Below are 72,089 nucleotides of genomic sequence, written 5' to 3' on the forward strand. Positions count from 1 at the left end.
TTAGCATCTACTGCTCCAGGCGTGAGTGCTCCATTGATTGGGGAGCCTACACCCCTTACTAAGGCTACTCTTATGACGTCCCAGGTGCACATCTCATCGACGTCATCAGTGTTGGTTCAGCCACTCAATGCACGGCGGCCTAAAGGGTCAGCTTGTAGTCCAGAGTAAGCAGATGAGGGCCCAGGGCGAGGAGATGAAGGCCTATGCCGGGCACATGAGAGACCTTGTACGAGCCATACAGATGTTCGACCTTCAAATCTCGCTACCAGTACTTGATCTTGCCACACCTTCGACCTCCGAGCCACTTCACCCTGCCGATGCCCAGTAGCCACTTGACCTAGAAGACTTTCATATATTATATAATTAATTATTGTTCGGATATCTTGTATGTACATTTTTATATATTATATAATTAAATACTTTTCTTTGGTTAATTAATTATTGTTTAGAATTTAATTACAATATTATTAAAAATTAAAAAAATAATATTTTTGACTAACCAAAAAAGGGATATATATATATATAATCCACTTTGCGCAACATAGTCTGCGTCGTGCAAAGAGGCTTTGCGCGGATTTGCGCGACGCAGCCTAAGTCGCACAAAGAGGCTTTGCACGACGTAGCTTCTTCTCCGTCGCACAAAGTCTTCTGTCATTGCCTTACCGAGACGATTAAAGTGCGACGAAGGTTGGTTGGGCTAAGTTTTGCGTGACGTTTTTTGACTTTGCGCGACGAAGGACCTGCGTCGCGCAAAGTGTTTTTTGTACTAGCGAAACTCCATGGATATTGATTCATTAGGCTTCGTTTGCCACAAATGATTGAATTGAAATGGATAAGACATTATCTTTAGGGAACTTTTATGAAAAGGGTTTGGATTAAGTTTATTTTAATAAAAAACCATGTTATAACTTTATTTAATTAAAAAGACTTAAATTTTAATGAAAAACCCTTAAATTTTAATAAAAACGACAAAAGAACTTAAATTTTAATAAAAACGACAAAAGAACTTAAATTTTAATGAAAAAGACATAATTTTAATAAAAAGGACAAAAAATCTAACGCGCAGACTTACGGTACACTATTTATGAAACTTATGACACTGTTTATGAAATCTTACTACATTGTTTATGAAAACTTGTGACACTATTTATGAAACTTACGACACTGTTTATGAAAACTTACTAAAATGAAACTCTGAAGGGTCCTCTCTTTCTGCCCATAAATCCTTCTCCCCTACATTCTTCTCCATCTTTGAACCAGACTGCTCAACACCGAAGAAGAGTTTTTGAGTTTTCCTATAAGTGGTAGGAAACTAAAATATTACAATATAGAAACTTTAGGTGCAAGTAATCTAAACTATATATATGGGGCTACCGTAAATATGTCTCTAACAGTGTGCTTAAAGAACCAAGTGCACAATTTTGGATTTCGCATTCTTTTGACAAAGTTGAGCCTCAACCTTCAGCCCTACCACCCATGTTTAATCCATTAGCTACAAAGGCAGCTACAATTTGTCTCACAATCTTTGGTCCTGGGCACAAGTTACAAAGGCCACCTGCTTACCTGCTCAAAGACCACAGGGGGTAGGTTATTCAGTCACTGCACAGCCCAATAAAGTACTTTATTGGTGGCATTCATGTAAAAAAGCTAGTGAGTCATCACCAAACCGCATTCGGGCAACCTCTATTGCTACAGGAACCCAAGCTGAAGTCGTCTATAAAAGGAGGAAGAGAAGACAGAATTAAGGACACTCAAACAAACAAACAAAAGCCAAAACTCTGCTCAAGCCAGATTTGCCTTCAACGAAGCTGTAGTCAGCACAAGCCTTCATCCCATTCGGGATAAACCTTCCCAAACCCCTGTAATAACTCTGCTACCTTGTTAATGGTGGTATCGATTCATTTTGTATCCTCTTCTCCCTCGTCAACCCCTCTAAAAGCTTTCAGACCTCTGACAGAGCCACAAAGATAGATTTTGTAAGAAGTTCAGCCTTGGCCGATAAGGTTCAAACTTACCCGACTATCTTTGCTCTGTCTTTGTCTTTTCTTTCTTTTAAAAGCACAATAACATGTTATATATTCCCAGTTATATACAAGTTATTTCTAGCAAAGTCATAATGAAAATGAGTCTTCAGCACTTGGATCCGATCTGAATCGTGTCAGAGTTCAAATCAGATCTAAGTCTCAAGCCCGGCGGGCATGTAATTTAAAGATCAGTTTAAAAGTCCTTGGCCTCAAGGCATAAAAAAGAACTCTATATGGACTCAACCCATCCACGACAATCCTTGATAAGCGAAAAGTCCGAAGTTACTTGGGGCGCAAGTAATCAATCTATTTCTCCGTTTTGTTGCTATTATATTTTGATTCATAGAAAAGGCTTAAGCAGGGAGTGAATTCTGATAGAAAGCCTCAAGGCCTACACCTAAGGCCCCACAAAGGCACTCATTTGGGTTCGTCCTACCTCTTGGATTCAGATAATCAAAAGTATAATAGTGATAAGACTCGGGCAACCATAAAAGACCAAATATGATACATCCAAGCGCTGGTTTAGTTTGACAGGAAGCCTCAAGGCCTATACCTAAGGCCGCACAAAGGCACCTGTTATATCTAACTTGGTTTCTCGGGTGTATACATATTCAATCAAAGCTTAACACCCATTCAACATCTGCCATACTGAAGATGGCAGTGGCACGCCTGAGCACGACAAAGTTAATCTTGATTGTGAGCCTTAAGGCCTACATCTAAGGCCCCACGAAGGCACCCTTTCAAATTAACTCTGTCCTTCTCTTTCAGAACTGCCCGACGAGCCTTGCCCGAAGTGTGTCTTGCCCGACCAAGATCTGCCCGACAAAGGCTTGCCCGAGCGAGCCCGAGAAGAAAGCAGAAGTACGACAGATACCCTCAACCGACGCCATTCTCCCAGGGGAGCTGTGTGCTCGTCCGCCAGGAGATTCCTGCGACGAACATAGTTTTGGCACGCCCGGTGGGATCCTCTGATCTGAAGATAAAGATAAACATGCCAGAAGATTTACAGAATACATTGTTTCAAATGCTACAGAGACTGAATGGAGCCTCCCTAGGCTCTAGAAATGAGACAGGTTTGGCTCCTTCCAAAGGAGAAAGACACAGGACTACCTAACCAGATGAGATAGTCATAGTCAACCCTGTGTTGCCCTTTTCTGAAGCCCCGGTAAACATGCTCAACATGACCTGGGCAGAGAAAGGAAAAGGGAAAATTATAAGGGAAGAAGAAGAAGGGAAACTAGCCAAACGACCTACGGAAGGGATAGGCAAACCATCCGAGTACCCAAAGGCTGCCATAATCAAAGGGCTGGTTATGTGTAGTAAATGCCAGTGTGAATGTGAACTCGAGATTCCCCCAGCTGGAGTCCTTATTGATCATGAGTTAATTAAAAGAGAAGCCCGCGAAAGGCTTAAGCAGGCAACAAGAAAAAATACTTCCCGAAGCGTTTTTCAACGTTTAGGAGGTGATTCCCAACCCAAGGCGTTGTCAGAAGTATTTCGAAACTATGAAGTTTCTGACGAGTTTCGAAACTATGAAGTTTCTGACAAGGCAGAGGACATGGAAGCCAAACTCCAAAGAAGTACAGAGCAGCTTCAAAATGGCCAAAAGGGGAAGGAAGTCAGAAGAACTGATGGGATAGCTAATCCTGTTAAGAAAGCAACTCCTGCATATCGTGGGCGGAAATGGTATGTAGTTGGAAAAGATGGGCAGCCCACCAGACCAATGGGAGCATCCATGGTCAGAAGGGTTCAAAGGCAGCACAAAGCCTACATGAATTCCCTGATGACCCCCATCACCTCTGAAGCCTCAAAAAATCAAAAGCCAGAAAGGGCAACATCTGGAAGTAGTAGTCAGCTTCGTTGGCGAAGTAAGAAGGAAGTAGAAATGGCCAACGGCAAGACGGAGGGTATGGGGAATCATGTGCCACAAAGCCAACATCCTGGCAAGTATAGGATCTTAAGAAGGGCTCAGGAAGATCTGACTATGATGCCAACACCTGGTTGGAGGCCAGGGCCTACCCATGAGGAAACTGTTGCATCTGAGAGGAGACCAACCTTTCTGCCTTTGGATCCGTTTGGTTAAGTTCCAAAGCAAGCGCTGTACGGAGACATGAATCAACCACAACAGGAAGGGATACCAGAGCCCTTACTACCAGCCGATGCAATGACCTGGTTAGACGAGTTCATGGATCACATTGAGAGCAAGAAGGAGGACTTGCTCGAACCTAGCAACTTCCACATCAACATGACGTATGTATTATCCGCCATGTTTGGCGCCAGGCCTGACCAACCCGCTACCATGGAAGGTGATTATTTAACAACTGAGCCGATGATGGCTCACGTCAATGTGGAGGTAGTTACAGAGGAGGACTCAGGCAAGGTTGAATCCTCAAAAGTACCTAAAGGTGGTCCCCTACGGATTTACACAGATAAAATGGTGTTCAGCCGCCCAAGTATTTCGTTGGCCAACCACCTGAAGCCTATATACGTTTCAGCTCATCTGGAAGGTGTACCTTTCAAAAGAATTTTGATTGATGGAGGAGCGGCTGTTAACATATTGCCAGCCAAGCAGATGAAGAGGATGGGGAGAAGCACTGAAGATCTTATTCCCACAAACCTTACAGTCTCGAGCTTTTCAAGTGCCATCACCAGGACTCATGGGATATTACCTTTGGAGGTAGATCTGGGGTCCAAGAAAATAATGTTGGCGTTCTTTGTAGTAGACTGCACTTCCACTTACGGGGCCCTACTTGGAAGAGATTGGATTCATCAAAGTTTAGCCATACCTTCTACTCTTCATCAACAAGTGGTTGTATACCACGAGGCAAGTACTGAAGGATCAAGCTTTTGGGAGTTGGTAGAGGCCGAATCACGGCCGTTCCTCCCCTCAGCTAATGTTGCAGAAGCAAGTTTCTACAATCCCAACGTGGGAATCTTGAAATGTTTAGGAGCTGATGAGAACGGCCGCCCTACCAAGGTGACGGCCCGAAAGCTTCTAGAACAAGGGATGCTCCTTACCAAGGAGGAGTGGGAGAGACCCTGTCTTATACCAAACTCTCTATACCATCAATGATCGAACAAAAGAAGAAAGATCAGGTCATGGCAGTCAGATCCCTGATTAAAAGACTGTTGGTGTATGGAAAGGGAAGAAGACAGGAAGAAAAGCTCTTGGATAAAGAAGAGCGGGAGTGGCAGGGGAAAGTTTCTACCAGCCAGCAGGAAAATGAGGAAGAATCTTGCACAGAGGAGTTAGATAGGGCCATTCAAATGGCCGAATGCGTCTACGATATAGACGAGCCAAACGGTCTGCCCGAGAACCCGGAGTTAGTTGAATTTTTGTGTGCAGAACCTGATAAGCCACCTCCAGAAGTCCAGGATCCATTGGAAGTTATTGATCTAGGCACAGAAGAGGATCCGAGACCAATTCAAATCAACGGTTTATTAAGGATTGAAGATCGGGCCAAGATTATCTCTCTTTTGCAAGAATTCAAAGATTGTTTTGCTTGGCATTACACCGAGATGCCAGGATTAGACCCAGCCTTGGTGGAACATAGAATGCCCATCAAGGAAGGATATAAACCTGTCAAGCAGGCACCACGAAGGATGTCAAAGGAGATAGAAGAAAAAGTCAAAGAAGAAATTGAAAGGCTGGTGAAAGCTGGCTTTATTAGACCAGCCAACTATGTAGAGTGGCTAGCCAACATTGTACCCGTTTTAAAAGCTATAACAAAAGCAGTACGGTGTTGTGTTGATTATAGGAATATTAATAGTGCCACACCAAAGGATGAATATCCCATGCCCATGGCTGACTTATCCATAGATGCTGTAGCAAAGCATAAAGTTTTATCGTTTATGGATGGAAATGCAGGTTACAATCAAATAAAGATGGCACCAGAGGATATTCATAAGACAGCTTTTAGATGTCCTGGTCATGTGGGGGCATATGAATATCTGGTCATGCCATTCGGGCTCAAAAATGCAGGCGCCACGTATCAAAGGGCAATGAATGCCATTTTTCATGATTTAATTGGCCAAAGCATGGAGGTGTATATCGATGACATTGTGGTGAAATCTAAGACAGAAGAGTAGCATCTCGTGGACCTCAAGCAAGCATTGATGAGGATGCGGATCCACAAGTTGAAGATGAATCCAAAGAAATGCGCTTTTGGAGTAAGAGCGGGCAATTTTTTGGGATTCTTGGTGCATCAGAGAGGTGTGGAGGTGGACAAAAATAAGTCTCGGGCAATATTAGAGTCACTTCCACCTACCAACAAAGTACAGCTTCAGAGATTGCTAGGTAAAATCAACTTCTTAAGGAGATTCATTGCCAATTTGGCGGGCAAAATCCAGCCACTAACTCCGCTACTGAGATTGAAGGATAGGGAGAATTTTGAGTGGGGGCCAACCCACCAGCAGGCATTTGATAGCATCAAGGCTTACTTAACTTCCCCACCAGTGCTGGTGCCACCTCAAAGGGGAAAGCCATTGAAACTATATATTTCTGCATCGGAAAGATCAATTGGGAGTCTACTAGCCCAAAATAATGAAGGAGGAAAAGAGCAGGCTGTGTATTACCTCAGCAGAATTCTGACCGAGGTAGAAACAAGATATTCTCCGGTGGAAAAACTGTGTTTGGCTCTATATTTTACTGCCAGCAAGCTAAGGCATTACATGCTACCTTGTCATGTGCACATTATCGCCAAAACAGATGTGATAAAGTATATGTTGTCAAGACCTATGCTAGCAGGGAGGATTGGAAAATGGATTCTAGCATTATCAGAATTCAGTTTTCAGTACATACCCCAGAGGGCAGTCAAAGGCCAGGCAATTGCTGACTTCCTGACCGAACATCAGGAGTCTCAAAGCAAGGAAATCAATATCCCGGGAAGTTTAGAAGTTGCTAATGTATGGATCCCACCAAGAAGTGATGTTTCGGGCAAAGAAGATTGGATCCAGCAAGAGATAAGGAGAGTAGCAGGTCTTTGGATTACACCTTGGAAGCTATATTTCGATGGATCATACACTCAAAAGGCAGCAGGAGCTGGAATTGTGATTATAAACCCTCAAGGAGTTTATCATTACTATTCCTTCCTACTTGATTATCAAGAAAATACCAATAATCGAGCAGAGTATGAGGCATTGATTATCGGCCTAGAAATCCTGATGGACTTGGGAGCAACTGAGGTAGAGGTCTTTGGTGATTCAGAGTTAGTGATAAATCAACTAAATGGCGAGTTCAAATGCAGACATATCACTATGGCAGGGTACTATATGGCAGCAACACAACTGCTAAGTTTGTGGGAGTCTGAGATATCAGTCAATCACATTCCTAGGGGATCTAACTTGGCAGCCAATGAAATGGCGCAACTAGCTTCAGGAGTGCCAATGCAAGAAAGGAGGTATGGTGTTGATGTTGAGATCCAAACAAGAAACCTTCCCTCTATCTTAGATCGGAGGTTCAGTCTGGATATAATGGTTCTAGAGACCGAGGTGGAAGATTGGAGGACACCTATTACTCAGTATCTGAAAGATCCTTCTTCACCCACAAGTAAGAAGAACAGGCAGCAAGCAACCAAGTATGTCTTGTGGACAAAAAATCTGTTGAGAAAGACCCCAGATGGGTTGCTATTAAAATGCTTAGGCCTAGAGGAATCCATGAGAGTAATGGTCGAAGTACATGAGGGAATATGTGGAGCACATCAAGCGGGAACAAAGATGAGATGGTTACTCAGAAGGTATGGTTATTTCTGGCCCGACATGGAAAAAGATTGTAAGTCCTATGCCCGCGGATGTGAAGAATGTCAGAGACATGGACCTCTCCAGCACGTACCATCAGTACCTCTCAATCCAGTGGTCAAGCCTTGGCCGTTCCGAGGATGGGCAATGGACTTCATCGCGCAGATTTATCCGGCCTCTAGTAAGGGACATACTTTCATAATTGTGGCAATGGATTACTTCACCAAATGGGTAGAAGCATCGGCAGTAAAATCCATAACTTCAGCCGTGGTCAAGAATTTTATTGAGACCAAGATCCTGCACAGGTATGGGGTGCCTGAAACTATAGTAACGGATCGTGGGCCATCTTTTATTTCAAAGGAGGTTGAAGAGTTTGCAAGCAAATACAAAATAAAGATGATCCAATCCAGTCCATACTACCCTCAGTCAAATGGGCAAGCAGAGGCTAGCAACAAGATCTTGGTCAACATTATTAAAAGGATGGTGATTGATAGTCCAAAAAGGTGGCATGAGATGCTAGGGAACACGTTGTGGGCATACCGGACTTCTAAAAGAGCAGGGACAGGCACGACTCCTTATGCCTTGACTTTCGGGCAAGATGCAGTGCTTCCTATGGAAATCAACGTCAGTTCCGTAAGAATTCAAAACCAATTTGGGTTGCATAGTGCAGAATATATCGAAGCCATGTGTCAAGGTATTGAAGATCTGGATGCAGCCCGAATTGAAGCCTTGAACCAGATTCAAGAAGGAAAGATTGCTGTTGCCCGAGCTTATAACAAAAGGGTGAAGTTAAAGTCTTTCAAGGAAAGAGATTTAGCGTGGAAAACGGTCCTCCCGCTAGGCGCTCAGCTGCGTGGCTTCGGGAAATGGAGCCCGACATGGGAAGGTCCTTTTATTATTAGTCGGGTTTTGAACAAAGGAGGATATTATCTAGCAGACCTCGAAGGCAATGAGCAGAAACACCCTATTAATGCAAAATTCTTGAAGAAATATTGTCCTACATTATGGGATGTTAGGGATTGTTATATCGAAGAGGGAGCAGATTGGGACGGACCTTAGAAATTCACATACGGTATTTTGTTCATCCAAACATTTAAAGAAGGCAGAGATGCAGAAATAGATAAAAATATTTATTTCATGTCGACAAATTGATGAGATTACAAGATACCAAATCGTATGTATTACATTTGATCCTCTCTGAAAGTGTTGGTGTCTTCAACTGGTTTCCCGCTATCTTCTTGGTTGAACCCAATCAGGTGATCGGGTTGTGCGGCCAACATGAGCTTGGTAGAGGACCCTCCCACAAGATCTTCACCATGTATGATGATGAAGCCCGACTTATCACCACAAGTTGTGGGAAGATCAATCATCAAGGGGAGACCTCCTGACCAAGGGTGTTGGAGGTAGAGGGGTGATCGACCAAAGGTGTTGGAGGTAGCAATCATCAGGTGAAAACTTTCTTTTTTCTCACGAAAGGGGAGTTTCAGGAAACTCCACTCAAAACCTGAGGAACCCATTTCTCAGTGGGGAGACGGAAGGATTCAAGGTGGATGAAGGGTGAAGACCAAAATGAAGAAGAGGTGATGATTTGAAAAGGGTTTCCAAAGCCAGAATTTATAGAGAACCAGAAGGCAGTTTAAAGGTCGCAAGAAGCTCAAAAGACAAATTCAGTCACTGCACAGCCCAATAAAGTACTTTATTGGTGGCATTCATGTAAAAAAGCTAGTGAGTCATCACCAAACCGCATTCGGGCAACCTCTATTGCTACAGGAACCCAAGCTGAAGTCGTCTATAAAAGGAGGAAGAGAAGACAGAATTAAGGACACTCAAACAAACAAACAAAAGCCAAAACTCTGCTCAAGCCAGATTTGCCTTCAACGAAGCTGTAGTCAGCACAAGCCTTCATCCCATTCGGGATAAACCTTCCCAAACCCCTGTAATAGCTCTGCTACCTTGTTCATGGTGGTATCGATTCATTTTGTATCCTCTTCTCCCCCGTCAACCCCTCTAAAAGCTTTCAGACCTCTGACAGAGCCACAAAGATAGATTTTGTAAGAAGTTCAGCCTTGGCCGATAAGGTTCAAACTTACCCGACTATCTTTGCTCTGTCTTTGTCTTTTCTTTCTTTTAAAAGCACAATAACATGTTATATATTCCCAGTTATATACAAGTTATTTCTACCAAAGTCATAATGAAAATGAGTCTTCAGCACTTGGATCCGATCTGAATCGTGTCAGAGTTCAAATCAGATCTAAGTCTCAAGCCCGGCGCGCATGTAATTTAAAGATCAGTTTAAAAGTCCTTGGCCTCAAGGCATAAAAAAGAACTCTATGTGGACTCAACCCATCCACGACAATCCTTGATAAGCGAGAAGTCCGAAGTTACTTGGGGCGCAAGTAATCAGTCTATTTCTCCGTTTTGTTGCTATTATATTTTGATTCATAGAAAAGGCTTAAGCAGGGAGTGAATTCTGATAGAAAGCCTCAAGGCCTACACCTAAGGCCCCACAAAGGCACTCATTTGGGTTCGTCCTACCTCTTGGATTCAGATAATCAAAAGTATAATAGTGATAAGACTCGGGCAACCATAAAAGACCAAATATGATACATCCAAGCGCTGGTTTAGTTTGACAGGAAGCCTCAAGGCCTATACCTAAGGCCGCACAAAGGCACCTGTTATATCTAACTTGGTTTCTCGGGTGTATACATATTCAATCAAAGCTTAACACCCATTCAACATCTGCCATACTGAAGATGGCAGTGGCACGCCTGAGCACGACAAAGTTAATCTTGATTGTGAGCCTTAAGGCCTACATCTAAGGCCCCACGAAGGCACCCTTTCAAATTAACTCTGTCCTTCTCTTTCAGAACTGCCCGACGAGCCTTGCCCGAAGTGTGTCTTGCCCGACCAAGATCTGCCCGACAAAGGCTTGCCCGAGCGAGCCCGAGAAGAAAGCAGAAGTACGACAGATACCCTCAACCGACGCCATTCTCCCAGGGGAGCTGTGTGCTCGTCCGCCAGGAGATTCCTGCGACGAACACATTCTACTAGTCGCAAAGGTTTTGCAGCCCCCTCCAGGAATGAAACTCAAGTGCCCGCCAGCAGCCCTGTCGCAAACTGCATTTGCAAAAAACCTCCGCCCACAACCCCTTCCAGCAAAAGTACTTGTGATCCGATCAATGGGCATGGCAGTCAATGTTCCTTTAGGGTGCGTTTGGTACGTGGGACGGGACGGGACGGAACGGGACGAGACGTTCCGTCCCGCGTTTGGTGCGCCAAAAATGGGTGGAACGGGCTGTTCCACGGGACAGATTTTGAGTGTTTTTGCATCCCACCTCCCCCCCTGGAACGGGTTTGTTCCACGTTTGTGGAACGCAATGTTTTACCATTTTAAGACAAATATACCCCATGTCTTTTTCAAAAATTACACCTTCGTTCCGTCCCTTCCCGTCCCGTTCCGTCTCGTCCCATCCCGTTCCGTCTGCGTACCAAACGCACCCTAAAAAATTCTCACTATCTTGTTAGAAAAAAATAAATAAAAAAAATCTATTAAAGAAAAAGATGGGAGAAAAGATGGAGTGTTTGAAGTTTTTTTTGGAGGGGGGGGGCGGACCGCAAGTTGGATATTTTATGATGGAGGATTTAAAGGATAAGTTTTCTTCATGTCTAATCAACTTAATAGGAGCAGGAAATGGATAAGACATTTCAATTATTCTCAAAATGATGGAGGATTTAAAGGATAAGTTTTCTTCATGTTTAATTCTCTCAATCTCTTGTCACTTAATTCTACGGTTTATTAGTATTTATTTTCACTTGTAAGTTAGAGGTCTTAGGTTCGATTCTCGACAACGGTGAATTTGAATCATATTATTACTAGCACATCGTGAGACTTAGCTACATTCCCCTACCCCTTTATGTAGATAATATCGTTTGTTAAATAAATAAACGAAATAAATAAATAAAAGAAAAAGTAAAAATTCTCTCAATCTCTTAAAAATGAAAATTGTCTCCTCAATCTTCAAGAATGTATTGGACTATTCATTTCAATTCAATCATCCATACCAAACGAGACCTAAAATACCATATAGGATATACCAAAATTTATTCTTTACAAGAAACAGATTGCATCCTTTTGCTATAAAAACGTATAGCTGGAATGAAGCATACTACATCAAAACAAATTGAGAATTAGTGAAATGAAGGGAACAATATTACGCCAGTTCATCTATTCTCTACTCTTTCTTGCCTTCTCCATTTGCCCTAGTACCTCGGATATATTCCCTGGGAAGAAGCACTTTGTGCGCGTTGTCAACGATCTCGACGCTAAACGACTGGACGTCCATTGTTATTCTGCAGATGATGTAATTGATCGCACTCTTTCTACCAAGGGAGAACAGCTTGAATTTGAATTTCGTTCTGTAGTTAACACCTATTAGAATTGTAGCATGAACTCCGTGGTTGGCCAGTCGAAATTGAAGCATATATTTCTGAGGATCCACTTATTAACGAGTGTGGGGGGGTCCATTGCATATGGAATGCCAGAGAGGATGGAATATACTTGTACAGAATCAAGCATAGCGATTATGTCAAAAAGTACGATTGGATACCAAAGCCGTTGCGCGTCCGTTCTATAAAGAGAAATGTCGGGCCTTGAGCTCCTATTGTAGTCCAAAGAAATATAATAAAGCCATTTGCTTTTGTTTAGTTTCTTCTTACTTTCTATGTTTTATATATATATATATATATATATATATATTTTTAACAAACAATATTCTCTACACTAAAGAGGAGGAGGGTGGGCTTAGCCTCACAATGGACTAACAATAATGTTGTTCAAATTTGCCTTTAACGAGAGTTGAACCTTTGAGAGTTTATTATTTTTCTATGGGATACTTTGGATGCTGTCCCTAATCCTTAACATTCTTTGACTAAAACCTTAATGATATTCAAAGTTTGATCAAATTCCCTTGACTTTGTACACCTCATTATATTACAATTAATATTAATATTTTTCTATTTTTGACATTAATTGTTTGATATTTTATGAGATTTATAATCCTATAAATTTAAAATCCCTCATTATAATACTATTAGAAACGGTTACAATAAAAAAATTCAAACATTTTGATTGAATAAATGGATAAAAACTATGTAAAAATAAGAAATAATAAATGGCAAAAGAATGTATCCATAGTGTTAAAAAAATTGGTACATTTAAAAAAAAAAAAAATTGGTACATTTCACATATAACAAAGTGGTACATTAATAAAGAAGAATGGGAACATTATAAATAAATTAGGGTACATATAAAAGATTAAAAAAATATGAGTACAAATGAATTTTAAAAAAATATAAGCGCTAAAAGAAATTAATACATGGGTACAAAATAAAACTAAAAAGAAAATGCTACAAATTTAAAAAAAAATGTTGCAAATTAAAACTGGGTACAAACTAAAAATATAAATATATGATACAAAGTTTAGGCATAAAACATAAATATACCATATGTAATTTTTCTATCATTGATTAAATATACAATATCACGTGATGATATACACATACAAACACAAATAAAACTTTAAAAAATATGGGCACAAAAAGAAACTAATATATGGGTACAAATTAAAAATGAAAAAAAAAATTGGTACAAATTAAAAATAGGTACAAACTAAAAATAAAAATATATGATAAAAAATTTAGCCATAAATATAAACGTACTAATTGTAAAATTTTTAACACTAAAGGAATATATTTAAAAGTAAAAATATTTTATTATTCAAATAATTAATGATGTTATTAATATCCAAGGACCTTGATCAAAAATTTAAAATGAATAGGATTTTAATCAATGGAGTAGCAAAAAGAAGGACGTAAACCTAATTTCTCCTTTTTGTATATTGTTATATGGAGAACTAATCACTCTAGCTAAGGCTAGCAGGAAATCTTCAACTACTATGTGGTTTTATTAGTTTGATTCAAATTGCGGTATCAACAATAAACTCTTGTTATTGGTTTGTTCAAATTAATATCTAGTTTTTCTCTATTTTTTTATTGATGAATGTTTGTTAATATTCATAGGTTCAATCATGTTTTTCCTATGGTTTAGTTTCAGCATTCATGCTTTTGTGAATTGAGATAAATTAGTAGATATCTAGTAATTTCGACGGAACTATTTCTTAATAGCTTGCACTGGAGGTACAGGTTATGCTTGGAATTCTTCCTATAAGGAATTCTATTGAGTTTATTGGGAACAACCATATTTAGAGTTTGTATATTTTTGTGTGTGTTTTAATACAATTATAATTGCCATATCATCCGATCGGATGCATTGTATGTTGCATCTTGATTAAGTTATAAAAAGAATCAAATTAATGAAATTACATATGTATGTTGAAGGTGGAACTCTAATGTCTTAGTGCTCTTATATGATTGGATTTTCTTTTTAAAAATTACATCTTATTCAATATTGTTCTTTGTTTCAGTCTTGATAATTCTGCATTCTTTTTCAATGCTCTTTGAGGAATACAACACTCGGACTTCGAGTTTATACTGCTTCGTGACACCTGCACTTGGGTTTAGCAAGCAATTTTTTGGCGCCGTTGCCGGGGTGCGATTTGGCGAGGAGCGCAGAATTTTCCTCCACCGGTACACTCTTTCCATTTATTTCTATTTATTTGGTTGTTGTTTGCGTTTTAGTTTTATTTGTTTTTTTTAATTATTTATTTTTTCTTTGTTTTCTTTCTTAAATTTTCATGCGATATCGTGATCACCGAGGCAGATTTGCTAAGCGTTCAGAAACTATAATTGAAACTTTGTTTGGAGATCTTTTTGAGAGTGATAGTGAGTTTGTCAACATGGCCGACCGTGCAGTTATTGATGGCGAGGGAAACCCTCCCCCTAGAACATTAAAAGACTATTTGCATCCAACTCGTGTTGCATCTCCTTCATGCATTGTTTTTCCTACCAATATGTCAAATTATGAATTTAAATATGGAATGGTTCATCTTTTTCCTATTTTTCATGGTTTAGAAAATGAAGATCCTTATGTGCATGTTAGGGAATATGAGGATGATGTTAGTACTTTTTATAATATTGCACATGATCAATTGGATGGAGTGAGATTAAATTTTTTTTCCATTCTCTTTAAAAGACAAAGCAAAAAGTTGGTTGTATGCATTAAAGGCTAGGTCTATTTGTTCGTGGTCTGAAATGACTGATGAATTTTTTCAAATTTTTTTTCCGGATCATAAGACTACGACTTTAAAGCAACAAATTTCTACTTTTTCTCAAAAAGAGAGTGAATCATTGTATCAAACATGGCAAAAATTTAAGAATCTTTTGAATTTGTGCCCACATCATGGTTTTGAAGACTGGTGTCTTGCTAGTTTCATCTATAAGGGTCTCATCTCTTGAGATTGTCAATTTCTTAAGTCTGTGTAATGGGGAATTTATGTCAAAAGAACCTGATGATGCTTTAGAGTTCCTAGATCAAATTGCTAAAAAAACCCATCAATGGAAAGGTCCTAACCCACTTGAGAGCACTGATCGCTCTAAACCTTCCACATCTTCTAGTAGTAAAGGAATTTATCAATTGAGGGAAGAAGATGAATTGAAAGTAAAATATGATAATCTTGCCAAAGAGGTAGCTGCATTAAAATTTGGAAAATCTAATATACCTCAACAAGTTTATCAATCTGATGTTGATCAAATTTGTGATGTTTGTTGTGAGATTGGTCACTCCACTAAAAATTGTCAAATGTTGCAAGAAATGAAAGGAATTTATGAAGAACGATGTGCTGCCATTGGAAGCTATCAGAAGCAGTATACTCCTTTTTCAGAGACATACAATCCGGCAACCATAAATCATCCTAATTTACGTTGGAGGAATGACTCGTACCCTCAGGTAAGTGCTTCTAACCACCAATTTTCTACTCCTAATTCGTTTCAACATAAACAATCATATTTAGATCTTGTTCAAGCATTAGGTCAAAAGTTTGATTCATTGTTTAGTTAACTTGTTGAGGAAAACAAAGAAATAAAGAGTCAACTTTCGAAATTAACTAACTTTATGTCAATTAATGAAAAAGGAAGATTTCCAGCAAACACTCAAGCTAATCCTAAAGGTGTTAATTCAATTGATATCGAATTTGAGCATACTAAGTCTGCAATTACTCTCAGGAATGGTAAAATAATTGATATGACACTTTTACTTGAGGAGGTTGAGAAAACTAAAAGTAATGATAAACTTGACAAGCTCAAAGAATTTGAAAATGACAAGGAATATCATGTGCCTGTACCTTTTCCGAAAGCTTTACAACCCTTAAAGAAAGCTATTTATAACTCTGATATTCTTGAGCTTTTTAAGCAAGTAAAGATAAATATTCCTTTGTTAGATGCTATTAAGCAGGTTCCCGCTTATGCTAAATTTTTGAAAGACTTGTGTACTTATAAAAGAAAGCATAATGTGAAGAAAACTGCGTTTTTATCTGCCCATGTGAGTGCGGTATTGCAAAAAAAAATTCCACCAAAATATAAAGATCTAGGAAGTCCTACTTTGTCTTGTGTCATTGGAAATCATTTTATTGATCATGCTTTGCTTGACTTGGCGCTAGTGTGAACTTACTGCCTTATTCAATGTATTTGCAGCTATGTCTTGGTGAATTAAAGCAGACACAGGTAAAACTGTAGCTAACTGATCGTTCTATTAAAACTCCAAGAGGGATTATTGAGGATGTGTTAGTCCAAGTAGACAAGTTTTACTATCCTGTTGATTTTATTGTTTTGGACACTGCACATGTTCTAGACTCTGAAAATCACTTTCATGTAATTTTAGGACGTCCTTTCTTAACTACATGTGATACTAACATAAGTTGCAGGAGTGGGATAATGAAACTTTGTTTTGGAAATACGACAATGGAGGCTAACATTTTTAATGTTTTCAAGCAATCACATGGAGATGATGAATGCAAGGTAGTAAATTTCATTTTGACTGCAATGCATGGACAGTTTGAGAGGAGTCAAATTGAAGATGATTTAGAACTTTTTCTTTTGAATCATGATGCACAAAATGATACTAAAATAACTGAAATTGTTGGTGTCTTTGATTCTTGTCAGGTACAAGAAGTGAATAGATGGAGACCTAAGTTTGAAAGCTTCCACCACTATCAAAAGTCATACCATCTAGTGTGGAGGTGCCCAAATTAGAGCTCAAGCCATTACCGACAAGTCTTAAGCATGCATTTTTAGGGCTAGATGACACTTTCCCTGTGGCAATCTCTTCCGAACTCAACTCTTCGCAGGAAGGTAAGTTAATTAAGGTTTTGACTGCCCATAAATCTACCATTGGATGGACTCTTGCTAATATAAAAGGAATTAGTCCTCTTGTATGCACACACAAAATATTTTTGGAAGATGGTGTTAAACCATCTCGGGACTCACAACGTAGGTTGAACCCTAACATGAAAGAAGTTGTCAAAACAGAGGTTTTAAAATTGTGGGTTGCGGGTATCATTTACCCAATTTCTGACAGTCAGTGGGTGAGTCCTACTCAAGTCGTTCCGAAAAAGTCTGGTTTAACTATAGTTAAAAATGATAAAAATGAATTGGTTCCTACTAGAGTCATTTCTAGTTGGAGTATGTGTATTTACTATAGAAAACTTAACTCGTGACTCGAAAACATCATTTTTCCTTGCCTTTTATAGACCAGATTTTAGAGCGGGTGGCTGGGCATGCATTTTATTGCTTTTTGGATGGTTATTCAGGTTATTATCAAATTGAAATTGCCATTGACGAATAAAATAAAACTACATTTACATGTCCTTTTGGTACTTTTGCTTTCCATAGATTGCCGTTTGGATTATGTAATGCTCCCACTACATTTCAAAGATGTATGCTTAGTATTTTTGGTGATATGGTGGAGCAATTTCTTGAAGTTTTTATGGATGATATATCTATGTTTGGTGATTCTTTTGATGATTGTTTGAATAACTTGGAAAAAGTTTTAACACGTTGCCAAGAAAAGAACCTTGTTTTGAATTGGGAAAAATGTCATTTTATGGTTTCATCTGGAATTGTTCTTGGCCACACTATTTTGTCTCGAGGAATTGAGGTTGATAGAGCTAAAATTGAATTGATTACTAAATTGCCTATTCCGTAGACCATCAAAGATGTTAGATCCTTTTTAGGTCATGCTGGCTTTTATAGGAGATTTATCAAGAATTTTAGTTCGATAGCTAGACCATTATGTAATCTCTTATTAAAAGATTCTGCTTTTGAATGGACCGATGCATGGCAAATTGCTTTTGATAAATTAATTGGCATGTTAACTTCTGCACCTATGATGCAACCACTTGATTGGACTTTGCCTTTTGAAATCATGTATGATGCGAGTGATTATGCAATTGGGGCTGTGTTGGGGCAACAAAGGGATAAGAAACCGTATGTCATTTACTATGCAAGTAGAACTTTGAATAGTGCTCAAATGAATTATTCAACAGCTGAGAAAGAACTTCTTGCTGTAGTATTTGCTTTGGACAAATTTCGGGCTTATCTTGTTGGTTCTCCTATTATTATTTATACTGACCATACAACACTCAAATACCTTCTTACTAAGAAGGATGCAAAAGCTCGTTTGATCAGATGGATTCTCTTAATCCAAGAATTTGACATCACCATCAAAGATAAAAAGGGGGTAGAGAATGTGGTGGTGAATCATTTGTTCACATTGGTTTTTGATGATTCTTCTGAACCAACACCCATTAATGATTCTTTTCATGATGAGCAATTATTTTCTCTTTCAGAATTACCTTGGTTTGCTAACATAGTTAATTTTCTTGCTACAGGTGAGATTTTGATTCACTGGAGTGCGCATGATAGAAAGAAGTTTCTAGTGGAGGTACGTAATTTCTTTTGGGATGATCCGTAATTATTTAAATATTGCCCTGATCAAATAATTAGGAGATGTGTGCCTGATCATGAAATTAGTACCATAATTTCTTTTTGTCATAATGAGGCATGTGGTGGCCATTTTTCTGTTAAAAAGACTACAACAAAAATTTTGCAATGTGGATTTTATTGGCCTACTCTTTTCCAAGATACTAATGCTTTCTATCGAACTTGTGATCGTTGTCAAAAGTTGGGTGCCATAACTCGTAGAAATATGATGCCTATGAATCCAATTTTAGTCATTGAGCCATTTGATTGTTGGGGTATTGATTTTATGGGTCCGTTTCTTGTTTCTTTCGGATATCTATATATATTAGTAGGTGTTGACTATGTTTCAAAATGGGTCAAGGTCGTTCCATGTCGGAAAAATGATCACACAAAGGTTTTGCGTTTTTTAAAAGAAAATTTATTTTTCCGATTTGGAACACCTCGAGCTATTATCAGTGATGGGGGTAAACATTTTTGTAATAAACCATTTGAAGCTTTGATGAAAAAATATGGTATTACTCACAAAGTGGCTACCCCTTATCACCCCAAAACAAGTGGCCAAGTTGAGCTTGCCAATCGGGAGATAAAACAAATTTTAGAAAAAACGGTTAGCCCAAATCGCAAAGATTGGTCTATCCAACTAACCGATGCGTTATGGGCTTATCGTACAACTTTTAAAACCCCGCTTGGTATGTCTCCCTATAGACTAGTTTATGGGAAACCTTGTCACTTGCATGTGGAACTGGAACACAAAGCCTACTAGGCTGTTAAGATGTTCAATTTTAACTTGGATGCTACTGGTTTGAATAGAAAACTTCAATTGAATGAATTGGCAGAAATTAGGAATGAGGCTTATGAAAGTTCTAAAATTTACAAGGAACGAATGAAAGTTTTCCATGATAGAAATATTTTGAGAAAAACTTTTGAGCCTTTGCAGAAAGTACTATTGTACAATTTGAGGTTGCATTTGTTTCCTGGTAAACTTTGTTCTAGATGGACAGGTCCTTATGTCGTGAAAATAGGTTTTCCTTTTGGAACTGTGTTGGTCGAGGATCCAACGAATGGTAATGTATTTAAAGTTAATGGTCATCGGCTTAAGCCCTTTTTGGAAAGTATTGCCTTGTAGGATGAGACCATTGGTTTGGAGGATCCTGTTTATCAGGACTGATTTCTTTACTCTAGCCTATATTTTCTTTTATTTTTTTGTTTCGTTTGTTTTGTTTCTTTTTCAGTTTATTAATGTGTCGCCGACCAGTTGCTGGAAGAATTTCAAAGCCTTCTTAGACCTTCAGGTGTATTCTTTCCTGAGTCTTTTTCTCCATTTAAATTGCGTGTCTTTCTTGCTTATTATTCTTATGAATATTAACATTGAGGACAATGTCAATTTTAAGTTGGGGGGAGTAGAAGTATATTTTACTTGCTTTTGGCGACATGTTGAGTTGTTTTTCATTTTATTTTTATTTTATGTAATTTTCGTCCCTTTTAAAGTTAAAATTTTTTTTAAAAAAAGTCCAATAAAAAACAAAAAAAAAAGAAATTTGCATTTTTCTTACTGTTTTTAAATAGATTTTTGTTAGTTTCTCAACCCAATGATCAGATTGAATTAAATTTCATACATGGTAATTAAGGAAATAGTGAGCATGTTTTAAGTGAGATGCTTTATTCTCTTATTCGCTCTCTCCCTTTTCAATTATTCTTAGAAAAGCAATGCACATAGTCATCTTGATGCGAAACTAATGCATGATTTAAAGATTAATATGTGAATATAGTGATCTTATGTAGCCTTGTGAGTTTTTGAGCCTATATGATTCAAACATTATACATCGATCACTTTTATTCTTGTGCGTATGATCTCACAATCACATGTATCTCTAGAACTTGCTTTAAACCTTTCAAACATATTTCAATTCATGTGATAACTTGAAAATGAAGAAGGCATTTAGGATATCCACCATGGCCAAACAAGCTAGTGTCCCTCATACATTATCCCTTAGATAACCATTTGAGCCTAAATAAGCATGTTCTTTCATGACCCATGTTCTCCTTACCCATAAGGCTTAAATACTATATCCTACCTCAGTATATGGAAGTTTGTAGAGCAGAAAAGTCTTGAAAGGAAAGGAGTATATGTGTTTGGTATCTAAGCTGGCTCTTGTTTATACTATTTCTCTAAAAAAATAAAAAATTAATATTGCTGAAATGAAGTCTGAGACCCAACACAATGAAATTTGGTCTCTAATAGTGAAAAGTGTTCAAGATATTGGTGGAGCCACTGTGCAGTCAATTCTTTTCATCATGTGCTCTACTAATTTTCGTAGGCTCTTTGTTTTCCCATTCCTTTTTCTTCTTTTTAACCTTAACCACAAGCCCCATTACAACCTTAACTAAGACCTTTGATTCAAGTAGTCACATGATATTGATAGTGAGTAGGTGGACAAGCAAGCATATGGCGGCATGTTTTTATGAGATCACTTGAGTGTGCCACATTAATGCAGAAATATTGAGTGCATGAGTGTAAATCCTATGAGAGACTCACCTATTTTCGTATTGAGATTTAAAGAAGCTTAGGATCACATTGTTATGGCTATTTCACACACTACACTCCAAGGATATTTGAGAAATTATTGCTAATACTAGAATATGGTGGATTCGCTTGCTTTATGCTTCTTAAGGTTCTTGATTATTATGTACACTTGAATAACATGCTTTGAGGGTTATGTAGGGGAAATTGATTTTTCCATGTGACATTTTGTTTTTGGTTTGGTGCTAGAGTATGTTTTCAGTTGCTTGAATTGCTAGAGACTAGCAATAAGCTAGTTTGGGGGTGTGATAATTGCTCAAAAGTGCATGACTAATACACTTTGATTATACCCGTTACATGTTTTTATCTAGTAATTTATCAAATTTGTGCTTTATCATGTATAACTGATCAAATAGGTTTTATATCTAATTTGTTTTAATTTTTGACTGATGGTATATTAATGTTAATGTGCAAGACTATGAGAATGTTGCAAGGCAATTAAAGGGTGAGGCACAAGACAATAAATTGGTGATTAACTCTATGTTGGTTACCGAAAAGAAATGAAGAAAGGAGAAGGCAAAGAAGAAGAAAAAGAAACGGCCAGCCATTACCATTTCAATATGGCATTAAGGCTTATCAATGACCATTATTCAAGAGGTTTATGGGGGTTGGCTACGGCAATCTCAATATAACCATTCATATTTTTATGTTTTTGGGGGCAGTTTTTGTTCTTCTGTAACTTTGAGAGTTTATTATTTTTCTATATTGTTATATGGAGAACTAATCACTCTAGCTAAGGCTAGGAGGAAAACTTTCAACTACTATGTGGTTTTATTAGTTTGATTCGAATTGCGGTATCAACAATAAACTCTTGTTATTGGTTTGTTCAAATTAATATATAGTTTTTCTCTATTTGTCGATTGATGAATGTTTGTTAATATTCATAGGTTCAAACATGTTTTTCCTATGGTTTAGTTTCAGCATTCATGCTTTTGTGAATTGAGATAAATTAGTAGATATCTAGTAATTTCGACGGAACTATTTCTTAATAGCTTGTGCTGGAGGTACAGGTTATGCTTGGAATTCTTCCTATAAGGAATTTTACTGAGTTTATTGGGAACAACCATATTTAGAGTTTGTATATTTTTGTGCGTGTTTTAATACAATTATAATTGCCATATCATCTGATCGGATGCACTGTATGTTGCATCTTGATTAAGTTATAAAAAGAATTAAATTAATGAAATTACATATGTATGTTGAAGGTGGAACGCTAATGTCTTAGTGCTCTTATATGATTGGATTTTCTTTTTAAAAATTACATCTTATTCAATATTGTTCTTTGTTTCAATCTTGATAATTCTACATTCTTTTCAACGCTCTTTGAGGAATATGACACTCGGACTTCGAGTTTATACTGATTCGTGACACTTGCACTTAGGTTTAGTAAGCAGAAGGAAAACAAACTCATCGTCTATCTACTTGTAAGAATGGGGGTCTTTGGTTCCATTTTCTCAATATAAAATAAATTCGTTTTTCCATGTTTCTAAACTATTGACTTTGAAGTGCTTTTTTAAGTATAATTTTATCGAAATCTTACGTGTTAAAACAAATAATTTTCTTTTCTTATATGAAGTTAAGACACATTTTTTTACGTCACCCAGGCCTCAAAATCTCAAGACCGACTCTGATTGACGCAGTTTGGTATAGGCACTGTTAGAACAAAAATTGTTCACCGCTGTGGACGAATGTGCCATACACGCAGCTCATGCACATTAAAGAAAGCAAACAATCAGGATTAACCTTGGTACCAGTGAGTTATCGGCCAAAGGCTCTCTGACGGTTAAGTTAGTAACAATACTAACACTTAAGTAAAGGGCAAGAGAATAAGCAAAGATCAACAATTGTGTTATAAACCTTAAGCCTTGCCATAATGATGTGCTAGATGACTGTATTTATACTAGTCTAGAGAGAGATCTTTAAGAATATGGAATCCGTATTACATTGGGAGAATATTAAAGGATATCTAGAGATAGATATTGCTTGGTTTTAGGGGTGCGATTACTTGTGTCACATGTTCATCCCTAGATTGTAGGAATGTCCAAGAAAATCGAATCAAGTTTTCGTGTCTTACTAAACAAGAATGGTCAATCCTAACGAAGTCAGTAGAATTTGCCTACATTTTTGGAACGCAGGATGATGGTGACATCACTAGCCTGTTTGTACAACTCAATTTAGTCGGAGTTGTTGAGTCCATGACCAGACTTTTAAGGTAAACGTATTCTGATCCCGTTTACTCTAACCATGAAAAATCATGGTCCCACAATTTTTCCTAACTATATCTGAAAGGGATGTTTCCCTTGAGTATCAGTAGTTATCCAAAGATCATGCCTTGATAAGTAAATCAGAATACATATCATTTAATCTTCTTGCAAGTTTCAACATGTAGTAGATTTGCCTAATAACCATTGCAAAATAAATGAAACGTTCTAGATTCAAGCGTGTGGTCTCGAAAATTGTGTTGAAAAATAGAAATGATGGGATGTTTCAGTTTCATATGCACGAGAAATGAGGAATTGCATTTTAAATTTCCAAGTGATTCTGATCATCGAATTCACAGATCATGAAGCAATAGGATTTGGATTCAACAGTGCAATGACCATGAAATATCGTTTACAAATATCTATGAGTCTTTAGCCTCTTTGCTTCTAAAGCTTTGGGTTTTTTTTTTTTTTTTTTTTTTTTTTTTTTGAGATTTCTGTGAGTCTTTAGCCTCTTTGCTTCTAAACCCAAACTTTGGAGTTTCTTTCATAGACTTTTCGACTAAAGTAGTGGCCTTATCAAGTGCTTTTCCTGCCCACCAACCAACCACGATTCACATCATGACCCTTCTATGGTTAAGGTGCGTAGGCAAGAAGAAGGAGAAAACCTTATTCAGCATCGAGAACTTCCCAATAGATGTAAGGTCTAGTAAGTGGCCAGTCAAGATATTTAGGTGATTTTGCTTGAACCCTCTCACCCAGAGCGTCCATGTACTAGGATTCACCCTCAGTACTTAAACTTGGGTCTAAAATTTTCCATTGAGATGTTTTGCTTCAATCCATCACTCTACAATCTCACTTTTACTTCATATCACATTATTACCTTTTTCGATTTGTTGAACAAATGGTATGGAGAAAATTTCAGGCTTCAAGTATTCCACATGCTTTACACCATGTGGAGGAGCTCGGGCACAATTAATTCTTTCAATCTAGGCCCAGTCTTTTATGGGGTGCCTATATTGCTAACCTGCCCAGGAATGACAATGACTGGTACAAGGATGTCCTTGTGGTTGTGGAGACTGGGAGGGCGATATCTTTGGGGCTCGTTTGGAACAACCCCTCGATTAACCTCCAATTTGACAACAATGGGAAGAATTATGGGTTATGTTCACGAAGTTGATTGACCGGGCCTTTCCAATTATCTTTGCATAGCACCAATGAGGTCATCAAACTTTGTAGTTAACTAGCTTTTCCAAGTAGAATTGATAAGGTCATCAAAATACTAGAATTGATAAGGTCATCAAACTTGCAGTTTACTAGCTTTTCCAAGTCGCATAGATAAATCTGTGCTACTTGAAGAATCTAGTTAGCTCCAAAGTTTGATGACTTATCGAAAGATAATAAATACTTAAAGTCCATATTAAATTATTATTCCTAATAGAAATTAAAAAATTATTTTATGCTAGTGTCCACAAATACATAATTCTAAAACCAATTTATTCGTCCATATCGGTTTATGTCAAACTTCCATTGCCGGTAATGCCTCTTGAATATATCATCAAGAAAAATCATCAGGTTGGGCTCCATTTGATCAATAATATACCACTCCTTTTATGCAAAAAATAATTCCAAATTCACATTATAATATATTATATAACAAAAATAATTACTAATATATTAACTCCCACTTACTGCTAATATATTCTTCCAAGATGCCCACTCGGCCGTAGGACATTTGTTCTGCAATACATGCGCAATCTCGTGTGCAAGTTCTGTGTGCGACTTTCTCTTAGATCCTCTGAAACCATTCAAGTTGATTCGCTTAGGCTTGTCATTATATCCTCTTCTGCCACATGTATGCGTAATCTTTATCTCCTTTTTCCTAGATGATTCTTCCTCACACACCTTACTATATAATCATTGCCGAAATGTAGATGATGCGATCACGAATGTTACCAAATTTTTTCACATTTTTCACACTTATAAATTAACTATTATGATTTTCTTCATATAATTTGATTTTCCTACAAAATACTAAAGCACGATAAAAAATTCATTATAATTAATTAACAAGTGTGAAAAATGTGAAAAAAAAAATATGACAATGCTCGTGATTGCATCCTTTTACGCTTTGACAATTACTTCATCATCCTCCAAACTCATGAACAGTGTTTTTAGGGGGAGTGATTATTAATAAAAATTAATTATAATTAACGTAGAAACAAGAAAATGTGAAAAAATATACCAACATCCAAGACCACATACTCTACGCTTTTGTGATGGTTAGATTGTCATTTGTACTTTTGAAACACTCCAAACCCTTGTGAATAGTGTTTTTCCTATGACTTCAATACAATTAAAAAAAATAGTAATAATTAGTTTACAATTGTGCAAAAATTCAAAAAAATATAGAACCGCTCATAATGACATGGCATACAATTTTCGTGAAGGAGTTAACTCCAATGCTCGATAACATGATCCATAAACCTTAATGACAAACTCTAACCATCCAATTGTCGTTTACGTTTACCCTTTAATTTTCCATTATCGGAAACCCTTTTCTGGAGCTTTTTTTTTTAAAAAAAAAAAATATGATCTCGTAGTTAATTGAAAAAGATGAACAGTTTGGATCGTTGATATCATGTTTTGATTGTAAACACGAAAATTTTGTAACGAATGAAACGAGAACACATGTACAAAGTAGATTTCTATTGCTGAATTTGTAGCGTTACAATCTCTGTTTACAATTTTCCTTTGACTTAGTCTTCAAATTTGATGTAGATGCGTAGGTTGTTGATCCAAGGGTCGCAATGACTTCATCTCGGATGAGCGATTGAACAATTTGCTTTAAGTTTTGAGCTTGAAATAATGCGTGGATAGTCTTCACCTCTAGGTTTGTGTATGACCCCCGGCAAAGGTGATGTTGATGTGGGATTTTGTTGATTCAAGGGTCTTGGCGACTTGATCTTGAATCGCATGTCGTTACAAGTTTTAAGCTTGCAAAAAAGTCATGAAGGAATCAACACAAGTGCTTGTTGATTCTTCAAGGGAATGCTTCGTCTTTGGTTGTACATTTTTCAAAGAGAGCTTTTGTAGCGTATTAGTCTTCATAGATTTGGCAGAGGTTCCTCTTTGTGAGAATTTTGGCCCTTCAATGTAGAAATTGTTGACATTTATGCTTGTATGAGGACCTTGTATTTATAGACTTCTCAAAGATTGCCTTTTGGTGGATTTGACTTTGATTTGTGTCTTGATTCGTCCATGGGAGAATTTAGGTATGTTTGGTGTCTTAATTTCAGCCACTTTCCTGTGCTTGGCCGAAATTTATAAGGCTTTCTTGCCTATTTTGCAAGCAATCTTCAATTCTTACTTGTTTTTGTGAAGATGCTTTAGATTTCTTTTCTGTTTTGGGAGCAATTTGGGCCCCTTGCTGATTTTAAGGAGATTTCTTCCCCTTTACCGCATTTTAGGAATGCTTTTGAGCTTCCTTTGCTTGATTTGTGCCACAAGTCATTGATGACCTGTCCATTTGTGATGAGTCATATGCTACGTGGAGCTTTGTGATGCATCATTTGCATGCAACGAAATTTACATGTCTACATTGATTTTTAAGGTTAGTGCAAATATTACTTGATGTTTATAAACTCTAAATATTATAAACATCGAGCAATATTTGCACAAATCTTAAATTTTCAAACGTGATATCAATGATCCACTAAAATATTATGTTGTTGAAAAAAGAAAGATAAAAAAATGGTGCCGGTGATGATAAATCAAAGCGTAACGTAAACGACAATCTGACAATTAAAGTTTGTCCTTAAGATTTTTGGATTCTGGGCTCCTGTTTTGGATTTCACTCCTTCATGAAATATGTAGCCCTTCTTTTCTTTTTTCTTTTTTTGTGCTAGAAAATGAAAGAACTGAACTAAAGAGAAATGCCCCTTGCCAACCCGTTTGAGTACAATGAAAAAGATAAGCTGGACGAGCAGCCAACAGAATAGTTTTATCCCAACCATGGAAATCATTAACTGAGAAACCAACACTTGTGACCGCATCCGCTAGGAGATTGGCTTCTTTGAATACATGATTCCAGCAAATATCTTCAAAGAAACCTGCCAACCGTTGAATATCAGCAAGAATGGTCCTCAGTCTCTAGGGAACATGATAGGCACCACGAATGACCTTAATAACCAACTTAGAATCGCATTCAACGATGATGCACTTAAAACCCCTCAAATTTGCCATCCAAAGACCATCACGAAGCGCCAAACATTCAGCCACATTAATGGTGTTCAGACCAACACTACGCGCCCCAACAATGATAAGGGAACCATTCTCATTTCTAATCACAAAACCAAAGGAAGCCTGCTGGTTAACCACCAATCCGTTAAAGTTGAGCTTGACAAATCCAGCATTCGGGAGGGGACCATCGAATGGAGCTGGGTTTTGCCAACTGATTACCAGATGGCCCCTTATGTAACAGCAGGTTAACTGCACGATAATCTCTACCCATACTTCATGCTGAAATCACAATTCTAGTGTAATTTGGATTTTTATTTTGAAAAACGACAAGGTTCCCTTCCTTCTAAATTTGCCAACAAATAAGGAGCGTCATATTCAACTCACTTAGATCATCATTTGTTGTCCAAGGAGTTTAGCCACTCATTGAAATTAAGGGTTTGATTCATCTTTAAGGAGGTAGATAAGGCGGGGTTATTCCATACATGTTTAGCAAAAACACAATCAACAAAAAGATGAGTTACAAAGGGGACAAGAAGTAGGCATATTATCAATATATCTTGCTAAACTATCTTTGGTTTGGAGTTTCCCCAAAATGAGAAGCCAACTAAATTTTTTTACTTTGTGAGGCAAGTTAAGGTTCCGCATCTTTTTTAGAATTTTGCTAGAATTACATTGTTATTAATAGAATTATGTAACCAAGTAGCTGACTTGATAAAGAATTTACCATTAGCATTTGGACCCTAACAACATGAATCACTTTGAGGGGCTAAAGGCAAAGGAATACTACAAATCTTGTTAACAACATCAACGTCGATAACAAATGTCTATTCCATTGACCATTAGCAATAAACTAGGTCACTTTCATGTCATGATCAACATTAGAAAGCTGGGTGCTAGATAAAAGATTGGTGAGCGGCAAAAGAAAACCCAGTAATTGTCTGATTTTATTATTCCAAAACTCTTTATTCTTCAAATACATATTTTTAAGAATTTGGACTCACCAATTTTGATCCTCAGTCAGAACTTTCCACCCTAATTTAGCCAAGCAAGTATTATTAAAGTGAGCACTATTTCTAATGCCTAACCGTCCATTCTCTTTAAAGCAGCAAATTTTGTCCCATGCTTCTGGACCTTAATAATAAGCTATTTAGCATTAACCAGGTCTTTCCAGAAAATTATATTATGAATCCCTAAATATTTGCCAATAGTGGTTTTATGCTGGATTTGAAGAATGTTAACAATATCATTCCTAGATTGATTCTGAGTGTTATTAAGCGACGACTTATGGAAGTTTATTTTTTGTCCAGGAGCATGGGAAAAAGTCATTAAGCACTTTGGCAATATTTCTAGCCGCAGTTTTGGTAGCTTTAGCAAAAATCAAGCAAGCATCCGCAAACATCAGATTTGTAACTCTAAAGCCTCTAGGAGCAGTTAGCAAACCAATATTGTTTCCAGGAGACCCATCCAAATAGTCTAAATTTCTTATCAGGGGTTCCATACATAAAATAAATATGTAGGGAGAGAGGGGATCACCCTGTCTAATACCCCTCGAAGGATAAAAATAGCCATGAGCTTTACCATTAATTAAAATAGAAAAAGAAGTGGACATAATACATTCCATAATGAAGTTAATCCAATGAGTGTTGAAACCAAATCTTATTAAAACAACTCTAATATAATCCCAGCTAATAAAATCATAAACTTTCTCAAGATCAAATTTGATAGCCATAGCACCATAGTTACCTTTTTTTGTCCTTAAATGATGAGAAGATTTCATGAGAAATCAGAATATTATCCTGGATTGATCTTCCAAGAGCAAAGGCGCCTTGATTCCTGGAAATGCAATGTGTTAGTAAAGGTTTAATCCGATGAATCATAGTCTTAGGGCTGGTTTGGTATTACTGTGCTTTGAAAAAAAGTTGCTGTGAGAATAAGCGGTTGTGAAATAAATCAGTAGAGTGTTTGGTAAACTTTTTTGTAAAAGTGCTTTTGGAAAAAAAAGCAGTCTGATAGTGGATCTTTTCATTAAAGGAGCATTGTAGCTCCGTGTGCTTTGAAAAAAAACTAGTTTTCCAAAGCTGCAAATAGCAGCTTCAACTTTTTCCTTTGATTTCAGCTTATTCTCACAACAGCTTCCAAAATAAGCCCTTTTTTTTTTTTTCAGTTTACCAAACACCTAAAACCCTCACAGCTTTTTTTCATGTGTGCTTTTTTTTTAAGCACCTCACTCCCAAACCACCCCGTAGTGATGATTTTATAAGTGACATTACCTAAGCTAATTGGTCTAAAGTTGGACACCAACTCAAGGTTCTCCACTTTAGGTATAAGGGCAATATGCGTATGGTTTATTAGTCTTAGACTTGATCCGTAGCTCTTCTCATTACAAGTGTTTCCATATTTTTTTCTTTTCCCATTTATAATTTAACTACTACATTTTTTTTTTCAATTTTTTTGGGCAAAGAATGCAATCCTGAATGTTGGCTTATTTTTCACATTTTTCATTCTTAATGCACTTTGGTATTTTCTATTTTGTAGGAAAATTAAATTACACTATAAAATTCATAATAATTAATGTATAAGTGTGAAAAATGTGAAAAAAAAAATACTTAACACTTGTGTTCGTATCCCTTACACTTTTAATGATGATTACATCGTTGTTTGAATTTATAAAGTCGTGGAAGCTCTCATGAACAGTGTTTTTAGGAGAGATAAAAATGTGTAATAATTCATAATAATTAACTGACAAAGACAAAAAATATTCCCGCGATTGGTACGTGATCGAGAATGCGACACCTTCGACTTGTTATGTTCGATAAATTCAGTCATTTAGTACCATTTATAGATGCTAATTTGGTTTACTATTTCATTTAGTGCTATTGTCTAACTTTTCAAACTTTTATAATGAATCATATTTAATCATAAAATTTCATAATATGTATAAAAATTGTTTCAATTGTTTTACATGTAGGTAACTGACACACCCCGACCTGGAAAGGTCGAAGCATGCTGGCCGTCACCGTGAGGTGACGTAACCATAAGGGTCAATGATGCAAAAAGTGAATAAAATTAAAACTAATTAGGACTAAATAGTAAAAGAGTGCGCAATTCGTGGGTTGAACCCACTGCAATTATTGAGAGCGTAATAGACAGTGAGACTACGAAAGAGTAGTCAAGGCAACCAAAGTACACTTATTACATAGTAGTGATAAGTTCATACGTCTAAACAGAAGGAAATGTCAGAACTGCCGTGATTCCTCGAGTGCCACAGAGAGTACAGCTATCTAGGTCCTGGAGGGGCGAAAAACAAGGTTGAGTGGTTCAGTAAAACAATGTTTATAAGAAAACCTTTATCTTTGAATATACTAACCCCTCGCCGTAAAACAAGTATAGTTTCCTCAAAACATACTACGTAAGTATGAAAATCCAATATATATTAACCATATAACCAGAATTATGCCAAGTTAATGATGTATCATATGCCACAATAATAATCAAGTGATAATCAATACAACTAAGTGCTCATCCATCTAAGCTGACACACAAGTTCGGACAGATGGTTTCTGACACGAACAGGACTGGGTGTAATCAATATGCTCTAGTACTACGATCACGTGAAAACTGGTGCAAAAGCACATCACATACAAGTCGGATCGCCTAATGCAATCTACCCGACAAGACTGGCACCTAAACTTGGATCCAAGGTGAGCGAACGGTGCAGATGTGAACATACACGTGAAGGACTGGCCCTGGCCCTGGGGCGAATACTAACACCTGGTGCAGCAAGATGAGCATGTACACAAGCACGTATGCATGCCATGACAGTAATATCACAACCATATAGCAGCATTTATCACAGTTTATATCACAATAATGATACTAGGCAATGTAGGCGTAAAAGTGACATAAATATGCATTTATGGAAACTATAAATATATATAGGTATAAAGCAACTGCCCACTCACAAGTACGTCGCTGGGTTGTAACCCCCGAGCCTAGCTTGGCTTCGAAAATCCTCGGAATAAGTTTCCCCTATATGTGAAATAACTAAATAACATTAATTAAAGCACATAACGGAAACCTAAATAAAACGCCCATAGTTTGCTCAAACCTAGGGTATAAATATATGAAATCGATCTACTCGACGACGCGAACGCGTACGTACCAACCACGCGCCGCCCAAAGTGGCGGTCCACGCGCGCCCACGCGCCCCCGCGAGTACACTGTACTCGCCTTCTTCGCGAAAATCTGCAGTTTTGCAGATTTTTGGGTCAATTTCCAGAGCCCATAACGAGCTCGATTCTCAACCAAATTCACTTCTACAAAAACCAAATTAAAGCTAGGAATGTGATCTACCGATCCTAATTTACAGAAAGTTCTAATATAGTCCGTGTTGTTCAGAAATTTGGTCTGAAAGTGGCCAAACGACCACGGCTAAAATTTTCCAGAAAACTAAAATTTTCTTCCCAACTTCCAGAGTTGATTTCTAACTCGTTACTTAACCAAACTCAGTGATTCAAAAGCCATTTTGAAGTTAGGAATGTAGATAACAAGTTGGTACCTCGAAGAAGTCCAGTTGTGGTCGAGGTTGACCTGAAAAATGGTTTGAAAATGACTAAATGGCCACGGTTCTCGTACGAAAACTTCGGGTTCTCCTTCTTCTCGAGTTTCTGGGTAAAACCACACGTTCAAAACACAAACAAAGGATCAATAACAACCCATAGAAGTGAAATGAAGGTTCTAAGGGTTTCTTAAGGCTTACCTTAGCCATGCATGGCTTGAAAACCGTAGTATCGAACTCACCGAGTCGAACCTTTCGAGTTGGACGTTCAAAACTCGGTTAACACGCGAACCAGGGGTATGGTTGTGATCGTGGGGCTGAGATGAGCATGATGATGTAGTTTGTTTGTTCGATCTATGAGTTTTGGGGCTTGTTCATGGAGTTGCAAAGGGAGAGAGAGCTCACGGGATAGGGAGAAGGAAGAGAGAAGTTTTCAAATTTTCTTTGCTTTTTTTTTCTGATAGAGGGGGGACAAAACATACAGAAAAGATGGGATTGAATAGCTGAAAGTAGAGTGCTGCAGAGAGTGCACGGGATGGGTTTTAAAAGGAATCCAAGGGATAGATTTCTATATTTCCTACAGTAAAAGGAAATCGAAATCTATCCGAAGTAGATATTTTTACACTTTAAAATCTACGTCTACTCATACTAGCGTGTACAATTTAAATGCGATAGCGAGAAATAAAATGGAAAGTGATAAGAATAAGTCCACGTCACTTGCCAGTAAGGCATAGTCGTCAAAACACATACTCGGAGAGAAATTACATAGGAAAATTAGGGATGGGTCGTCACAATCTACCCCCCTTATAAAAATTTCGTAACCGAAATTTCAATACTAACTACTATCAAAGCCATAAAATAGACGTGGATACATATCTTGCATACGCTCTTCTGTCTCCCAAGTGGCTTCCTCCACTGAGTGGTTCCTCCACAAAACCTTCACCATCCGCACAGTCTTGTTCCTAAAAACCTTATCCTTCCAATCAAGGATAGTCACTGGAACCTCGTCATATGTCAAATTTGGATTGATTTCCAGAGGCTGAGGAGGGATTACGTGTGACGGATCAGAAACGTACCTCCGTAGCATCGATACATGAAACACATTGTGCACTCTCGCCAACTCTGGTGGCAAGGCAAGTCGATAAGCAACTTCACCGACTCGTTCAACGATCTGGTACGGTCCGATGTACCTAGGGCTGAGTTTCCTTTTCTTTCCGAATCGTACAACACCTTTCCACGGTGATAACTTCAAGAATACCCAATCACCAACCTTATAAACTCTGTCGGTAGAATGTCTATCGGCGATACTCTTCTGCCGATCTTGGGCCGCTTTTAGGTTAGCCTTTATCACCTGAATGTTTTGTGTCGTCTCCTCCACGATCTCAGGGCCTACTAAAACTCGTTCGCCGACCTCGGACCAACAAAGTGGAGTACGGCACGATTTCCCATACAACGCCTCAAATAGTGCCATACCAATACTAGAATGGAAGCTGTTGTTGTACGCGAACTCTATCAATGGTAAGCGTTTGTGCCAAGCGTCACCAAACTATATAACTGACGATCTCAACATATCTTCTAAAGTCTGGATAGTTCTCTCTGACTGCCCATCTGTTTGGGGATGATAGGCGGTGCTGTAGTGTAATCTCGATCCCAAAGCTTCCTGAAAAGCTACCCAGAACTTCGAAGTGAATTTGGGGTCCCGGTCAGAAATGATACTAACTGGGACTCCGTGGTACCTAACCATTTCAGAGACGAACCGTTCGGCCAACTGATTCAACGAGTAATTCTCACGAACGGGTATGAAGTGCGCTGACTTGGTAAGTCGATCAACTACTACCCAGATGCCATCGTAACCATTTCGAGTACGAGGTAACTTGTACACGAAATCCATTGTAATATCTTCCCATTTCCACTGAGGTATCAGGAGTGGTTGCAGCAATCCAAACGGCTTTTTCCTTTCTGCCTTAACTTGCTGGCAAATTGCACAACGACTAACATACTCTGCAATCTCTCTTTTCATACCTGGCCAATAATAGAAGTGTCGGATGGTATGATACATCTTGGTGCTCCCTGGATGCATCGCATAAGTAGAGATATGTGCTTCATCCAATATGTCTTTCTTTAGTTCCTCAACATTCGGTACAAACATCCGATCACCTTGCATAAGCATGCCGTCAGGATCTCTAATCCAGAGGTCCTTCTTTCCCCCGTCTGACACGGCCTGTATCAATTCCTGAGATTCCGTATCATTCCTCTGGGCTTCGAGAACACGATCCAACAGAACCGGTCTGACCTGAAAACTGGCAATTAGGGCCCCCCGACGACCCTCTTTCAATGCTACTCCAGTGGATCTTAGGTCAATCAAAAGAGGAATGCGGCTAGCATAAAGAGCATTAAGTTGGCCATGAGACTTCTTACTAAGAGCATCAGCTACTGAATTGGCACGACCTGGGTGATACTCAATGGTGCAGTCATAATCACTGAGTAACTCTACCCACCTCCGTTGCCGGAGATTGAGGTTCGGTTGATTGAAGATGTACTTAAGGCTTTTATGATCAGTGAAGATCTTACACTTTTCCCCATAAAGATAGTGCCTCCAAAATTTCAAAGCAAAGATGATCGCTGCCAGCTCGAGGTCGTGAGTAGGATAGTTCTTCTCATGGGGCTTTAACTGTCGCGATGCATAAGTAATCACTTTATCATGCTGCATTAACACACAACCAAGACCATTCAGAGACGCATCACTGTAGATCTCGAAGTTCCCACCATCATCAGGAAGTGCTAAGACAGGTGCATGAGTGAGAAGATACTTCAACTGCTGGAAACTCTGTTCACACTCACTACTCTATACAAAAGGAACGTCTTTTCTGGTCAATTTTGTCAGAGGTAGTGCTATGGTCGAAAAGTCTTTCACGAAGCGTCGATAATAACCAGCAAGACCAAGAAAGCTTCAAACTTCCGTAACTGTCCGAGGTTGTTCCCAATTTTCCACAGCTGTTATTTTCTGAGGATCCACAAGCACACCCTGAGCTGATACCACGTGCCCTAAAAATGACACTTGATCCAGCCAAAACTGACATTTACTGAACTTAGCATACAACCGATTTGCCCTTAGCGTCTTTAGAACCAAACGCAGATGCCTGGCATGATCAGTTTCATTCTTAGAATACACCAAAATGTCATCTATGAAAACAATGACGAACCTGTCGAGATATGGATGGAATACCCGATTCATCAGGTTCATAAAAGCTGCTGGTGCATTAGTCAAACCAAATGGCATCACTAGGAACTCGTAATGACCGTATCGAGTTCTGAAAGCTGTCTTCGGAATGTCGTTGCTTCTGATCTTCAATTGGTAGTAACCAGACCTTAGATCAATCTTTGAGAACACACAAGCACCTTTGAGCTGATCAAAGAGGTCATCAATACGAGGTAACGGATAACGGTTTTTAATCGTCACCCGATTCAACTGCCTGTAATCGATGCATAACCTTAAGGTTCCATCTTTCTTCCGTACAAATAGAACTGGAGCTCCCCACGGGGAAGTGCTTGGCTGAATGAAACCCTTATCAACCAACTCTTGCAACTAGGTTTTAAGTTCTCTCAACTCTGCAGGAGCCATACGGTAAGGTGTAAAAGAAATAGGATTAGTACCTGGGAGTAGATCAATGGTGAACTCCACTTCACGATCTGGGGGTAAGCAGGTAATTCCTCGGGAAAAACATCGGGAAAGTGTCTAACTACTCCGACGTCCTCCACAGATGCAGCAATCTCATTCGCTAGCACAACATGAGCTAAGTAACCTTGACAACCTTTACTCAACAGTCGTCTCGCCCTCATAGCAGTGATAACTCCATGCTTTAGACCACCACGCTCACCGATAAACGTGACAGTAGGCATGCCTAGACGGTGAAAAGTAACAACTTTCTCATAACAGTCCAACCTGGCATGATTGCAGTGTAACCAATCCATGCCTAAGATAACGTCAAAATCAACGATATCCAAAGGAACAAGATTAGCCGGCATGACTACATCTTCGACAAGGATGGGACATCCTTGATACTCCCAACTAACATAACAGATTTCACCCCTAGGCATTGAGAACTCCAACTCGTAGTCGAGTGAAGTAGGATGTGGTTGAGTCGTTTGAGCAAACTTATGGGAAATAACTGAATGTGTAGCACCAGAATCAATTAAAACTTTAGCAAAATGGCCTAGAACATTCAACGTACCCATGATCAAGTCCGGATTAGCCTGAGCATCCTGAAGGGTGATGTTGTTAACTCTTCCCTGAACTTGTTGTCTGCCTCCACGACCCCTGTTTGCTTGAACCTGATTACCTCGGCCCGGCTGGGGTGGAATTGCCTGTCTGCTTGAACCTCCACTGCTAGACGCTACGTCTAGGTTCTGATACTGCCCTCCAGTATACATCTGTGCTCCGCCGCTTTGATACGGTGTATAATCTCCCTGGAACTATGGATAACCTGTCTGAGTCTGCTGATAGCCTCCCTGGTAGTAGGGAACCTCAGGTGTATACTGGTATGGTCCTCCCTGATTCGGAACTACGCCCCCTGGTAGTGGAAGGCTCCACCGTGGCCAAACTGCTGATGGTTACCAGGTGTTGGAAGCTGCTGTAGGGGGACTGCCGGTGGTAGAACAGGCTGATTCTTCTGATTCCGAGGACAATTATAAGCCATATGCCCTGTTTATCCGCAAGTGAAACATCCTCTGCTTCCCCTCTTACACTCACCATAGTGACGGGTGTTACACCTGCGACAACACTGGACACCTGAACTACTGGAGTTTCCTTGATTCTGAAAACGAGAACTACCAGTGGATCTGCCTCCTCTCTGAGGTGTACCGGAGTTAGAACCCCCGCTAGAGGATCCAGAGCTATTTCCACTATTTTTAAAATTCTGAGCCCTTATCGGGCCAAGAGATGATCGCCCCCTGTTATTGTACCTCTGGACATCCCTGCCAACGCCCTCATTCTCATCATCAGGAGCATTATCTGAATCTTCAATCCGAAGCAAGACCTCGAAGAACTCCTGGTAAGTAGCACAAGGAATAGCAGTTGCTATATTGCGCCATTTCTTGCAAGTTCCCCTCTTAAACAAACGAAGCATCTCTCGGGGATTAGCAGCAGTCTCGAGGCAATAACGGGATAAGTCAGTAAACCTTCGATGATACTCAGTGGCTGACATATCGCCCTGCCTCAGGTCTATGAACTCATTCTTCTTACTATCCATATACTCAGGAGGAATAAATCTGGCCTTAAATAACTGTTTGAAAACATCCCACTCTGCGACATCCGCATCAGATAAGGATTTCTTCTGAAGATCCCACCAAGATTCTGCTCCCAATCGAAAGAACCAGGTCGCGGTCTCGACCCATCTCTCTAGGGAAAGATTACCCTGCCTGTGCATAACTCGAAAAGTCTTCTCCACATGATCGAACCATATCTCTGACTTCTCCGGTCCCTTATTACCATAGAAATCGTTAATCTTCAGACGGGATACAATATCCAGAGTATTCCTCGGGGTAGGACGGAGTGAAGACTGAATAGCAGCGGCGATAGCCTCACCAAATTGCCCAAAGTCTGGAAAGTTATTCTCCGCTGGAGAACGTGGCTCTCTACGAGGTGGCATGGTTCTGACATAAGAAAACAAGCGTTAAAACATACTAGGAAGTGAAGGACTGTCTAAACCTATGCTCTGATACCAAGCTGATACACCCCGACCTGGAAAGGTTGAAGCATGCTGGCCGTCACCGTGAGGTGACGTAACCATAAGGGTAAGTGATGCAAAAAGTGAATAAAATTAAAACTAATTAGGACTAAATAGTAAAAGAGTGCGCAATTCGTGGGTTGAACCCACTGCAATTATTCAAAGCATAATAGATAGTGAGACTACGAAAGAGTAGTCAAGGCAACCAAAGTACACTTATTACATAGTAGTGATAAGTTCATACGTCTAAACAGAAGGAAATGTCAGAACTGCCGTGATTCCTCGAGTGCCACAGAGAGTACAGCTATCTAGGTCCTGGAGGGGCGAAAAACAAGGTTGAGTGGGTCAGTAAAACAATGTTTATAAGAAAACCTTTATCTTTGAATATACTAACCCCTCACCGTAAAACAAGTATCGTTTCCTCAAAACATACTACGTAAGTATGAAAATCCAATATATATCAACCATATAACCAGAATTATGCCAAGTCAATGATGTATCATATGCCACAATAATAATCAAGTGATAATCAATACAACTAAGTGCTCATCCATCTAAGCTGACACACAAGTTTGGACAGATGGTTTCTGACACGAACAGGACTGGGTGTAATCAATATGCTCTAGTACTATGATCACGTGAAAACTGGTGCAAAAGCACATCACATACAAGTCGGATCGCCTAATGCAATCTACCCAACAAGACTGACACCTAAACTTGGATCCAAGGTGAGCGAACGGTGCAGATGTGAACATATATAGGTATAAAGCAACTGCCCACTCACAAGTACGTAGCTGGGTCGTAACCCCCGAGCCTAGATTGGCTTCGAAAATCCTCGGAATAAGTTTCCCCTATATGTGAAATAACTAAATAACATTAATTAAAGCACATAACGGAAACCTAAATAAAACGCCCATAGTTTGCTCAAACCTAGGGTATAAATATATGAAATCGATCTACTCGACGACACGAACGCGTACGTACCAACCACGCGCCGCCCAAAGTGGCGGTCCACGCGCGCCCACGCGCCCCCGCGAGTACACTGTACTCGCCTTCTTCGCGAAAATCTGCAGTTTTCCAGATTTTTGGGTCAACTTCCAGAGCCCATAACGAGCTCGATTCTCAACCAAATTCACTTCTACAAAAACCAAATTAAAGCTAGGAATGTGATCTACCGATCCCAATTTACAGAAAGTTCTAATATAGTCCATGTTGTGCAGAAATTTGGTCTAAAAGTGGCCAAACTACCACGGCTAAAATTTTCCAGAAAACTAAAATTTTCTTCCCAACTTCCAGAGTTGATTTCTAACTCGTTACTTAACCAAACTCAGTGATTCAAAAGCCATTTTGAAGTTAGGAATGTAGATAACAAGTTGGTACCTAGAAGAAGTCCAGTTGTGGTCGAGGTTGACCAGAAAAATGGTTTGAAAATGACTAAATGGCCACGGTTCTCGTACGAAAACTTTGGGTTCTCCTTCTTCTCGAGTTTCTGGGTAAAACCACAAGTTCAAAACACAAACAAAGGATCAATAACAACCCATAGAAGTGAAATGAAGTTTCTAAGGGTTTCTTAAGGCTTACCTTAGCCATGCATTGCTTGAAAATCGTAGTATCGAACTCACCGAGTCGAACCTTTCGAGTTGGACGTTCAAAACTCGGTCAACACGCGAACCAGGGGTATGGTTGTGATCGTGGGGCTGAGATGAGCATGATGATGTAGTTTGTTTGTTCGATCTATGAGTTTTGGAGCTTGTTCATGGAGTTGCAGAGGGAGAGAGAGCTCACGGGATAGGGAGAAGGAAGAGAGAAGTTTTCAAATTTTCTTTGCTTTTTTTTTCTGATAGAGGGGGGACAAAACATACAGAAAAGATGGGATTGAATAGCTGAAAGTGGAGTGCTGCAGAGAGTGCACGGGATGGGTTTTAAAAGGAATCCAAGGGATAGATTTCTATATTTCCTACAGTAAAAGGAAATCGAAATCTATCCGAAGTAGATTTTTTTACACTTTAAAATCTACGTCTACTCATACTAGCGTGTACAATTTAAATGCGATAGCGAGAAATAAAATGGAAAGCGATAAGAATAAGTTCACGTCACTTGCCAGTAAGGCATAGTCGTCAAAACACATACTCGGAGAGAAATTACATAGGAAAATTAGGGATGGGTCGTCACAGTAACAAACATTTCACAAGCAATAAACATTTAACAAGTACAATTTTCCACCCCTAGACCTTTATTTTTATTTCACAGGACTATGGTAGTGCCATCATAATAAACACCCTCAGGTTTCTTGTTACCATGAAAAGAATCTAGATTAAGGTGAATGTATCATCCTAATTGTCAGACCACAATAGAGACTCATCAAGAACATCTGGATTATAAAGTCTCAGCTGCACCAGCGCGATGAAACAAAGCAAAAGATATTAATTTGAAAGAAGAGGTTTCTCAAATTGCTATACTACAAAAAAAAAATATAAATAAATAAACAATATCAAACCACACAAATCACTAAGTTTAATGAACTGAAACAGTTTCGAAAGAGACTCATTTCCTGGAAACTTAGTAAAACGTGGGTTGAGATACGAATTGATGCTAGGAAATTGAAAGGTCAGAGACATCCAAAGACATCAATAATAAAAATTTTGATCATTTTCATTCACCAAAAGCAAAACAACTAGCTAATGCAAATTCACAAATAGCAAGAGATTTATTTTTAGCTAGCAACTGATTTATAACTCTAGCAATACATTCAATGGTAGTCAAGCGGACAATAATATAAATCCTAAACACAACCTGTCAACAAGTCTTCAAAAACCTACATCACATGAATGATCATACCGTTATGTTAACAAACCACAATACTAACCAAGAAATTTTGTAAGATTTTGTAAGAATTGCACATGATTTCACATAAATCAAAAGCTCTGTGAGGAATTAACCAATAATTTTTATTAGCTTTCTTTGCAGGACCTTGAAGCTGATATAACCTCTTTTTAGATAAGCATGAAACTCGTGGGTCGGTAACATCATTAGCTAATGCAACTTCACAAATAGAAAAAAGCTTATATTTTTAGTTGGCAACTAATTCATAACTCAAGCAATACATTCAATGACAGTTAAACAGACAATAATATAAAACCTAAACACAACTTGTCAACAAGTCTTCATAAACCTACATCACATGAATGATCATACCGTAAAATTAACAAATCACAATACTAACCAAGAAATTTTGTAAGAATTGCAAAAGAATTCACATAAATCAAAAGCTCCCTAAAGATATAACCAAGAATTTTTGTTAGCTTTCCTTGCAGGACCTTGAAGCTAATATATCTTCCCTTTTTAGACAAACATGAAACTTGTTGGTTGGTAACATCATTAGCTAATGCAAATTCACAAATAGAAAAAGACTTTTAATTTTAGCTTGCAACTGATCCATAACCCGAGCAATTCATTTAATAGCAATCAAGCAAACAATAATATAAAACCTAAACACAATCTGTTAACAAATCTTCATAAACCTACATCATATGAATGATCATATTGATATGTTAATATATCACAATACTAACCAAGAAATTTGTAAGATTTTGTAAGAATTGCAAAAAAATTCACATAAATCAAAAGCTCACTGAGGAATTAAACAAGAATTTTTGTTAGCTTTCTTTCCAAGGAGATATTATAGAATGGTACTGCAGTACCACGTGGCAATGCCAAATGGTGGTACTTACTAATCATATCAAGACACGTGGAATTGGGAGATAATAAAAACTGTTTGTATTTTTTTATTAATAATTTCATTAACTATCAAGAAATAAGAAGCTTTTCCAACATCTCTCTCCTCCGTGCACCGAGAAATACCTTTAACTTCATCTCTTTCATCTTCCTCTATCTCCTTCTTCTTCTTCAATCTCCTTCTTGCCTTCTTTCTGTCCCAGAACTCCGTCATCGGTGTGCCCCACCGGTGAATGACTACTGATCAAAATTTAAATGGAACATTTGAATCAAGGAGGTCCCTGTGCTTGTGTGTTAGTTAGGGTTTACATCAATCTCTTCTAATCCATTCGTGTTGTAGGCCTTAATCTTTATCTAATACATAAAATTAATTAACTGTTTGCTAATTATTTTTGTATAAAAAGGATGAACTGAGAATAAAATAGAGATGACGTCGGTTTCTTTCTCCTTGTTTAGATTTTTGTCAGAAATCAGAATGATTCATTTTGTTTCTACCCTTTGGCTGTAAAACGTTCACCATTGCAGATTTTAAAGACGTAAAATTTTTCAGATTAGCAGTTAATCACAGGCGGACTACCGGTGATGAAGATGAGAAAGGGTGAGTGGGAGAGATTTGGCGATGGATTGGGATGAGAGAGTCAGTGGGAGGCAGTGAAGAGTTAATGAGATTAATAGTGAACTATTAAATATCATTTTAATTCATATCTCATAATTCCACATGCCTAAATTTAATTAGTAAGTACCACCATTTGGCATTGCCACGTGGTACTATAATACCATTTTATAATGGAAATTGTTATTAGTACTTTCAAAATCTCATTCTACATTTCTCATAAGTGTATTTTTCTTTCTAATTATAAAAAATTTAAAGTGTCAAATGAGATTATTGGAATGCTAATAACAATTCTCTTTCTCCTTTTGCAAGACCTTGAAGCTAATATAACCTCTTTTTAGACAAGCATGAAACTTGTTGGTTTGTTTGACATCATTAGCTAATGCAAATTCACAAATAGTAGAATGCATTTTGTCACACCCCGATTTTTCTTACAGCTCAAACCATTCCTAAATTTAAATTTTCCTCCTGACTGGTCCCTATAAGAGTTGAACACTACCTCACAAAAGATATTTCCATTAAATAACCCAAGACTTGAATCACAAACTTCTTCACTCCAAAACGTCACTTTTTAGCATCGCACACTGTTTCTTTATTTTATCGTCATAAAATAACCACTTGGTAAAAAAAAAGACAAAATTTTGACACGAACAAGCTAAGGGACTCATGAACATCCTTCAATTTGAATCACTCTAAAATTTATCCATTTGATAATGTTTTGCTCCAGAAGAAGTCGAATGTCCTCTGTTAAAAATATAAAATAAAGTATCAAAATTTTACCAAAATAATTACCAAAGCCTTATTATATTAACACCCCACAAATTGTTGAATAAACCTCACATACTTAATACACCCCACATTTGCTTTTTCACTTAAAAATTATCTTAATACACCTCACATACTTTTCCATAATACCCCCACACCCCACATTCTCAATATACGCCTTATATTTTTTACATACACCCCACATTTCTCAATATACACCTTAAATTCCTCCACAACAACACATCTGCAACTGCAAGATTAATGTGATTAATTACTAATCTATGATCTTTCATGTTCGATTCATCGCCATATGACTAAGGGTAATTAGCAGATCACCAATTAGGGCTTTCTATACATACCTTCTGAGTTGATTAAACTTAATTATTTGTATGAGTGCTGTTAATTTACGATGCATGTTCATCGTCACCAACTTCAATATGATCGTGATTTATGTGAGGGGTTCTAAGCTTGGTGGCCAAGTAAGCTTGTATAAAAATGGCCAACTTTATTGTCACAAGCCCTTCTGCATAGTCCTACATATTGTTGCATGTTATTGTCCAATCTGTGGCCTCAAGGAAGCACAGCCAAGCCACGAACTACTGATCGACCTGAATAGACTGATTTGGCAAGTCCTAAGCACGAGGCAACCACCGAGTGAATCCCGTCTCAGCCAATCAGAACCAGTAAAAACAAAGGAAAGAACTACAAAGCTTTTAGAGTCCAATTTTATTAATGGCTTTTAGCTCAAAACATTTGTTTATAGTTGAGAAGAATGCTAAAAATGATTTGGGGTGTATTTAGAATTTTTTTTTTTAACCTAATAAGATCAAAATTGTCATTGCATAATGGAATAAATAAGTCATTTAATATTAAATTTTAATGTGGGATGCATTCAACATTTTGTGGGATGCTAATAAAAAAAGCCTTACCAAAACATGCTAAGTATAAAATTAAATATATAATATAAAATTGACTCATCGGTCCCTATCTTCATTTTTATTTGTATAATATTATTTTCGTTTTTGTACTCTACCAATTTATTAAGTTGCATTTACTGTTTAGCAGCACATATAAGTTTATCATCGTTGTTGATAAATATCCAATAGTGTACTCAATCAAAGGAGCTGAAATAAATAAAAAGGAAATGGACAAGCCAAGAGCAGATTATAGGAGAGATTTTTCAATATGATTGGAATACGGAGTAATATATTACATGTTATTATATAAATAACGGAATATATATGTTAAAAAGTTAATAACTAAAAATGTACATTTTTTCACTATTTATAAAAAAAAGATACGTGATGTATCATCTGCGTTCCAATCATAATGAAAAAATTTCCGAACTATAGCTGCTTTGTCAAGGGTTGATTCAAGTCATAGTACTCCACGTGGGTTCAATGTAAAAGACACGTAATTGAAGGGGTGTCCTATTGGGCACGTGGTCAAATAGGAGAAGGACAAACTCTCACTCTAAGCCGCAACGCAGCGATTTACTGGAAAAAGGTTAAGGAAGGAGCCAAACTATGAGAAATTTTTAGTTATGACGGGAACATGGATAGTACAACATGTCTTTTTATATAAATGGTGAAAAATTTAAATTTTTAAGTTATTAATTTTTTAACACACATATCTCATCATTTATATAGGAACACGTGATGTACCACTTCCTATGATGATCACATTGAAAAATCTCTTCCAAACCACGGGCTGCCATTTGTTTTGCATGGGGTTCAAATGTACCAGGGGAGGAGGCGGTCGACTTAAGAGCTCCTCACCCACGTGCCTGCGGTGGTCAAGAGCTCCTCACCCATGTGCCTTGTACCATATACATCATACGTAAGTCAAACTTGCACCTGAAACTCCTCAATATTCAATGTTACACTCCAATTCATTGAATTATCAACTCAACAATATATGTGTCAAACACAGAAGGTCTTTATGTCAGAATGTGAGGGCAAATTAAGTCCAATACGGTGAGGGATTAAATCATGTCAATTGATTTTGTGATAAAATTTTAACTTTTTTCATGGTATCAGAGTAATGTAGATTATGTGTGAAGCTCAATGGTCATACGTGCTCCACTGATAAGAGCATATTTATACGACTTAGTTAGCTTGTTCTTGTGCATTTATGTTGTTATTTCTTAGTCAATTATGTATTTTAAGCTACTTTCGTGTGTTTGTAGGTTCAAATAATAAAGTTAACAACAAAGTGCTATTTGGAGGATTTTGGAGCATTTTTGGGCCAAGATTGGATAGTGCAAGCATGGAGACATGAGGATGGACGTTTTTGAAGATTTGAAGGCTAGAAATTAGCATGTGTGTGTGCAAGTGTGTTGACCTACAACTCCAAACATCCATCCACTACACCCATTACATCCACTCATTACCAAACATCCATCCACTACACTCATTACATCCACTCATTACCAAACATCCATCCACTACACCCATTACATCCACTCGTTACCAAACACTCACCCACTACACCCATTACATCCACTCATTACCACAACATACACCACTACCACCTTAATTAGATGGTGGTCCTCTCCCTAGCCTATAAATACATCCACCATTCACCATAACAAGGGGAGGAGAAAAGATCCATCAAAATACACTACATTCACATCTCACAACTCCATACACTTACACTTTCATTCCTTGGCCAGGAGAACACAATCCACCCATCCACCCTTCACCATAACTCACCTATATCTATCCACCACCATAATTTACCACTCATCCATCAAACCACACCTTGTGCCACAACAAAGAGAAAAAGGAGGACCCTTGGACGTGCTTGCCATTCAAGTTGGATTGTTGGAGCGTTTTTAGGTGTTTTCATTCTTTTGTTTTCAATGTCTAAATTTGTTTATCTTTACTTTGTGAGTATAAGGAACTAAACCCCCCTTAGATAGGGGGGCATTCGAAACCATGTTCATGCTTGCAATATGATTTGATTACCTTCAGTTGTGATTTCATAAGTTGTGAATTCAATTTGTTTAACTGCTTGATTGATAACTTATTCGTGTATGTTTATTAAGAGTGCACACTTAGTTTGCATGTATGAATATGATGCTAGAGTATAAGGGAGTTTCACCTAATAGTTACAAACTTATATTTACAAGTAGTGGAGGTCGCTTATAAACGATCGCGTTAAATAAATTCTTGGCAGGAGTTTCATGCTAATCATAGTAACGAATGCCTCGTCAATACTTATAGTTTTCATAATGCTTAATGATCTTTGATTGTATCTTTATTATGTTGTTCACGTAAAGAACTTTTGAAGAATGCTTGAATTGTTGTATGCGCTTTCCTATCCAATTCAATAACTTAAGGATAACTTTAAGGTTAATTTAAGCGGACTTAATTAACCTGGGGTGTTGAGTTTCATGATTGATCGAAAGAACAACTGAAAATTGGTTTATGTGTAAGTATGTCATGTGTGGAGAAGAACCTCCTAGCTAGCCTTCCATCCATTCAATTTACTCAAATTCGTGCAGATTTCATTAGTTCTTTAATTTACTTGTTTTGTTTTCAAATTCATCAAAACCAAAACCCCCTTTACCTTGTTGAGTCATATTAGTTAGAAACTGATTTAGTTTGTGCTTTTAAGTATTTCGAACCAAGTTGAAACCAAAATTCTTCCAAAAGTGTGTTTAGAGTCCAAATTTGCCCAGTTTGTGTTTTTATTTGAGTGTTTTTAGCTTGTTTTGAGTCCTTGGAGTTTGTTTTAAGTTCTTTGAGTCTAGTTTAGTGTTTTTAACTTTGTTTATATGTTTTTAAGTCAGTTTAGAGATTTTAGCAAGCCCTCCTAATCCTAGGTTTAGAACGATCCCTACTTACATTTATACTACAATTTGACAACAAAAGGGATTAATTTGTGTGTTAAGTTAATTTTCGCACCAAAGTTTTGGCGCCGTTGCCGGGGATTAGCAACTTTGCTAATCCCCCGTTGTTTCTTTTTCATGTCTTTTGTTTTAGTTACTGACTTTGTTTCTCTTTGTGTCTTTTATTTTTACTTACGATATTTGATTTAGTTTTGTTTCCTTGATTTCAGGTACTAGAGAAGTAAGACATGGATTTTGCTACCATTCAATCTCAATTGGCGAAACTTACTTCTCAATTGTCACAATATGCCGAAGGAACCACAATGCAAAGTGTCCCTACATATGGTGTGTCCTATGGGCAAGGATATCCAACTCATCAATGTTCTCAATTCGCTGCGAATGAAGATGCTTAGGGTTATCCAGGCCATAGCCAATCATGGGACAACATGTTTTCCAACGTTTACAATTCGGATTGGAGAGATTATTCAGATTACATGTGGGGAGAACCTCAACAATTCCAACAAGATGGGTATTGGCAGCAAGAAGAGGAGTTCTATTCAAGACCTATGCAGCCACCACAACAATCTACCCAATTCAATTCAGGTACGTCTTTGGATAATGATATGTTTAATAAGCTACTCACCTCTTTGAACCAGGAAGTAGAAAATGGAAACAAAGAGATGCAAAATCAAGCCAAGAAGACGGGTGAATTGGAGAAGTAAATTGGGCAGATTATGAAGTTCATGGCACAAATTCAAGAGCAAAGTGAACTCTCCAACTCAACTATTGAAAATTTGAAGGAAGATTTTGAAATCCATGATGCTATCACTTTGGGAAGTGCTATGGAAGTTGGAGGTGAACCCAAGACATCTAAACCAAGCCAAAACATGGATAAACAACTGCTGCTAGAAGAAGAGGAGAATAACAAGGCCACGACAAGGGAAAAACCACCCTTGCCGCAGCCCCATATGCCCTCTATGCCGTCCATTACAACCAAGGTAAGCCTAAATTCAATTTGTCCTGATCTTGTTTTACCAAATGTCCTTATTCCTTGCAGGATCATGCAATCCAAGGAAGAAGCGGGTGAGAAAGGCATCTTCGAAACCTTTCCAAATAATCAAGAGCAAGAAGTGGATGGGGAATGTCTAGAATTCATCAAAGAAGATACACTTGAGACAAAAATTCCCAAATAAGTTGGATTTTATGACACGGGACAAGTCATAACTCTCAAAACACCAAATCTGGCCAAGTCCCATATCCCTACAACCTTCAAAGATGTGGTGTTCGTAATTGAGTTTGCATTGGAGCAAGCAAGTAACCCATCTTCTCCAACTTCAATTTTATTATATACTAACTTGCTGATTTTGATGATTCAGGCACCTACACTAGAATTTAAACCATTGCCGGATCATGTCAAGTATCACCGTCCATTCAAGGATCAATTCCATGCTATGGGCCCTATCCAAGTTTAGAAGGAAGTTTCGTCTGGCTGGAAGACGTTAAAGCAAGCGCTTCTTGGGAGGCAACCCATGTATTCAAATAAGGAATTTTTTGAATCGCTCCACAAGCAGTTTTGCGTTTCTAAAAACCTTCCATTTTCTGTAGTTTTATTTTGCCATGATTATCATTTTTATTTGTTGCTTGTTTAATTGTTTTTGGTGTGAGTTTATTTTTGAAACACTGAAAGATATGCAAGGTATTTTTACATTCATTTTCATGAAGAAAAAAAAAGGAACATTAAGCAGAAAAATACAAGAGGGAGCCTTCACAAAGGTTGCTTAGGAGAAGTCTCAGTAGTCGGCAGAGCCCCAGAAGGAGGAGGCATTGGAGGTTGATCATTTGGAGCTTCATTACGCGGTACGGCCCCAGAAGACGAAGGAAAATGATGTTGGAACAAACCCACAAACCTCTGATGATCAAGTAAAATCTGATTATCAGATTCCTGCATCTGGTCAATCTTCCTCTTCATGTTTGTAGCATAGTTATATGCGAGCTTGTGCAACTATTTATTCTCATGCTTGAGCCCTATAATCTCCTATTTGAGACTCATCACTTCAGCCGCCAACGATTCAACTTGACGGGTTCGAGCAAATAGGCGTTGGGCCATATTGGACACAGAACCGGCACACTGCACACTAAGAGCCAGAGAATCCTTAACAGCCAGCTCATCAGACCGTTTGGAAAGCAGTCTGTTATCTTTAGGAGTGACAAGGTTCCGGGCCACCATCGCAGCAGTCATGTCATTCTTCATCACCGAATTCTCAACGATAAGAGGACCAATAAGGGATATGAAGGATGGGCGCCATATGTTATCTGGAGAAGGCATGGCAGCCTCTTCACCAAGGTTCAAGTCAAAATGACGGTCGGAAGGGCCAGACATTTTCAAAGGTGTTGAAGAAAGAAGATGTCGGACAAGTCAAGATATTAGAAGTGCAAGAAGGGAGTTTATGTAAGCGCAAATTCAAGTGTGCTTTGAAATGAACTGCGTGCCTCTATAAAAATCAACACTCGACAGGATTTCAGATATCAAAGAGGCGAGCTCAGAATTCAAAAATGCCAATTCAAAAATCGAAGAGGCACTAGCTTTCTCAAAAGTTGGGCTTGTTAAGAAACCACGGGCCATCCTCTGTTACAGATTTGTCCGCACTCGTCACATGCAACCTCTGGACTCGACGGAGCTCAGAACTCGAAGAGGCAAGCTCAGAAATCGGAGAGCCATCTGCTTTTCCAGACGTGTCAGCATCTCTCACATGCATGCTCAGCTTTACGGAAATCACGGACAGTTTGTCGAAGCGCCGATTCCAGATATCGAAGAGGCGTCTGCTTTATCCAGACGTGTCAGCATCTGTTACATGCACGCTCAGCTTTGCGAAAAACACGGGCAATCTGTCTAAGATTTCTGGTGAAGTAGAAAGCACGTGAAGTTTACTGTTCAATCATCCAACGGTTACCGACAAGAGTGAAAGAATAGTATCGGTTATTATTTCCTATAAATGTCGACCTTCACCCTCCATAGCAAAACAGACATACATAACCTTCCATCATCTCCGAGAATGCCTTCTCAATGAAGCCTCTCGAGTCACTCAGTGTTCCTTATTCCTTGGGGTACCTCTGCAAACAACTCATCCAAAGCAAAAGTATTATATCATGAAGGTTGAAAGCAAGAGTATCTCATATCATGCTTTCTCCCTGTCCTTCTCCTTGTCGTTGTTTTCATCTGCGGGACAAGGAGAAAGAGAGCAATCAGCCAACACTTGGTATCAATCTTCCGATCTGAAACCGACTGCCTAGAACCCCTTCCTGATTGCCTACCTAGCCTTGCTCTTGAGTACTCATCTTCAACATCTTATGCTTCTTCTTCGTCTACCACATCTGCCTGGGGAACAGATAAGGGAAGTGAAAATAATACCTCGAAGCATGTGGAGACAAGGTACTAATTCATCCTCAGCTAGGGACAAGGAGAAAGAAAGCAAAAGGTGGGCACTTGGAAAGATTGAAGAAAGAAACAGACCATCACCTCTACCTCGTGCCTGCCTGCCGTGCAGAAGAAACAAGCAAAGAAGAATGCAGACTGCACAATCAAATCAACCCAGTAGAAGGAGTCTGATTTGAAACCAAGGAACTCTCGCTTAGAATTCCGAACCAGTTCGAGATCAAAGCTGTGGAAAGACAACAAGATCACCTATCTCCAAAACCAAATTTGCGTTCTTAAACTCTACTCTGTCTGCTTTTTACTTTGCCATACTTGTCATGTTTATTCGTTGTTTGTTTGTTTGCTTGTTTTTGTGTGAGTTTATGCTTGAAACATTGAGGACAATGTTTGATTTAAGTGTGGGGGGGGGGGTAACCAAGTTGTTTTGCATGAAATTCGTATGAGTTTATCACCCATTACTTCTAGTGTTGTTCCTTGCTGTTTTAAGTGTTTTTTTTTAAGCTGTTTTGGAGTGTTTTAGTGTATTTTGATATAAAAATCCAAAAATCTCATAAAAATTTGAAAAATTGTTTTGAAAAAACCCAAAAATAGTTGTTTTTGTATGTTTATTTGTGTCTTAGGGTACCTTCCAACACAATGATGAGGATTTGGTTTTTAATTACATGACTGTTAAAGAGAGTTATAAACTTGGATAAAAATTTGATTTACTCTTTGGTGTATGCTTGGTTGTGGTTATAATTTATGAATTCACATGCAATCATAAAGAAAAGAAAAAATCAGTTTTTGTAACATGCTTGGAAGAAGGAACTCAAATGAACGCTACAACCTTGTGAGACTTGAGCCTAAACGTTTATTTGGAGAGTTAATAATCTGTGCATCGGTGTTTTCTAAAGTCGTTGCATGATCTCATTATTCTTTGCTTGGTTGCTATTTAGAATGTGTTTCATCATTTAGTTCCAAATACTAGAACTCATGCCTATATCATTCAAAGCATGTTATTGATTTGCATAACATATATTCAAGATGAAGTTGTTTAGTGAGCCAAGAGCCAAAAAGCTTATCCCGTTCATTATGTGTTTAAGTTTAACCCTGTTGAGCCTTGTGTAGCCTATGTTATTTGTTACCCACACTATCCTCACCTAGCCTAGAATAGGATCATCCATACCCTTGTTCTTGAAGCATAGTAAAGCATAATTTAGAAGGATTTCCTTTTGTTGAACTCTTGCAGGAAAACAAGTGTGGGGGAAGTGATTATTGTGTGTGTGTGCGCCAAAGTCCTTAATAAGGCACAGGTAGAGAAAAGAAAAAAGAGTATGAGTAAGAGCTCTAAAGTGTTGTTTGTTAAAAAAGGGTCCAAAACATTGAATTCGGCCCTAAGTGTTGCATGAATCTTCCCTTTGTATGTAAAAGTTGATTATGCATTCTAAAGAGAATTCCAAGTGTCTATTTCATTGCTTTGCTTGCTATCGCTTTAAGAACGTTTGTTATTCCTATCCTTTCTTTGTTAGCCATTACCCCTAAGCCCTGTTACAACCCTTGACTTCAATCTTGAGTGTTGTGTGTTTCAATTTGTGGAGTTCGAAATTGGTATGAGCATATGGTGTCACTGGTTCTCACATCTAAGTAGTAGCATACCATTCATGAGATCATATCTAAACATGCTTATTAACTCCAGAAATTGCTTTCTTTGTTATAACATATGTGAGTACTAGTCTTCCATGTTTACATCAATCTTCTCACATATAACTAGTGTAAGGTGTGTAGTCAGAAAATGTGTGTGAAAATAGAGAGTATCTAGTAAGGAATTAAGGGAATTCTCTAAGGCATGTTACTACATTCAAAATGTTGTTTTAATTGATTACATGTGAGCTAGTGAATGGTGACTATGATTAAGTATGCTTGAGGGTAAGGATTGCTTAAATCTATGTAAGTGGTGATCTTTGGCATGTCATGTTTCATTGAAACTCCCTGAGGCAAATGTTGGAAGGTCTAGGTTATGTTTTGTTTGTTTCATTTGTTTTGTTTTGCTCGAGGACTAGCAAAAGCTAAGTGTGGGGGAATTTGATAGGAGCATATTTATGCGACTTAGTTAGCTTGTTCTTGTGCATTTATGTTGTTATTTCTTAGTCAATTATGTATTTTAAGCTATTTTCGTGTGTTTGTATGTTCAAATAACAAAGTTAGCAACAAAGTGCTATTTAGAGCATTTGGGAGCATTTTTGGGCCAAGATTGGATAGTGCAAGCATGGAGACATGAGGATGGACGTTTTTGAAGATTTGAAGGCTAGAAATTAGCATGTGTGTGTGCAAGTGTGTTGACCTACAACTCCAAACATTCATCCACTACACCCATTACATCCACTCATTACCAAACATCCATCCACTACACCCATTACATTCACTCATTACCAAACATTCACCCACTACACCCATTACATCCACTCATTACCACAACATACACCACTACCACCTTAATTAGATAGTGGTCCTCTCCCTAGCCTATAAATACATCCACCCTTCACCATAACAAGGGGGAGGAGAAAAGATCCATCAAAAGACACTACATTCACATCTCACAACTCCATACACTTACACTTTCATTCCTTGGCCGGGAGAACACAATCCACCCATCCACCCTTCACCATAACTCACCTATATCCATCGACCACCATAATTTACCACTCATCCATCAAACCACACCTTGTGCCGCAACAAAGAGAAGAAGGAGGACCCTTGGATGTGCTTGCCATTCAAGTTGGATTGTTGGAGCGTTTTTAGGTGCTTTCATTCTTTTGTTTTCAATGTCTAAATTTGTTTATCTTTGCTTTGTGAGTATGAGGAACTAAACCCCCCTTAGCTAGGGGGGGAATTCGAAACCATGTTCATGCTTGCAATATGATTTGATTACCTTCAGTTGTGATTTCATAAGTTGTGAATTCAATTTGTTTAACTGCTTGATTGATAACTTATTCGTGTATGTTTATTAAGAGTGCACACTTAGTTTGCATGCATGAATATGATGCTAGAGTATAAGGGAGTTTCACCTTTACAAACTTATATTCACAAGTAGTGGAGGTCGCTTATAAACGATCGCGTTAAATAAATTATTGGCAGGAGTTTCATGCTCATCATAGTAACGAATGCCTCGTCAATACTTATAGTTTTCATAATGCTTAATGATCTTTGATTGTATCTTTATTGTGTTGTTCACGTAAAGAACTTTTGAAGAATGCTTGAATTGTTGTATGCGCTTTCTCATCCAATTCAATAACTTAAGGAGAACTTTAAGGTTAATTTAAGCGGACTTAATTAACCTGGGGTGTTGAGTTTCATGATTGATCGAAAGAACAACTGAAAATTGGTTTATGTGCAAGTATGTCATGTGTGGAGAAGAACCTCCTAGCTAGCCTTCCATCCATTCAATTTACTCAAATTCGTGCAGATTTCATTAGTTCTTTAATTTACTTGTTTTGTTTTCAAATTCATCAAAACCAAAACCCCATTTACCTTGTTGAGTCATATTAGTTAGAAACTGATTTAGTTTGTGCTTTTAAGTATTTCGAACCAAGTTGAAACCAAAATTCTTCCAAAAGTGTGTTTAGAGTCCAAATCTGCTCAGTTTGTGTTTTTAGGCAGATTTGAGTGTTTTTAGCGTGTTTTGAGTCCTTTGAGTTTTTTTTTTAAGTTCTTTTAGTCTAGTTTAGTGTTTTTAACTTTGTTTATATGTTTTTAAGTCAGTTTAGAGGTTTTAGCAAGCCCTCATAATCCCTGGTTTAGAACGATCCCTACTTGCATTTATACTACAATTTGACGACAAGAGGGTTTAATTTGTGTGTTAAGTTAATTTTCGCACCATCCACTTCACTTCGTTTATGTTGACTACTTGTTAGGTTTGAAAATTAACTACACTTGAGGAGACGCGTGAGATTGTGAGGGTAAAGTCTCGCATTGGTGAGGGACACCATACAAGGGCTTATAACAGGTTAGACTACTCTTTATATTGTCAATTGGTTTTGTGGTGGAACTTCAACTATCTTCACTTGTTACATGTATAAATTTTGTACTTTTTTGTGGTATACCAAATTCTTTATCAATTTATTTACGGTTTACTCATTGTACAATAGAGCGCACATTTTTGACCTTGTCGTATATGAATGGGAATGTTTAATTCCACAAAAGAAGTATTTTTTTTACGAGATACAATTATAAATTCCTATTTATTTGTTCTCAGTATATGATCAATTCATACTCTATTTAAAAACGAATTTTGATTCTTAAACAGTTAATCTCAATCTACTATAAACCATTGATCCTCGAACATTCCTACTTCGACTAAAACTTGGCCACATCAAAGCCAAATCCTTGACTAGTCTTATTTCCACAACTTAGCTATTTCAGCACTACTACTGCGCTGATACTGCCGAGGATCAAATCGGCCAAAAATTTATTAATTTAGGCCCAAATAAATACAAAACCTGTGTTCCCAAAACTCATCTTTCCATCATCCAATGCGTCAGCTTTTAGCTAGCTGGAAATAAAACTAATAGTATTCAAACGATTGAGTAAGGGATCTAGAATAATATATATATATATATATATATATATATATATGTTGTCATATAAAGAAAAAAAACTAATAGTATTCAAGTGACTTTTAACTCAGCCAAATAAGATCATTATCTTTTAATTGCACCTCATGACATCTTTTCCATATATTCTGTATGAAAAAAAATCGGAATAATTTAATTATTTAACCAATCAACATTTTGACCACCAAAATAAAAAATATAAAATATAAAAAAATCCAAAAACACTATCGCCTTGTTAAAAACAAAAATCACATAAAAGTTGGGAAGAATGTGCCGAACTTTGTATTTAATCTATTTATAAACAATAAAGCGTTTAAGAGTTTGTAAACTACCTCATCAGTTAATTTTGGAATATTTGTCTTTTTTCAAAAAACAAAAGGGATTCCTATTTGGGTTAATATTTGAACTTTGGACTTTAAGGAAAGAAAACCCAAATGAACTAACATGAGGAAGCTTGCTCAAGGCCCATCACCAAGCCCAGCCATCCATCTCAAGACGATATGACGGCTCCTTATTAATGCAAAGGCTATGTGCTTACAAGAGAAGTGAGAACCGATGGAAATCAACCTACTCTCAGCCCAAAAGCACTTTCTAATGGTAGGACATGTAAAAAAGATGATGACTCACTGAAGTGCTTTCGGGCAAGGCCTACAACAGCCAAGGCAAAATGCCTATAAAAGGGAAGACAAGGCCCAGAGACAAGGACATTCAACCAATCAAACAAATAAGCATACAAACTCTGCTCTCGAGCCAGTTCGTACCTTCTAATCCCTTTTCAGCAATAGTTCCCTTAGAAAGACATCTTTTGTCCAGTGTAAAAGCTTTGCTATCGTCAGTAGATGTCATAGTATCAATCTCCTTGTATAAACTTGTTTACCATCTGTCCTATTTTAGGACACGACCTTCTGTAATCACAAAGAAAAGAGGCTGCACGACGTTCGACCTTGCTCGACAACGTGAAATCTTGCCCGACTCTCTTTGTCATGTCTTTCAACTAATAGATTTGGTATTATGATGTATTCTCCAGTATATATTCAAGTAATTTCCAATCATTTGATGATCAAAAGTTCCATTAGTTCTCAGATTTAGTTTATTTAGTGGTTTTACTGTCATAAAAGACTGAATGGGAACTAAACCGATGGCTTAGTCAGATCTGGACTTCCACCCTTTAAAAGCATACAAGATAACAAACTAAAAGTCCTTGATCTTAAGGCACAGAAAAGAACTTAATATCCCATCTACAACAATCCTTTAATAACAAGAAGTCAGAATAGCTTGGGGCGCAAGTAGTCAACTTAAACACACTTATTCTACATCTGCCATATTGAGATGGCAGTGGCACGCCTAAGCACTTAGTTAGTTTTAATTGTAAGCCTCAAGGCCTACGCATAAGGCCCTATAAAGGCATCTTTCAGAACTAACTTTGTCCTCCTCTTGCAGCCTCTCAACAAGCAGAAGCCCAACAACCAACCAAAATGACAACTACTCGAGGAGCTGTGTGCTCGAGCCAAGGACCCTTTTCAGCGAAATTCCTGCTCGAACGTAGTTTTGGCACGCCCGTATATACCAAGATCAAACATTCAAGTGGTAAATATAACAAAAACGACCCCAGTATATACCAAGATCAAACATGGCAAATCTCCCTAAAGATCTACAACGACCTATCTTGATCGAAAACCCAACTCCTTCGGAAAAATCAAGAGCAAAGGTCATAAATGAAGACCTGTAGGCTACCATGGTAGCTGTGTTAAGGAGTATAGAGAAAATCTCTCTAGAAACCAGAGGGGAAGTAAGCAGACTCTGTTCCTAACAGGGAATCTACAAAGAAGGCTAGATCTGGAATACTCTACCCCAGAAAATAATCGTACTAGAGAGATGATGAGAGAAGCTAGCCCTGTGATGGAACTAGTTATTCCTCTATTTCTTTTACTTGAGGAAAAGGGAATAAAGGAAAGAACAAGGAAAGATCTGAAACTAGTCAATCGGCGTTGGAAGAAATTTTGGAAGCAGAATTGCCCGACCCTTTATTTTCACTAAACAGTATGGGGTAGAGCGGGCAAGAAAGAACGAAGTATGGGATTCCCCAGTTGATTGGGGAATCCAGCGGGAAATGGGAGCCTACCAAGGTAGACAAGCCTCCTTCTTATAGGCCACCGCCATTGGCCACTAAAGGAGGAAAGGCCAAATAGAGGAAGAAAGGAGATTAACTCAGGCAATGATTGTAGTTAGAAGTGGGAACTTTCTCATACCCCACCTAATACTACAACCAATCAGCAACTTAGAGATGAGTTGGTTGAGTTAAGAATGATGGTGGTGAGAAATGCTCAGCCACAAGCTCGCCTATTATTTAGCGTCACCTATCAGAAGTCCTACCTGAAGTTCGTTGATGAGCATAATCCCTTTCTTCTTAACTTCAAGATGCCCGTATTTCCAACATTCAACAGAGAAGATAACAATGTGTCCTTCAAGGATCACATCTTCAAGTTCTCCAACCATTGTATGGCATTTGAAGACAATCCTAACTATAAGTTAAGGTTGTTTGGGAATTTATTGACAGGGTTAGCACCTCAGTGGTATTCTTTTTTACCCCCAAATTCTATTGCTAACTGGGGGCAAATGGAGATGGCTTTCCACGAGTAGTTTTACAGGATAGAGCCAGAGATGATCATCAACGATCTAGTTGAGGTGAAGCAATACAAGCATGAGTCTACCGAGGACTTCATGATGAGGTTTAAGAAGACAAGGATGAGATGCCAGTTTTCTATCAAACATGTCCAGCTTATAGCTATTGCTTAAAAGGCCTTGAGGCTGCCCTTAAGGAAAAAGTTTTATGATGTGCAATTTAATGGGTTTCAAAAACTGGTGATTGCTGCCACCAAGTATGAGAAATTGTTGATCGAGGAACAGCAAACAAAAGATTCCTCCAAAGCACCCTCATTCTACAAAAACAAGGCTATCATTCATCAAATAAAGTTCGAAAGGTTAGAGCCATAAGAGAATGATGGTTGTGGTAGAGATGGAATTGATATGTGTGCAGCGGAGATGACCACTCCCTTTAAGCCTTGGATAATGAAGGGATCGGTCTAGCTGGTTAAAGACCAGAAGGTGGTCATGAATGACAGTGGATTTGTACCAATGAAACCCCCTAAGTATCAAAGTTATTCCTTTGATCTAACCAAGGCAGCAGAAATCTATGAAGAACTAGTGCGGGCAAGAGTGATTGTGCCCGACAACACCAAAAAGCTGCCTAACCCCTCAGAATTAAGGGGAAAGAAGTATTCCAAGTTGCACTACACGTTCAACAACTCCATTACCAACTGTGTCCAGTTTAGAGACTGGATACAAGACCTCATTGTCAAAGGAAAGTTGTTGCAGGAAACTGCAGGCTAATATGATAGTTGATACTTATCCTTTTCCAGAAGCCCCCATAAACATGATCAACTTGACATGCGCCGAAAAAGGGAAAGGGAAAGCCACTTGGGAGGTGAAGGTAGAAATGAGGCAAGTTGATAGGCCAACTAAATGAGCTATCAAGTTGCCCAAGAAGCCCAAAGTGGCCATAATCAAAGGAGTGGTGTTGTGTAGTAAATGCCAATGTGAGTATGAGTTGGAAGTACCACCAGCAGGAGCCATCATTTATTAGGAGTTGATCAAAAGAAGAGAGAAAGAAAAATTAGAAGCCCGTAGTGAAATTAACTGAAATTCCTATATAGTTAGAAGCAGAAATTAAGTGTGAAATAGAGCCGGGTCCCTGTTATATTTCCACCTAGCTAAAACATGACGCACTGGATGATGGAAAAAGATGAATTTTGGGAACATAGGTTATGTAATTATTTGGGCCTAAATTAATAATTTTCGACCGATATGATCCTCGGCAGTATTAGCATGGTAGTAATAACTGAAATGTAATAAGATTATAGGTGGCATTTGTTAATTGATTACATGTGGCATTTGTTGATCGGTTACGGAAAGATGTAGAGGATTGCCATATAGACAAGTTAGTTAGAATTGTTGGGATATAAGTTTAGTAATCTATTGTAACCGATTCATTCAATACGATTGACTCTTCTTCTTCCTTCGTTGTTCAATTCTCTCTCTCTCTCTCTCTCTCTCTCTCTCTCTCTCTCTCTCTCTCTCTCTCGATATCTTGCTTGCTTGCTTGCTTTCTTAGATTTTCATTTCAAAAGATTTCTTCATTCTATTCAGTTCCGTTATGATGGTATCGAGCCAATGATCTTTTGTGGGTTGCGATTAGATTTGTTGGGTTCTTTCGTCGAAGATTCAAGTTTTTCTACTGGGTTTTGCTCTGGTGATTGGGTATTTTTTTTGGGTTGGGGAATTCTCTAGCGTTTGGTGATCGGCGGTTGGAATTTTTCGTGCACTACTGTCTGTGATTCAACATTGATTTTTGCTGTTAGGCATCTTTAGTGGAGTCAAACGAAATTACAGGTTCTATGCTTGTTTTTTTTAGATATGTAGTGATTCATATCTTCTTGACAATTTATTGAGAAATTTTGATGCAATTGAGTAGTTTGTGGTTTTGCATTTCTGATTACTTGGCTGAGATAATGTAGTTTGGTAGTTTCTTACTTATGAAATTGTGAAGGCCGATGCCGATAATAGTAGTTTAACAAATTGATTTGTACTAAGTAATTTTGAGAAGGCCAATGCCATTTACTCAACAAGAATCGTAAAAGGCTAATGCCAGTGATTCGAGAAGTTCTTTAGTTGAAGAATTAGTTAAAAGTTGATTTCTTGTTTAAAAACGGTACACAGATTGCTTAAAGATTTGTAAGAGATTGTTTTTTTGGAGTTTAATAGATATGGCTTCTTCTTCTGTGAAAATTGAGGGACTGTTAGGAATGTTAACCATTAAGTTAAATGACCACAATTATACTAAATGGTCATTTCAATTTAAATTGGTGCTTAAAGGGTATAAACTGTTTGATCATTATGATGGTTCTGTGAAATGTCCACCCAAGTTTGTGGTGAGTGCTAAAAATGGTGTTTCCAAATAGGTGAATCTAGATTTTTAAGAATGAGAAACTATAGATTTGTCTTTGTTGAGTTTGCTAATAGCCATATTAACTGATGATGCTATTAAGCATGTAATTGGGTGCAAAATGCTACTGAAGCATGGGCTAATCTTGAAGATAGATATGCATTGGTGTCTAAGATAGGTGTGGATCATCTGAAAACTGAATTACATATAGTGCAAAAAGGTGGTGATTCTATGGATAAGTATTTGTTAAGGATTAAGTCTATAAGGGACCAATTGATTAATGTTAGAGAATACATATAGATAATGATGCCATAATTGTTGATATTGCTGGTCTACCAAAAGAATATGTTACGATAAGAACTATGATACTTGCAAGAGAGTCAACTGTTACCATGAAAGAATTCAGGGCACTATTATTAGGGGCTGAAAGGGAAAATGATGTGGTTTTGAGTTCTTTAACACAAAATATGGCTGCGTTGTATATGCATAGTAATAATGTTGGTCAGAGTTCTCATTATAGTAATGGAGCATCGAGTTCTAATTCATCTGCAAGTGATCCATCAAAGCCTGGAGGTGTTATTACTTCATTTCTCTACCACAACAAAGGTCATTTCTTTCACAATCTCAAATGGGCCAACCTCCATATTTCAAGATTAGAATTCTTTTGGTTCTAATGCTGGCTTTGTTGGTAATATGAATCCTCCACCTAATAATTTCAGACATCATCAATCTTCATCAAATTTTAATGGAGGACAACGGAGAGTTTTCAATGGTGGACAACCAAGAGGTAATGGTAATTACAGGTCAGGGTATAAAGGCAAGGGATTTAATAGTTATAGAACCAATAATCGCTGGAATGGAAATACTAAGTCAAGAACTACAATGCATCCTAAGTGTCAGATTTTCCAAAGAAGAAGGCATACTGCTCTTAATTGTTTTTACAGGAATTCTCAAAGTACTTTCCCACATTTCAACACAGAGTGTCAAATCTGTGGGAAAAAAGGGTCATTATGCATTAGAGTGCTATCATAGGGGCAATTATTCATATTAGCCATCTAGACCACCTAATTCTCTTGCTTCCATGAATCAAGGTTAGCCTCATGTAATCCCACAGCCACAAAACTTTGTTGCTTAATATTCCTATCAAGTACCAGCCCTTGCAACTCATGTCATTCTACATAATATGCCTATACATGATTTGTCTTATCAAGGGCAACCTGCAATGCAAGGAATGACTGCTCAAGCTTCCCCATCATACTCTAATGCTGCAACTTGGATTATGGACATAGGAGTTTCCCATCACATGACCTCTGATTTTGCTAGTCTAAATCAAGTTGCTCCATTTGAAGGTTTAGAGAAAATTAAGATTGGCAATGGTCAAGGTTTGCCAATTCAAAATATTGGTTCAACAGTTGTCAAAACACCATATAATTATATCATTTTGAAGAATATGTTACATGTCGCATCCATTGCTATCAATCTTCTGTGTGTAAAACAATTATGTAAAGACAATAGATGTTGGCTTATCTGTGATGACACATATTTCTTTGTGCAAGACAAGGTAACAAGGGAGATCTTATACAAAGGAAGGAGTAGGCTTCAAGAACTGTTTCAGATTCCTGTGTCATCGTGGAGAGCTCTGAGTGCATTTATTGGACAACTAGTAAGATATTTTCTATGACATCAATGGTTGGGACATCCTACAAATGAAGTATTGGCAGTTATGCTAGCTAAGCCTAATATTCCTATATCAACAAATAATAAGCATACAATGTGCAGTGATTGTATTCATGGGAAAATTACTAGAAAACCTTTCTCCAATTATGCTTCTAGGTGTGTTTTACCTTTTGATAGGATACACTTTAATGTTTGGGGACCTTCTTCTATAAAATCCATAGAGGGATATAGGTTCTATGTTGTTGTTGATGATGATTGTACACGATACATGTGGATTTTCCCACTTTATAATAAATCAGAAGTGTTCTCATTGTTTGTCAAGTTTTATAAATATGTTGAAGTACAATTTGGAGCTCATATTAAGTATTTACAATCAGATGGAGGTGGAGAGTTTCTAATTAATTCTTTCAAGGAATTTATATAGTCAAAAGGGATGATTCATAGGGTTTCATGTCCCTACACTCCTCAACAAAATGGTTTTGTTGAAAGGAGGCATAGGCATATAGTCGAAACAGCAATAACTTTGATGAATATTGCTGGTTTATCTCAAGAATTCTGGTTTCATTCATGTGCACATGTTGTGTATTAGATCAATAGGATGGCTTGTAAAGCATTACAAATGAACTCATATTTCTTTTGTTTGTATGATAAACATCCATCACTTCAAGATTTGAAAGTATATGGATCTGTAGTCTACCCCTATTTAAGACATTATAATGACAACAAATTTCAGCCAAGAACTTCAGTTTGTGTATTTTTCGGCTATGCTTCAGGGTATAAAGGGTCTATATGTTATAACTTGCAAACAAAGAAATTGATTCTCTCTAGGCATGTTCTTCAAGATGAATCTTATTTTCCAACAAAGTGTCAACCATTTATGTTATTGGGAAGCAATAATGCACAGAGGCCAGTCCACTCATCTCCAATTATAGTTTAGCTAAGAGTTCCCAATGTACAAGACAACATAAGGAATGAAACAGTTCAATCAATTTCTGATAATACTTCATTACTGGAAGCAGTAGATAATTCTTCTGCATTGTCTGAAAGTTCACAACCTGCAACAAATACATAGGAATCTGAACCGCTGCCACCACACTCACCTACTCCAGTACAAGATCTGCATCAACCCTTCTTACCTGTCCTGGATCTAAGTCAACTTCAGGTATTACTTCCTCTTTATGAGACTGATTGTGATCAAATTTCTAATTCTACAACTAATGATGCTTCAAGAACACACTCTATGAATACCAGACTGCAAACTGGAACAATTCAAAGGAAAGATTACACTTCATTTCATGCAAATTTACCTGAGTTACAATCCCTAAAGATTGATGATGGTTCTGGATGCTATGATGGGTTTTCATTTCTAGCTGAAGCTGTTGACTATGATGAACCAAAGGATTTTAAAGTGGCTGCAAGTAATCCAAATTGGCAGCAAGCTATGCAGGATAAGTTTGATGCTCTTAAAGGGCAAGGGACATGGACACTTATACCTCCACCTCATGACAGAACAATCATTGGGAGTAAGTGGGTTTACAAATTGAAGAAAAATCCAGATGGCAACATATCTAGATATAAGGCACAATTGGTTGCACAAGGGTATACACAAGAACATAGGTTAGATTACTCTGAGACATTTAGTCTTGTAGTAAGGCATACTACAATGAGGTTAATTCTTGCTCTAGCTACAAGCCATAAGTGGGAGCTTAGACAGTTAGACATCAAGAATGCATTTTTACATGCAGAATTGCAGGAGGAAATCTACATAAAGCAACCATAAAGCTTTGTCTATCCCAAGACTCCAAATTATGTATGCAAGCTTGTAAAATCCTTGTATGGACTCAAGCAAGCTCTATGAGCTTGGAATTCAAAATTCACATGTGTGTTACCATTTTTGGGGTTCACAGTTTCACAAGTTGACATAAGTCTCTTTGTTAAAACAGATGGCAAGGATATAGTCATTCTACTTTTATATGTAGATGATATCATCCTCACAGGTTCAAACATCTCCAAAGTGCAAGCTGTGATTACTGAACTTAGTACAATGTTTGATTTAAAAGACATGGGAAAGTTAACTTACTTCTTGGGGTTGCAAATTCAATACAGAGACAATCGTGATATGTTCATTAGTCAAGCTAAATATGCAAAAGAACTTATTAAAAAGGCAGAAATGGAAAGTTGTAAGCCAACACCAACACCTTCAAAGCCACATACACAGTTGTTAATGTCTGATGGTCAACCTTTAGCTGATATTGTCAGTGCATTTCAGTATTTGACATTCACTAGACCTAATATTGCCTATTCTGTGAATGTTGTATGTCAATATATGACCAATCCAACTGATGCACACATGATCTTGGTTAAAAGGATACTCAGATACCTTCAAGGGACCATACAATGTGGCATTACATATTTTTCAGCTTTTCATACACAGATTTCAGCATACTCTGATGTTGATTAGGTTGCAGATATCAATACAACAAGATCAATCACTGGATATGTTGTATATCTTGGTCTTAATCCTATATCGTGGCAATCTAAGAAGTAGTCATCAGTGTCCAGGAGCTCCACAGAAGCTGAATATAAAGCTTTAGCAAACTGTGCTGCAGATGCATGTTAGATAAGATTAATAATCAAAGATTTGCATGAATTCTTAATTGCTCCTCCAACTTTACATTGTGACAATCTCTTGGCATTAGCACTCAGTACCAATCTAGTCTTTATTTCAAGGATAAAACACCTTGATGCAGATTATCATTTTGTACGTGAGAGGGTGCAAAAGAAGGATATCAGTGTTCACTATGTATCCATAGACAACCAGGTTGCTGATGTGCTCACTAAGGGTTTGCATAGTCCTACATTTGTCAAGCATTGTATCAATCTTAGCCTTGGACATCCCAGCTGAGATTGAGATGGGGGGTAATAGCTGAAATGTAATAAGATTACATGTGGCATTTGTTAATTGATTACAAGTGGCATTTGTTGGTTGGTTAAGGAGAGATGTAGATGATTTCCATATAGACAAGTTAGTTAGAATTGTTAGGATATAACTATAGTAATATGTTGTAACCGATGCATTCAATACGATTTACTCTTCTTCTTCCTTCGCTGTTCAATTCTCTCTTTCTCTCTCTCCAGATTTCTTACTTGCTTGCTTTCGTAGATTTTCATTTCAAAGATTTCTTCATTCTATTTAGTTCTATTAAGAAGTAGTAGTGCTGAAATAGCTGAGTCATGGACATAAGACTAGTCAAGGATTTGGCTTTGATGTGGCCAAGTTTTAGTCGAAGTAGGATTGTTCGAGGATCAATGGTTTACAGTAAATTGGGATTAATTGTTTAAGAATCAAAATTCGTTTTTGGATAGAGTATGAATTGATTGTTATTGAGACCAGATTCAGAGTCATGAGTCATATGGAAGTGACGGAGACATTATGGTTATTGAGCATTAGTCAAGGATAATTCCAAGTATAATAAGGATATGTCGAGAAGTTGCAATGTTATCAAGGCTCTGCTACTCAGCAGATTTGACCATCACAAAATTGACTCCTATAAATATAAGTGATCTTACAACTTAGAGACGACCTTCTACTCAACACATAAGCAAATTTTCTTTGCGGAATCCTCTCATACCCTTGCGATAAATACTAACTTCTTCACTAACCCCTCCGTTAGCCAATATTATGTTTGGTTAAAATTAATGCGCAACAAGCTGTCGCTATATTTAGTTTGGTTAAACATCACTGGAGTTGTAGAATCAATCGGTCTAGGAGTACTTTATGTTTGGTTAAACAACACTAGTATTTTGGTTATTTATCCAAGTCTCTGCCAATGAGGATTTTTGAATCTCTCGCTAAACAAGGTCACTTTATTAAGCTTTTTCGAGAAAGCGAAGTGTTACCAAGTTACTTAGTGTTCAGCACATTAGAAGGCAAACCATTATTGAACTTCACACCAAATAGCATAACCTTGTCTTCAAGTTAGCAGAACTCGAATGCAAAAGTGTTCCTTCCGTGGCCGAAGCTGTTGAGTGTAGAAGTCAGTAACACGTTTCATCAACACACCACCACATCCATATCATTCATTCGACCAAGCTTGGTAGCAACTTGACATATCTATACCAGTAATCAATTATAAAAGAACATAGTTTGTATTTAGTTATTCGATTGCACGACACATAGGCTTTGTAGTTTATAAAGTTAAACATTAGCGCAAGTTCGAATCGGATATACTTCATCTCATCTTACCACTAATACGCATATATATATATATGTTTTGGAGTGATACGTGGCCTTGCATGGATATAGCAATATACATCATACGTGTCAATTTTCGTATCTCTTTCTTTGGTACAAAGAAAGGAACAGATGGTGACGTGTTCCCAACCATCTTCTACACTCCACAAGTGTAATCTCCATCAGCAAGGGCCTTTATTATATACCACCATAAACTTACAGTAATTTCAGTAATTACATCGTCTGTATATATTCTTTTGGCCTTCGACAAGCTAATAATAGAATAATAATTTTCTTATCCAGTAGTTCATCTCCCACCTAAAAAAAGCCTCAATTTTTTTTTTTTTTTTTGTAGAGTGATCCTCTCATACCATTTGCCCGTGGGTCAGCGTCTCCTCTAGCTAGTCTGAAAATTTGACATAACACCTCACTTCACACTCTCCACTTCTACTATATAACCACCACTCGCCCGCCATTTCTCTCCTCCCACACACCTACTTACTCTCTCTCTCTCTCTCTCTCTCTCTCTGATTTTTCAGTTATGCATGCCTTGCACTTCACCACCACTACATCACCACCCTCTCCCGCCCTTCTCCAAAATGCCACCCAAACTTACACAGCCACAACACAAATCACATGCAAAATCCTCATCAACCCATCCAAAAAAACTCTAACCCATAAAACCCAAAAACCACCAAGGCAACCCTTGCCACCCCCAAACACTAAACCATTACCGCAAGTGAACCCAGCAAAACCAAATATTAACCTACCTCGCCTAAACCCTTTTCAAAAATTAGCAGCCTCACTCCTAGACGCAGGAGAAACATCACTAATAGAGCCACTAGAAAAGAAGCATGCTTTGCCCAAAAACATCGACCCGGCTGTCCAAATATCGGGGAATTTTGCGCCGGTTCAAGAGTGTCCGGTTCATCATGGTCTCGAGGTTGTGGGACAAGTCCCTGATTGCTTACGTGGTGTTTATGTCCGAAACGGCGCGAACCCTATGTTTCCGCCGTCGGGCGGACACCACTTGTTTGATGGGGACGGTATGATTCACGCCCTCACTCTCGGCTCGTCAAATCGAGCCAGCTACAGCTGTAGGTACACACGCACGAGCCGACTTGACCAAGAAGCCATGCTAGGCAGGTCCATTTTTCCCAAGCCGATTGGGGAGCTTCATGGTCACTCGGGTTTGGCTCGGCTTGGTTTGTTCATGGCTCGAGCAGCTATCGGCTTGGTAGACAGCTCACGTGGCACCGGCGTCGCTAATGCCGGCTTGGTTTATTTCAACGGACGATTATTAGCCATGTCGGAAGATGATCTCCCGTACAGTGTTAAGATCAAGGGCGACGGTGATCTGGAAACAATCGGAAGGTTCGATTTTAACGGTGGATTGGACCGACCCATGATTGCTCATCCTAAGGTGGACCCCCGAACGGGTGAGCTCCACGCTCTCAGTTACGACGTGGTGAAGAAGCCGCACCTCAAGTACTTCAGGTTTAGCACGTGCGGGAAAAAATCACGTGACGTGGACATCACGCTAGACCAACCTACCATGGTGCATGACTTTGCGATAACCCAAAATTATGTGGTGATTCCGGATCAGCAAGTGGTATTTAAGTTATCCAAAATGATTAAGGGCGGTTGGCCTGTGATCTACGACCGGAGCAAGACGTCTCGGTTTGGAATTTTACCAAAAGGGGACGTGGACGAATCGAGCATCTGCTGGATTGACGTGCCAGATTGTTTTTGCTTCCATTTGTGCAATTCATGGGAAGAGATTTCGGACGTGGGTGACCCGACTGTTGTTGTCATTGGGTCATGCATGGACCCACCGGATTCAATATTCAACGAGCAAGGGAATAACCCAATTCGTGCTGAGTTGACAGAGATCCGGATGAACTTGAGGACTTGTGAGTCAACCCGGCGGGTTCTCGTCCCGAGTTTGAATTTGGAAGTAGGACAGGTGAACAAACAAGTGGTAGGACAAAAGAGCAAGTATGTGTATATGGCTATAGCTGAGCCGTGGCCCAAGTGTTCGGGTATTGCTAAGGTGGATTCGGAAACCGGTTCGGTGAGTAAGTATATGTATGGGTCCGGTCGGTTTGGCGGAGAACCGCTGTACGTGCCCCGACAGAGAAATGGTGGCATGGCACACCACGGTGAAGACGATGACGAAGGGTTTATAATGGGGTTTGTGAGGGATGAAGTTGAGGAGAGTTCGGAGTTGGTGATATTGGAAGCTTCAAGCATGAAACAAGTAGCGTTGTTGAGATTGCCTGCTAGGGTTCCGTATGGATTCCATGGTACATTTGTTAGTGAACAAGATTTGAAGCTGCAAGCTTAAATTAAAGCTATTTTTGTATATACTCGTTTGCCTATATATATATTTATGATAATTTTTTAATCGACGAGACCTTATGTGTTAATGAACCCTATTTCTATTAGAAAGACAATACAAATATATGATAAGTAATACTACACTATTGAAGTATTTCAGTATGTTTTTTTCTTAGCACGAGCCTGTTTATTTTTGTCATTTGTTAATTATTTTTTGGTTTATTCGATCAAGTGTTTAAAATTAAACAAAAGGATAATTTAGAAAGTGTGTTTTCAACCATAGTTGGGGCATTTTGATATAAACATTTCAGTAAATTAATAATACTGAAAATTTGTTGTTTTTAGAAATTTGATTAAATTTTTTATTATAACTTTGGACCCACATCTCATAATATTTTTTTCTAAAAGTCTTTATGTTAAAGAAAATAAGATCAATTATCTCTACTAATCAATAAAACACTCATTGTCAACCAAAACATTATGAAATTACCAGTTTAACCCTCTAATTAAAACAAAACATGAATAAGAAATATGGGGCAAAAATGTAATTTCACACAACAAATTTTGTTTTTTTTTTTCAAAACCTTACCTACATGTAATCCTAATATATCTATAATTATAAATAAATAAATAAAACTTTTCACTCCCACATTCTCTATCACTCTCTTCCTCTCTCCTATTTCAGAAACAAAAATAAAAAAAATTTCTCACACACTTTGTATGTGCCCATATGCTAGTTTACTTAAAGATAACTAACCTTCCTACATCTAGCCTTCTCTTTTTCCAGTAACAAAATAACCGGGATAATTAAAAGATTTTCTCTATGGATTTTTCTTTACCATATAGAGAAATTTATATTAATACGTTATAAGAAAAAAAAATGTAACAAAAATACAAATGTACCATTTATAGACAAGTATAAATAAACGAGTATAAATGTATTAATATAATCACCATAAAAATGTGTATAAAACGGAATGTACCAAAAGTGGGAATAGCCGTACCAATCAACCACTGTATATAAAATCAAACGTTCCAAAGGTGGAATTAAACGTATCAATCAACACTGTGTATAATATCAAACATTTCAATCAATTTATTACAAAAATTATTATGCAATAAGAATATTAGATTGTCAAAACGTACCAATACGACTTAATTAAATTGACAATATTAACCAACCGTACAAGTTGGAAAAAAAAAAGAAAGAGAAGTCTTTGTGTTATGTATATGAAAAACTTACCTCCTATAGAGAGTTAAATCCTTAAATTGAGAAGGGATGAGATTCTACAAATATAGCAACTAATTAAAATTATTCAAAGAATTTTGACATAAAAACTAATTTAATATGGATATAAAAAGCATTTAAATAAAGAATATACGTGAACATTGAGTTTGATCAAAAGTAAAGCACTTTCATATAAAATTGAGAATCAACAAATGTTTAATCTAAACAAGTTTAAGATAAAGGCATGTGATTCTAATTAAACCTTGACGAATGCTAGTTACCTTCCCCACATACCTTCCCATATTTGTCTTTCGCACTCAATGAATGCTATGTGGACTTGTCTTGCACCTAAATTTATGCATTAATTTTTCTTCAAGTAAAAAATAATTAATTTAAAGAGAAGCCTCGCAAGCACTTGAGATCTCTAGAGTCATACAAAAAGCATTCCTAGCTGAGGAATACAACCATCCAAAATATACATATTATTGCAGTTGGGCCCAATAGAGGTTATGGCGTCAGTAGTAAATATTGCTCCTAGTAGACATGGTTCCACTCTACCGAGTTAAAAGAGGAAGTCAGCCATTTTATGTCCGCCACAATAATTTTAGTTCACCAGTCTGTTGTCCACAATGACGTTGCTGAGTCAACGTTGTTTGGCTAAATTCAATGCGTCAGGAAGAGCTATTGCTTCCGCAGTGGTAATGTTACTAGGTCCACAACAGAAGGCTGTCCATGATGATTTCAATGATGAATCCCGCAACAGCAGAATTCCTCGTCACCGATCCATCAAAGTTGAATTAAAAAATTCCTTCTGCAGGTGCCTTCCACTTGATGGGGTTTGTTGTTTGTTTTGGTTTTCTATTTGTTTTCTTTAGGTTTGTATTCTGGAAGTCCTTTCCCACCATGACAACCACCATAAGACAACAGACTGGATGAGGCTTAATCTATCTAAAAACATAATAATTTCTATCATTCCACATGTGCCAGCAAAGAATAAAGATTACTAATGTCAGAGAGGTCATCTTTATCCCTAGCAGAGAGACTGTTTAACCAATCACTAATGTTTGTCACTAAGGTTGGAGGAGCAATGTTATTAAACAGTTTCCAGACTCCTGAGTATGATTACATTTGACAAAACGATGTAACTGGTCCTCATCACCATTCTACATAAACGACAAACAGTTTGACTATTGCGATTGTGTTTACCTAATCTTTTATTTGTAGAACGTCTGAATCTTATAAGTAACCAAGCAGAAAAAATTAACTTTGAGGCATATTAAGTTTCCAAATTTGTTAAGTTATAAGAAGTATTGCAATGCTCGTTAATTTGAATCCAAGTAGATGATTTGACAGAGAATTTTCCATGTGGAGAAGGTCCCCAAATGAATTCATCCTCCTTATCCTGTAAAGGAATATGAATGGTAAAAAATTTATATGCAATATTATTAGGCACCAGTTGACAGATTAAATCCTAAATCCACATTTTATCCACAGTTACATCACACACTCTAAGATCAACTCCAATGGTGTGCTAAAAGCCAAATTTCCCCATTTATTCCCCCCCCCCCCCCAATCACCACCCAACCCATGCTAAAACATTGGGCTAAAAGCCAAATGCCAAAGCTGGGCCAAATTCCCCCCCCCCCAATGAGAGTGGACTCGCTAGCAATTGGGCCAGTCTCAGCCCGCCCACGCTCCAACGAGCCCCACGCAGTGGGCTTGCAAAGCCTTCCCTACAAGGGTGGGCCCCGCTGTCAGCTGTGTGTCGGCCACCCAAAGAATCCCAATGGCTATAATTTTAATCCAAGGGCTAGGCTTTAAGGACTGTTGGTTGATCCAACGGTCCAGATTCAAATTTAATTTTTTTAGAATATGTTATTGTAAAATACATTGAATCCAACAATTGAGATCGAATATAATCAAATCTAACGGTAAAAAAAAAAAAAGATCTAACGGCCCAAATTTAAATCCAAAGGCTAAAATAATTTAAAAAAAATTATTTAACTCAAAATTCACCCAAAAACTCTATAAATACTCATGTATTTGTTCAAACATCTACACAAAACTCAATTTTCTCTTATAATTCTTCCAATTTATCTTTCTACCATGTCTTTCCATTTCCAAATTGTTCAACATGGCAAGAGAGCATATTAGATGTCGTAATCGGACCTATGACGAAGATGTTGCTTTATGCTTGGCATGGATTTTTGTTGGCGAAGATGGTGCAGTTGGAACAATTTTTGTGGGATAAAATCATTACAAATTTTCAAGAAAACTGCAATGGTGGCGGGAAGGATGGTGGTGGTGTTTATGATCGGTGAAAGACTATCAACAAAGCATGCATTTTATGGAAGGGAAGCTTGGAGAGAGCCGTGGTTCCATGGCTAGTGGAAGGAGCGTCACAGAAATTGTGAGTTTTGTTCTTGATATTTTATTTGTCATGTACATAATATTATTTTGCTACTAATTATTTTTTTGTATTTTTGCATAGGGTGACAAAGCAATGGAAATTTACAAGACAAGAGTAACACCAAAAAATCAAGTTTTTAAGTTGCAACATGCTTGGGACATCCTCAAGGATTATTCGAGGTGGGGAACCAATGCGAACCAACAATGGGGAAGATTATTTCAACGTGAA

General features: G+C 37.9%; 4 protein-coding genes, 2 long non-coding RNA genes and 1 other non-coding gene across 8 annotated transcripts in view; 3 read left to right on the forward strand and 4 right to left on the reverse strand.

Annotated features, from left to right (window-relative positions):
- LOC139192845 (uncharacterized) overlaps positions 1 to 434 on the forward strand; it is a 3,110-nt gene extending 2,676 nt beyond the window's left edge. The window contains exon 5 of one of the 2 annotated variants that reach the window (XR_011577314.1): positions 152 to 434. This is a non-coding gene — a long non-coding RNA (uncharacterized lncRNA). Of the gene's footprint in view, positions 1 to 84 lie in introns of both variants that reach the window. The other variant, XR_011577313.1, reaches the window with a different exon arrangement.
- A 14,583-nt stretch (positions 435 to 15,017) lies between these two features.
- On the reverse strand, positions 15,018 to 15,124 carry LOC139193253 (small nucleolar RNA R71). Its single transcript, XR_011577649.1, has one exon. It is a non-coding gene; the product is annotated as a small nucleolar RNA R71 (small nucleolar RNA).
- Positions 15,125 to 30,851: 15,727 nt separating this feature from the next.
- Positions 30,852 to 32,250, reverse strand: LOC139192669 (uncharacterized). Its single transcript, XR_011576914.1, has 2 exons — positions 31,679 to 32,250; positions 30,852 to 31,004 (listed from the first exon to the last, which is right to left on the reverse strand). It is a non-coding gene; the product is annotated as an uncharacterized lncRNA (long non-coding RNA).
- An 859-nt stretch (positions 32,251 to 33,109) lies between these two features.
- On the reverse strand, positions 33,110 to 33,745 carry LOC139193072 (uncharacterized). Its single transcript, XM_070816030.1, has one exon. The coding sequence runs from the start codon at positions 33,743 to 33,745 to the stop codon at positions 33,110 to 33,112; it is 636 nt and encodes a 211-aa protein (XP_070672131.1).
- Positions 33,746 to 36,443: 2,698 nt separating this feature from the next.
- LOC139192808 (uncharacterized) lies at positions 36,444 to 39,877 on the reverse strand. Its single transcript, XM_070815579.1, has 4 exons — positions 39,582 to 39,877; positions 39,381 to 39,489; positions 38,245 to 38,315; positions 36,444 to 37,926 (listed from the first exon to the last, which is right to left on the reverse strand). The coding sequence occupies exon 4, from the start codon at positions 37,920 to 37,922 to the stop codon at positions 36,981 to 36,983; it is 942 nt and encodes a 313-aa protein (XP_070671680.1). The 5' UTR covers positions 37,923 to 37,926; positions 38,245 to 38,315; positions 39,381 to 39,489; positions 39,582 to 39,877; the 3' UTR covers positions 36,444 to 36,980.
- A 23,834-nt stretch (positions 39,878 to 63,711) lies between these two features.
- Positions 63,712 to 64,197, forward strand: LOC139193073 (uncharacterized mitochondrial protein AtMg00810-like). Its single transcript, XM_070816031.1, has 2 exons — positions 63,712 to 63,963; positions 64,111 to 64,197. The coding sequence occupies exons 1-2, from the start codon at positions 63,712 to 63,714 to the stop codon at positions 64,195 to 64,197; spliced, it is 339 nt and encodes a 112-aa protein (XP_070672132.1).
- Positions 64,198 to 66,192: 1,995 nt separating this feature from the next.
- Positions 66,193 to 68,385, forward strand: LOC103420192 (9-cis-epoxycarotenoid dioxygenase NCED6, chloroplastic). The gene has a single exon (XM_017328044.3). It carries the CDS (start codon positions 66,425 to 66,427, stop codon positions 68,228 to 68,230), a length of 1,806 nt encoding a protein of 601 aa, XP_017183533.3. The 5' UTR covers positions 66,193 to 66,424; the 3' UTR covers positions 68,231 to 68,385.
- The last annotated feature ends 3,704 nt before the right edge of the window (positions 68,386 to 72,089 follow it).

The sequence above is a fragment of the Malus domestica genome, chromosome 16 (assembly GCF_042453785.1).
Source record: "Malus domestica chromosome 16, GDT2T_hap1".
Classification (NCBI taxonomy): domain Eukaryota; kingdom Viridiplantae; phylum Streptophyta; class Magnoliopsida; order Rosales; family Rosaceae; genus Malus; species Malus domestica.

What these genes read in the sequence shown, in the direction of transcription:
- LOC139193072 (XM_070816030.1), bottom strand. Translation starts at nt 33,745, where the DNA reads ATGGCACTATTTGAGGCGTTGTATGGGAAATCGTGCCGTACTCCACTT.
- LOC139192808 (XM_070815579.1), bottom strand. Translation starts at nt 37,922, where the DNA reads ATGCCACCTCGTAGAGAGCCACGTTCTCCAGCGGAGAATAACTTTCCA.
- LOC139193073 (XM_070816031.1), top strand. Translation starts at nt 63,712, where the DNA reads ATGGGAAAGTTAACTTACTTCTTGGGGTTGCAAATTCAATACAGAGAC. An exon ending in TTGCCTATTCTGTGAATGTT is followed by an intron (nt 63,964 to 64,110) that starts GTATGTCAATAT and finishes GATGTTGATTAG; the next exon opens with GTTGCAGATATCAATACAAC.
- LOC103420192 (XM_017328044.3), top strand. Translation starts at nt 66,425, where the DNA reads ATGCATGCCTTGCACTTCACCACCACTACATCACCACCCTCTCCCGCC.